We start from the raw sequence: 72089 nt of genomic DNA, 5'->3' as shown, positions 1-72089 counted from the left end.
CGAATTATATTAAGCCAAGGTCGAATTTGAACCTTGGCGCGAATTATATTAAGCCAAGGTCGAATTTGAACCTCGGCACAAATTATATTAAGCCAAAGCCAAATTTGAACCTTAGCACGAATTATATTAAGCCAAGGTCAACTTCGAACCTTGGCACAAATTACATGAAACCAAGGTCAAATTCGAACCTTGGCACGATCTATGTCAAGCTAAGGTTGAATTCGAACCTTGGCACAATTCATTTTAAATCAAGGTCACATCCGAACCTTTGCGCAAATCATGTTAAAGGTCAAGTCTGAACCTTAAGGTCAAGTTTGAACCTCAAAAAAAATAAAGGTCAAGTTTGAACCTTCACAGACCAAGTTTGAGCCATAAAATAAAAACTAAAGGTCAAGTTTGAACCTTAAGGGCCAAGCATGAACCTTAAAACGCAAAATAAAGGCCAAGTTTGAACCTTAGACATCAAGTTCGAGCCTCATAAATAGGTCAAAATTGAGCCTAAAGCTAGTTCGATTCTTAAAATAAAATCCAAGGTCAAGTTCCAACCTTGAATGAACATCGATTTGAGTCAAAGAGCGCAAAATCAAGATCAAAATAATTAGAACCAAATTGATGCAAAAAAAGGCGAAATTCATTCAAATAAATAAACAGAGAGTTTGTACATAAAGATTACAAAATATACCAAATCCATGACAGAAAAATAAAGGAAAAAGCCTAAGAAGCAGTGTTGTCACTCGTGCTCTCAGACAAGTCATCCTCGTTCACCAACTCCACACTCCGAGCCTCCTTCTCAATGTGCATAGCAGAAAGGTCGACCCCTGCCACAAGCAACCGAGCTTGACAAACTGCCTTAGACAAACCCCGCCGATGCTCAACAACAACGGCATGCTCAGTCTCAAAGAGTTTTTTCTCCAAATCCTTCTTCGAAGAGACCAACACATCAATGTCAGTCTTCAAAGAAGCAACCTCCTCCTCTCGGCCAATGAGAAGCATCTCGTCACACAAACGCTTCTCGGCAGCCTCCTTTAACTCGACCTTCAATGCTTTGTTCTTCTCATCCAGCGAGCGCACCCGACCCTGAGCAGCTTCGGCCTCCCCCCTACAATACTTGGCGACCTCCCGCAAGTCGCCAACTTCGGCAGCATATGCTTCATTAGCCTTCAGAGCCACCTCCAAAGACTTCCGCATCTTTAAAAAATCCCTCTTTAAGGCCCCGAGCTCAGCTTCCGCCTTCCTTGCTTTCTCAAGCTCGCCCTGCAGTTCCGACCATTTGCGCTTCCAGTGGTCCACTATGGCAATGGACCTCTACATGAATAGCTCCGCAGAATCCAAGCCCTCAACTGGACCAACCTTTTGGATCATCGCCCTGTCAGCAACAAAGGTCGAATCCTCCTTGTAAAATGCCTCGACGGTTACCTTGGAACTCCACAATGATGTCACATCTGGTGACATGCTTACGTGGTCCAATCTCGCCAAGGGGAGACTTACATCAAAACACTGCACAATACACTTCCCCCTCGGGACACCTGGTGGAGGAGGAGGTGCAGTAGCAGGAGGAACCAAAGTAGGCGAGACCTCAGAACTCGGACCTTCCTCGCGAGCTTCGGCGGAGGAAGGCATTGGAGACGCCTACAAAATATTAAAAATAAACTTCTATGTTATAAAGCAGGAACAGTACACGACAAAAGGGGAACTTCACAAAGCATGGTAAAAACCTGTTTCTCCGGAGCGACCTCTACTACGGGCCTTCTTGGCGATCCCTCGAACGGAGGATTCTCAGTCAAGTCAATAGGGTCGGCATCAGCGGCCCTCGATGTCACTTCCTCAAAAATGGGAGCGGCTGAGGTCCTACCAATCTCCTTCGCCGCCCTCTTCCTCTTGCGACGAGTCTCCAATGGGACAACCTCCTCACCAGGCACTTCCTCGCCAGGCTCGGGTACCTCGAGCTCCTCCGTGTTGAATTTTGCCTTTAGCTCATGCCATTTACTCTTCCCCATCACACCTGCAAGCATAAAACAACATAACACATCAGAACATTGCTATAAGCAACAAAAAAAGAGAAGAGACAAACGGAACACAATGAAATACTCACTCTCTAAACCCCTTTCTTTATTAGTCAAATTGGCAAGCGACAGGATGAGTTTGCTGTCCAGTGGGCGTGGAAGCTCGGCCAATTTGACAATGTCCTCCTTGTCTGAATCAGACAATTGAAGACAACTCGACCCATTGAACTTGACTGGGCTTCACTGCCTAAAGAAAGGGAACCTCGACTCCCCTTCACTGTGGAAAACCACCTCCTCCCTCGGATCGGCAACCATAGAGCGGATCTGGAAAAACTCTTTTTTAAAATTTTTGTAAGATTGAGAGTAAAGCTGGAACAACCTCCCATCCTTACTCCCACTAAAAGACACCCAACCCAGGGGAGGCTCACCCAACTTAAGTTGGTAGAAGTGCAAGAAAACAGGCAGAGACACACCCATCCCTAGGGCTGAGCACAAAACCTGAAAAGCCCTAGGAAAACCCCAACTATTGGGGTGCAATTGGTAGGGAGCCACATTAACAAACTTCAGGAAAGCACTCAAACTCATTGAATGGCAAGCAAACACCAAGGTCCCTAAAGAAGCACTTGTACATGTAAAAAAAAAGGGTATTCGGGGTACCCGCCATGTAAACATGCTCACCAGGCTGGCAAGGCTCCACTGGGATGAGTTTGGAGGTTTTTGAACTACAGATTTTGAGGGACCTCCACATGGCGTTGACATCCAGAAATGCCTTGAATCGACTCTCAAATTCTTTGACATCCCCCCTGACCCACTCGTACCCGGGGACGGAAATAGTAGGGTGAAAATCTGACCCACTCGTACCCGGGGACGGAAATAGTGGGGTGAGAATCCTTAGGGTTGTTCCCACCCCTTTTCTTCTCAACAGTAACCATTTCACCGGTCGCCGCCTTGCCGCACGCCTTGCCCTTACCTTTGGCAGGCGTAGAAGGCGCAACACTCTCTCCCTCCCTGGCCATGGAAAATGGAGAAATCTAGAAAAAGGGAAGAGTGAAGGGGAAGAAAAAAGAGGAGAAGTACCTGGTACTCCTTTGACAACGACAAGATAGTGGCGAAGAACGGTGACCTGGTTACCGGAAACGACGACGACGAAGGGAAACAGAGACAATGAAAGGGCGCGAAGAAGAGAAAGGCGCAGAGGAAATGCTAGCATACGAGGGAAGTCAAACAAGTGAAAGTGAAAGTGCGCGAAGGAGAGAGAAGCAAAGTGTTTTAAAAAAAATGAAAACGAAAGTGACACGAGGGAAGAAAACAACAAAATGGACAAGGCATTAAATGAGGACCATAATGACGGGTACATCCCATCATTGTAAACCGTCACCCTCTATTACGTGCCGCCCATGCGTTTTGAGAAACGAGGCAATGCTTCGTAACACGTGGCGCTTCACCCAAAGGGCAAAAATGAAAGGTCATGACCTCCCACATACTCGGCAATTAACTCTTCAACCCGAGGTCTTCAGAGCTCGGGGGGATAGTGTACTATCCGCAAGCAAGCACTGAGCTTGAACTCGGCGCTAAGCCTCACATGACATCGGATGAACGCTACAAGATATCGGCCAAAATAAAGGCCCACTATCTAAACGGGCCATAACCAACCTCAGGCCCAGATAAAACCTAATTCACTCTAAGGTACGTGAACTACATATACGAGAACCATACACCCACAAAGACTAATTTTAGCATCGAAGTCTCTTTTGCAGGTACCGCCACCACTCCAGAACAACCAACGTACCCAGTGAAGAAGGCTCACCAATCTTACCCAGTAGATCATCCCTCACGACCGATCTCCGGTAAGAACATTCCGTATGAATCATAAGCCATAAAAAAACATTAGGTTTCTATCTTGAGTGCATTTTTAATTTTTTAGTCTTCCTCATTTTGAATTTTGATTCGGTCATATGCTTGAGTTTGAGTCATTTAAATTTTTGAATCCATTTAAATTGTCATTAGAAGACATGTGTAGTTCTTAATTGGCTCATAATTCCTAGTATGTTCTTATTAAACTTTGTTCTTTTCTTTTGACCGGATAATACATGTGCTTTCATGCTTTTGATTTTAAATCATTGAGTTCATGAATTGCTATTAGATCATTAGTAATTCTCCTTAGAGTTAAGTTTCCATTTTGTCTTTATTGTTTGTATTGATTTGATTCCAAGAAAAACTCCTTAAAAAAAAATTTGTGATAAACTTTCTTCAAATTTTTGGCTAATCTAGTAGATCAATTTTGGTGCATGAGCTTGCTTGTTGAATTTGGAAAAGTTCCTGGAAAAACAGAGGAAAAATAGAACAATTGAGTAAAAAAAATTTAGAAGAAAACAAGCAAAATTTTGATTAAGAACATGCACTAACCTTTCAAACAATATTGACTACTTTTAGTTAAATTTTTTTAACCAATTCGGATTCAATTTGAATGTTGTTGTGGCTGGAATATTTTTTTCTGGAAAAAGGCAAGAATATCTCCTTTGATTCAAAAATAAATTGAAAAATAAAGATTTATAAAAATAAAGAAAAAAGAACACAAATAGAAAAAGCCAAGGAGAATGAAAAGAACATTGACATTGAGTCACTAATTTGAATCCGAATTGAAATTCTTGTTTGAATCATCTTGTTCTTTCTTTTCATTCTTATTCTTTTGGTTTTTGTTAATCTAATCTAGCACCATTCTTAGGTATATTCTTTCTTGAAGCTAGCTAAATTCTTTCATTCAAATACAATCTCTATTCTACTATTGACTTTCCTTGATTTCTCAAGTTGATTTGGCTGTCCATTTTGTCATTAGAATTCTAAATGATGATCCAAAAGAATGCTAATTCTACTTGCTAGAAACTAAGGCTCCAAGGGTCATCAAAAGGAAGCTAAGCTAGCTTTGAAGGAGGTGTTTGAATTGAAGGAGTTTCGGATTCTATACCATAGAAATTTCTCTCAAAAGTAATTCACTTTAAAGAAAAGCATTCAACAATTTGTGCATTGGAGGAAGAAGTCTCTCGGCCAGAATTGTTTCTACCAAATATCTTGAGAAAAATTTGTAACAAAATTTAAAAACAAAACAAGATTTAGAAACAAAATTAGTTACGAAAATTTTTATTACAAAATTTTTTAGTTGCTAAATCCGTCACTAAATTCTTTTCTAAATTGGTGGCTAGTTTTTCTTCAATTTCAAGGCCACTTTAAATTTAATTCAGCATTTGTATTTGATTCCTTGTTGTAATTGAATAATTGGAGTGTCTTGGAAGTGTCTTTGGTACACAACCATCTCTCCATAAGACTTGTAATTGTGTTAGTACTTGGTGAAAGTGGTCCTTGAAGGTCTTTGGTGCCTATCAAGCTTTCACCCTAGGAGATCGTCTAATTAGTTTTTAAATCATTGTTATTTAGATTGTAATTGGTTTCATTAACGTCTACATAGTTCACTAGCACAAAAGCATAATTTTTTTTTCATAAAACAATTGTTTTTGGTGAAGATTAACTACAAGGTGGATTAGTAATTTTTACTCGAAGAGGCTTGGTTATTAAGTGGCTCTTAGTAGCTTACCTCCCTCCAAGGTTCAATTTGTATACTTAGTCCATCAAGTACTTAGTCTAAGCCTTTCAAAATTTCTTTTCAAAAGTCTTTTATAAGAGAAAAACTTTTGCCTATAGTTCAACCTTAGGGGTATCTATTCATGAGGGGAGCCTAGCTCTAGGAGATCATTACCAACCCCCTCCTAGAAGGACCCATAAGACACCCAAAATTAGGGAATCCAAAGTGGATCTCCCTTATTTTCATGGAAAAGATGATGTAGAAGGGTACCTTGATTGGGAAATGAAGGTTCAACAAATCTTTGCTTGCCATGAAGTAAGTGAAGAGAGAAAGGTGTCTCTTGCCACATTGAGTTTCCAAAGCCACGCCATGTATTGGTGGACATCCCTCATTAGGGATAGGCGTCTCCATAATGATCCTCCAATTCAATATTGGAATGAGTTGAGGAACGCATTAAGGAGGAGACACATACCCTCATACTATACTAGGGAGCTTATGAACAAGCTTCAAAGGCTCCAACAAAGACAAATGAGTGTTGAAGAGTATAGGCAAACTATGGAACTATCTATGATGAGGGTTGGGATTAGGGAAGAATAAAATATTACCATTGCTAGGTTTTTGAGTGGTCTTAACTTGGAAATAAGAGATAAAGTGCAGCTTTTACCATATAGAGATCTAAATGATTTAGTTGAACTTTGCATCAAGGTTGAACAACAAGTTTTGAGAAAAAATTTCAAAAAGGAAAGCTCATTTTCATCTTCCTATTACAAGAAAGATCACAAGAGGAGGGAAAAACTTTTGAAAAGAAAAAGGAAAAGACACCTCACACACTAGCACCAAGTGTAGTGAGATAAAATGTTTTAAATGTCTTGGGAGAGGCCACATTGTTTCTCAATGCCCTAATAAAAAGGTTATGATTTTAAGGGGCCAAGGCATTTATAGTAGTCAAGATGAAGCTACTACTTCTTCATCTTCAAGTGAAGATGAAGTGGAAACAAGTGAGGAAGTAGAATGTGAGGTCAATTACCCTTATAATGTGGAACTTCTTATGGTGAGAAGGCTCCTCAGTAACCAACCTAGTGATATATTCACACAGAGAGAACATATTTCATACAAGATGTAACATTTCAAGCAAAGATTGTTCTCTTATTGTGGATAGTGGATCTTGGTGCAATTGTTGTAGCACTAGGATGGTTGACAAGTTAGGGTTAACTACCACACCCCATCCAAAACCTTATCAACTTCATTGGCTCAATGATGATGGGGATATGGTGGTTAATCAACAAGTGGAAATGGAGTTTTCCATTGGGAACTATAAAGATAAAGTTACATGTGATGTAGTTCCCATGGAAGCATGTCATATTTTGTTAGGAAGGCCATGGCAATTTGATAAGAAAATAAAACATGATGGCCTTACTAACAAAATCACTTTCACTCATACGGGTGAAAAGTTTGTACTTCATCCTCTCTCACCTTCACAAGTGGCTGAGGATCAAGTACAAATGAAGGCTAAACGTGACCAGGAAAAAGAAGTGGAAAACAAGAAAAAGGGAGAGTAAAAAAAAACCCTAAAAATTAGGAAACAAGAGGATTCTAGAGAGACTAGTGTTCCCTCTCTAGAGGTAGTTCAACAAGAAGAGAATCATGTTTCTAAAACTTTTTCAAAAACATCTCTCTTGATTGAACCATCTTCATATGTCCTCATTTGTAGGGGAACACTCACATTCACTACCACAAATCATGTAGAAATTTCTCTACCTTTTGAAATTCAAAATCTTTTAGTAGAATTTGATGATGTATTCCCTAGTGATGGACCCATTGGTCTTCCACCTTTTAGAGGTATAGAACATCAAATAGATTTTGTCCCAAGAGCTAGTCTTCCCAATAGACCAGCTTATAGGAAAGATCCACAAGAAACTATAAAGATAGAGATGCAAGTACAAGATTTGTTGGATAAGGGCTGGGTTCAAAAGAGTTTAAGTCCTTGTGCTGTGCCTGTGTTATTGGTGCCAAAAAAAGATGGGAAATGGAAGATGTGTTGTGAATGTAGAGTCATCAACAACATCACTATAAAATATAGGCACCCAATTCCTAGGCTTGATGACATGCTTGATGAATTACATGGCTCATCCATATTTTCAAAAATAGATCTTAAAAGTGGGTATCACCAAATTCGTATCAAAGAAGGTGATGAGTGGAAAACTGCTTTTAAGACTAAATTTGGATTATATAAATGGTTAGTAATTCCTTTTGGGCTTACTAATGCACCAAGTACATTCATGAGGTTGATGAATCATGTTCTTAGGGATTGCATTGATAGATTTGTAGTTGTTTATTTTGATGATATTTTAATCTATAGCAAAGGTCTAAGTGACCATGTGGATCACTTAAGACAAGTGTTGCTTGTGCGTACAGAAAATCACTTGTTTTCCAATGTAGACAAGTGTACATTTTGTGTGGATAATGTTATATTCTTAGGGTTTGTGGTTAGAAAACAAGGGGTTCATGTGGACCCCAAGAAAATCAAAGCCATTCAAGGATGGCCTACTCCTACTAATGTAAGTGAAGTTAGGAGCTTCCATGGTTTGGCAAGCTTTTATAGAAGTTTTGTTCCTAACTTCTTTACTTTAGCTTCACCACTCAATGAGTTAGTGACGAAGGATGTGGTCTTTCGTTGGCAAGAGAAACATAACTTAGCCTGTCAAGAACTTGTTCTAGCTCTACCTGATTTTAATAAAACTTTTGAGCTAGAATGTGATGCCTCAGGAATTGGCATAGGAGCTGTGTTGTTGCAAGGTGGTCACCCCATAACATATTTTAGTGAAAAACTTCATGGGGCTACCTTGAACTACCCAACCTATGACAAGGAGCTTTATGCTTTGGTTCGAGCCCTTCAAACTTGGGAACATTATATTGTGACCAAGGAATTTGCCATTCATAATGATCATGAATCACTTAAGTATTTGAGGGGTCAAGGTAAATTAAACAAAAGGCATGCAAAATGGGTTGAGTATCTAGAACAATTTCCTTAATACATCAAATATAAAAAGGGCTCTACAAATATAGTGGCTGATGCTTTATAAAGAAGGCATGATTTATTCAACATCCTAGGTTATCAAATACTAGGATTTGATGACATCAAGGAATTGTATGAGAAATATCCTGATTTTGCTAACTTTTATCTCTTATGTATTCAAAAACCTTTTCGAGGTTACTATATTTGTGAGGGGTTTCCTTTTAATGAAAAATAACTTTGCATACCCCAAGGATCTATTAGAAAAATCTTGGTAAAAGAGAGTCATGAGGGTGGACTCATGGGACATTTTGGAATTGAGAACACTACTAGAAAAATTAAAATTAGAGAGGGAAAAAATCCGTCACTAAACTTAATAAAATCCGTCACAAATAAGTTAGTGACGGAATTTGTGACGGAAATGATTCCGTCACAAAATTTGGCGTCACAAAATATTTAGTGACGGATTATTTTCTCCGTCACAATTAGTGACGGAATTAAGGCGTCACAAACAATATAATTTTCGTCACTAATTTGTAATAATAAATGTTTAGAAATTAATAAATATCCGTCGCAATTTGTGAGGGATTAAATCCCTCGCAATTTGTGAGGGATTAAATCCCTCGCAATTTGTGAGGGATTAAATCCCTCGCTATTTGAGAGGGATTGAGAGGTATGTGAGTCCCTCACAAATTGTGATGAACGAATCCGTCACAATTTGCGACGAAGAAAATCCGTGACAAACTGTGATGCCTATTATTGAGTAGAACCCGTCACAATTTGCGACGCCATAATTCCGTCACAATTTGCGACGGATAAAATCCGTCACTAACTGGGTTGAATCCCTCACAAACTAGGCGTCTTAATTTAATGAGGAAACTATTGTTGGAAGAGTCTGGTAATCGATTACCTATACATGTAATCGATTACCAGACAATGAAAATCATATGTTCGCAATTTACTTATTAAAAGGTTCTCTGGTAATCGATTACCTATTTCTTGTAATCGATTACCAGTGTCACAAAACCCATATATCCATTAACCTTTATAATTAAAACACATTTTATAGCAGCCAAATATAACAGATATTTTGGTCCATTACTCCATTAGCATCATTCCTTTCTATGCAAAATGACATTAATCGCTGTGAAATGAAAAAAGCAGATTCCATTTCTGTCTTAGGCCATAGGTTCTAATGAATACATCATCACACATACTACATTGCATATAATATCAGCACTAGCAAAGCCATTAATATAAAGAAAAAACTTAAAGTTTTCGCAACGAAGTGAAGGGAACCAGGCATATCAAAATGATAAAACGAAACCTATAAACGAAAAAAGGGCTAAAACAACACATACTTATATGGGTCCTTAGTGATTATGTTTAATAAATCGAGCACAAGTCCATCATCAAATTCATTCAGAGTAATTATCATTCAGTCAATACATGATCTAAGTCAATGCTACTAATTTAACATTTGTCAAATAGGCAAAATAAATGAGAACCGAGACTCACATCAGGCACAACAATTTGATTAGTATCTGAGTTCTCAATGAGTGGCGCATTGGAAAGGCTTCTGTTCCCAGTGCTGGAAATGAATTGTGGTTGTCCAGAACCAGAACTGAAGTTATAAATTGCATTAGTGAAACAGAAGAAATATGAAAGATTTAAGATTTAGAAAGAAAGAATGGAAAAGAGAGTTTGAACATGCATACAAATGAGGTGGAGAAATGAAGGCTGGCCAGCACCATATCAGAAATAAATTATAGTAAACAGCAAGGATGAAGACCTAAGTACTTACCCTTCAGAAATTGCAGTCTTTCCAACACCAGGCTCACCAATTAGCACAGGATTCACTACAAGAAAAATCAACATTATCTACGGAAAAAATCCATAGATAATGATGAAATCCGTAGATAACTGATAATTATATGATAAAAATAGAGCAAGTTAGACAGTAATAATAATACTACTATTTTTTTAGGATAATAATAATACTAGTCCTCCATTACACTATCAATATTTCAAAATCTAAAAGTGTTGACCACAAAAGTACAAAACTACGAATGGTACAAATGAAAAATAGCCTTTCAAATTTACTTATCTAGAATTCTGTCAAGTAATTCTCCGCCCTCGCACAGCCTGATAAGCACAAAAAAAATATATCCCATTAATTTAGAATAAATATCCAATTATAAAAAATTCTAATATACTGAATAAATTTAAAAAAAAATGTATGCATAATGATGTTCAAAAATATGATAAGTGGGAATTCCCAACTTCAACATAAGCACTGCAACTGATCCAAAATCTCAAGCCGAAAAACATTATGATTATTAGAATATAGAAATTAACTACACTTCAGCAAAGCCACTATCTAGAAATTACTATGGCAGAATCAATACCTTCAGAAATTGAAAATCAACATATATTGAATTTCCGGCTAAGAAAGGTGTGTATGCACTAACATGTCTCTTAACAAATTCAATAACCTGAAATTTCATAGATCGTAAAAGATAATAAATGAATAAAACAAAGGGAAAGAGATTCATTCACTACATTCCAGAAAAGACCGAAAGTAGTACTTCAATTCCTCACCCTGCATCCAAAAATGCGTTTTCCCCATAACATCATGAAAAAAATTCTAAAACATATAAAAATCTAACAAATTAAGAATAAAAAATTAGAAGTAGATATATTGTGGACGATAACTAGACGTGTTATTTTCAATATGAATTTTCAACCTGCAACATCCGAAGCTCCACTTTTGTTATTTCCCGACCATTGATGAAAACCTGAGTGTTTCCATTGCTAGCATCCGGTTGGATGGGGCCTCCAACATTCAGATGCGGACTTATAATTTTTGAAGGCTTCTGTCCCTCCTGTGAAGTCATTAAACCAATCAGCATCCGCAGCAACACTCTAGAACTCAAACATCATACAAATCACAAATGCATGTAAATAAATACCTTCCCCCAAAGACCAGACACTTTATCATACCAATAGTTTCCTGGCTTCAGCTTCTTTGGAGGGTTTGCGCAGTTCTGCAACGTAACAACAAGTGGGCGCTTGGCATCGATATTCTCAGCCTTGAGAGATGAAACCCGAGTTGAGGGATACTCTAAACGCGAGATTGATTCCTCGAGCGCTCTCGAACTATGCCCCAAATCGAACAACTCACCAGAGCCGTCATTCCCTGCGGAGAAGTCGAACGCGCCGGAGCTGCTCAGCTCGCCGGAGAGCTCGCCGACGTTGCTCTGGGAAGCTCTGTGGTCGAACGCGATCACGGAGGTTGGCGAGACCGTGGTTTCGGACGCTAATTTGGAAACCCTAGGTTCGGAACCGAGTGTCCGGAGGGGGTGGTGGAGCTGCGGCGGCAGGAGCGGCTGCACGACGGGAAGAGCGAGAGCATCGGAGAGAGGAACCTCGGAAACGACGGCGGCGACCGGAATGTTGTCGACGCTGATTGGCACCGCCCGAGGGAGGTCGAAAGATAGCGGCGGGCCGTCGTACTCGACGGCGAATGAGTACTGGGCAGCATCGGGAGGCGCCGGCGACATGGACGGAAGCGGAGGTGCGGTGGAAGCCTAATCCGAATTGAAGAAACCATGAAAGACAATGGAAAGGGTTGGTTAAGAGTTATGATTGGGAAAATAATGAGAGAATGGAGTGTGGAAATGGAATGAATGTGTGAAGTGTAAATGTAAAGGGGATTTTTGCGAAGGGAATAGGGAATAGGGAATAGAGGTGGTGGGTGAGGGAGTGAGTGAGGTGGGTGAGTGAAGGAAAAGGAATTGGGGGAATCTTTCTTCTTTTTAGGGTTTACGCGCGATTTCGAAGATGGTTTAGGAAAAATGATTGAGTTGATAAAAAAAAGGGGCGGGAAATGAAAAATAATTAAAATCAAAAATGAAAAATGTAATTGAACAATAAAAATAATATTATAATTAAATGTATTAAATTTATATATACTGATACAAGCAAGAGTTAGATAACCAGTACAAAATGACTATAATTTAAAAAAATACTTGCTACTAATTAATGGAAAACTCTTTGGTCTAGGCTAGGAACTAAACTCCTGTGTTCTACTACATGTCACCCACAAATTGATGGGCAAACTGAAGTAGTCAATAGGTCTCTTAAAACTATGTTGAGGGCAATCCTCAAAGGTAATAAAAAGTCATGGGATGACTATCTCCCTCATGTGGAGTTTGCATACAATAGGGTGGTTCATAAAACCACTAAAATGTCTCCTTTTGAGATTTTCTATGGATTCAATCCTCTCACTTCTTTGGATTTATTACCTCTTCCTGATGTTGCTTCTTTTATTCATAAAGAGGAACATCTAGGGCCGAGTTTGTGAAGAATTTGCATGAGAGGGTTCGAAATCATATTCAATCCCAAACAGAAAAATATACAAAATATAATAATAAGGGCCGATAGGAGGTTATCTTCATTGAAGGAGATTGGGTTTGGCTGCACCTTAGGAAGGATAGATTTCCTTCCAAAAGAAAGACTAAACTTAGTCCTAAAGGAGATGGGCCCTTTCAAGTCCTTAAGAGGATCAATAATAATGCCTACGTCCTAGATCTTCCTCCTGAGTATGAGGTTAGCCCTAGCTTCAATATTTTTTACTTGTCTCTTTTTACAGGGGTTGTAGATCAAGAGGAAGATGCTTTGGATTTGAGGTCAAATCCCCTTCAAGAGGGAGGGGATGATGGAGGCCCATGGGCAAGGGCCCAACTACTAGGGCTATGGCCAAGAGGATACATGAAGAATGGGCCAGTGCTAAAGAAAAGCCCATAGTTGTTTTTAGTTGGGCTATAACCTAAAGCCCAAGTAGTATAGGGTTAGGCCCAATGGGCTTGTACTTTATTGGACCTTGTATTTTGGGTCATTTAGGATAAGTGTGATTTTTCGACCATATATTTAGGCCATTTAGGATTCATTACATGTGAGTTTGAGTTTCATGTAATTTAAGGTGCATTTAGTGATGAAGCTCCTATATGGCAAGCTTCTTGACCGAATTGAGAAGAATTCTCAACCTTGAACCAAGAGGATCGTCAAGGCTGAAACTAGCTTGAGAATCAATGATGATCCTAAAGCTCCAAAGAGGAAGGCTCAAGGAGATGAGATGGAGTGAGTTCTCCTTGGACGAGAAAAAAGATGACTTTCGGTGGGGTTCAATTTTAGAAGAAATGAATCTCATAAATGCTAAAAGTGAAGAGTTACACGGACCTAAGTGATTTATAGGCTCTAGGAAATGCGCTTGAGAAGCTACTAGACCAAGAGTTAATATTAAACCATGGTATGGTTAATATTAACCCTTGGCGCCAAAGAGAATTCAAATTTGAATTCTCCCTTACTTCACGACTCATAATCCGGAACCCACATGATGAGTGATTGTGCATGTGATTTAAGTTTCATTTAGAGTGGATTTGAGTCACACCATGTGCACCTCCTCACATAGCTAGCCACATGGTTCAAATCCAACCTAAATGCACCTTAAATTACATGAAACTCAAACTCACATGTAATGAATCCTAAATGGCCTAAATACATGGCCGAAGAATCATACCTATCCTAAATGACCCAAAATACAAGGTCCAAGAAAGTACAAGCCTATTGGGCCTAACCCTATACTACTTGGGCTTTAGGTTATAGCCCAAATAAAAAGAACTATGGGCTTTTCTTTAGCACTGGCCCATTCTTCATGTATCCTCTTGGCCATAGCCCTAGAAGTTGGGCCTTTCGCCCATGGGCCTCCATCATCCCCTCCCTCTTGAAGAGGATTGGACCTCAAATCCAAAGCATCCTCCTCTTGATCAGCAACCCCTGTAAAAAGAGACAAGTTAGAAATATTGAAGCTAGGGCTACCCCATACTCAGGAGGAAGATCTAGGACATATGCATTATTATTGTTCCTTTTAAGGACTTGAAAGGGTCCATCTCTTCTAGGACTAAGTTTGGACTTTCTTTTGGAAGGAAATCTATCCTTCCTAAGGTGCATCCAAACCTAATCTCCTTCATTGAAGATAACCTCCTTTCGGCCCTTATTATTATATTTTGTATATTTTTATGTTTGGGTTTGAATATGATTTCGAACCCTCTCATGCAAATTCTTCACGAACTCAGCCCTAGATGTTCCCTCTTTTTGAATAAAAGAAGAAACATCAGGAAGAGGTAATAAATCCAAAGGAGTGAGAGGATTGAACCCATAGACAATCTCAAAAGCAAACATTTTAGTGGTTTTATAAACCACCCTATTGTATGAAAACTCCACATGAGGGAGATAGTCATCCCATGACTTTTTATTACCTTTGAGGATTGCCCTCAACATAGTTCCAAGAGACCTATTGACTACTTCAGTTTGCCCATCAGTTTGTGGGTGACATGTAGTAGAAAACAGGAGTTTAGTTCCTAGCCTAGACCAAAGAGTTTTCCAAAAATGGCTAAGGAACTTAACATCTCGATCAGACACTATAGTTTTGGGCAACCCATGTAGCCTTACTACCTCTTGGAAAAATAATTTAGGAATGTTACTTGTGTCATCCACTTTGTGGCATGGAATAAAGTGTGCCATTTTACTAAAACGGTCCACTACCACAAATATGGAATCCTTTCTTTTTTGGGTTCGAGGCAATCCAAGGAAAAAATCTATGGAAATATCAACCCAAGGAGCATTGGATATTGGCAAGGGGGTGTATATTCCATGAGGTTTAGTTGTAGACTTAGCTTGAAGACAAGCTATGCATCTAGAACAAAACCTTTGGACATCTCTTTTCACATGAGGCCAAAATAATTTCTCTTTTAGAAGTATAAGAGTTTTCTCAATTCCAAAATGCCCCATGAGTCCACCCTCACAACTCTCTTTTACCAAGAGTTTTCTAATAGATCCTTAGGGTATGCAAAATTTCTTTTCTTTAAAAAGAAACCCCTTAGAAATATAGTAACCTTGGTAAGGTTTTTGAATACATAAGAGATAAAAGTTAGCAAAATCAGGATCTTTCTCATACAATTCCTTGATGTCATCAAATCCTAGTATTTGAGAACCTAGGATGTTCAATAAAACATGCCTTCTTAATAAAGCATCAGCCACTACATTTGTAGAGCCCTTTTTATATTTGATGACATAAGGAAATTGTTCTAGATACTTAACCCATTTTGCATGCCTTTTTGATGGAGGCTCATGGGCCAAGGGCCCAACCACTAGGGCTATGGCCAAGAAGATACATGAGGAATGGGTCAGTGCGAAAGAAAACCCCGTAGTACTTTTTAGTTGGGCTATACCCCAAGTAGAGTACGTTTTTGTTGTATTTTGGGCCTTGTATTTTGGGCCAAGTAGAATAGGTTTTTGTTCTTGTAATTTTCGGCCATTCTAGGTTTAGGATAGTTAATCACATGTGCAAGATCATTTACATGTCATTTAGTATGCATTTAGGATATATTTGAGCCATGTGGACTGGCCTTGTGGGAGGCGCATATGGCATGCTTCAAATGCCATCCAAATACACACCAAATGACATGCTAATGACAAGCACATGGCTGGACTCTAAAATTTGAATTTGCACCTAAGGTTAACTTAAACCATGCCATGGTTTAAATTAACCCTAGGTTAAGTCTAGCTTGTCACACACACTACCTAGGTCTATATATTTGATTTTGGCCGGATCATGTAACACTTTTGGCATTTTTCAGAAAAATTCTTCTTAGAATTCCTATTCTCTCCACTGAAAGTCACCTTAGGAGAAATCCTTTCTCCTAGTCTCCTTGAGCCTTTCTCTTTGTAGATTTAGGAATCCTTTTCTACTAGAGACTCTTGGTTCATTCTCGGCTAACATTGCTTCTCCAAGTTGCATCCATTCCTTGCATTCATCTCAAGGAACTGCGGAGGAGTTAACATTCAAGTTCATGGATTATTCCTCATGAAGGCTCCATCAAGTGGTATCTAGAGCATGGTTCATCAAGAGATAAATTTCTAAGCTTTTGGTGATTGTTTTCTTTTTTTGCTCCGTTCATTTTTGTTTGATTTGTCTTGATTAAAGTTTCTTCACTAGATCTAATTGACAAAGAGAGAACATCTTTCATACAAGATGTAATATTTCAAACAAAGCATGTTCTCTCATTATGGATAGTGGCTCTTCGTGCAACTGTTATAGCACTAGGATGGTTGAAAAGTTGGGATTGACTACCACACCCCATCCAAAACCTTATCAACTTCATTGGCTTAATTATGATGGGGATATGGTGGTTAATCAACAAGTGGACGTAGAGTTTTCTATTAGGAATTATAAAGATAAGGTTTGTAGACACCCAATTTCGTCCAGGAACATACAAACAAGGAAATGGACCTCTGTTATGGAGGGAAGGAGCTCCTGAAGCATGCAAACGACAAGATAGGACTTTTGAAGACCCAAAAAAAGATAATTTTAGAAGATCGGAACGGGCTGTTCCAAAAACTGGAACGGGCCGTTCCAAGTTTTTAAAAGGGCCAATAACCCTAATTTGGAACGGGCTGTTCCTAAATTGGAACGGGTCGTTCCAAGATTGGAACAGGCCGTTCCAAACTCTTCAGAAGAGGGCTAAAACTTTAATTGGAACGGGCCGTTCCAAGTTATAAAAAAGGCCTAAAGATACTTGTTGGGAACGCCCGTTCCAGGCCACCAAAGGATGTGTTAATTTAATCTCTGGAACGGGCCGTTCCAATTTCAGAACGGGCCGTTCCAGTTATAAAATTTACACACAACGGCCATGTCCAGAATGGGCCGTTCCGATTTTGGAACTGGCCGTTCTGGACCCTTTCTGAAGTCTATAAATAGACAGTTGGGGCTCATTTCTCAAGACTCCAAAATTTCGTCCAGACTCCTTAGAGCACGAAATTTCTCTCTTTCTCTCTCCCCCTCTCTTTGTATTTCTTGAGATTTTTGTGAGGCATTGTAGTGCGAAGGGTTGCCAAAAAGCACCTAAAATCTTCCTGTTTTGAAGATTCAATAGAGCTCATTCAAAAGGTATTTCAGTTAATTTCTTTCTCCTTTTTTTATTTATTTCTTCTCTATAATAAATATTGTTATAATAAAAATAATCATGTAGTTATTTTAGGATTAATTGTATAATTTAAATTTTAAACATGTAAATAATTATTAATAAAAGGGGATTTAATATTTCTATTATTATTTATAATTCTAACTTCATCATAGGGTACCGATTGTAAGGGTGCTTAATACCTTCTCTACGCGTAACCGACCCCCGAACCCAAATTTGGTTATCAAGGCCATTATTGGACTTTTAAAAAACCTTTTCTTTTTCCAATGTTTTGAGTAAAACATTGGTGGCGACTCCATGAACTCATTTTTCAAAACCATTAATTAAGGATTAGTCTGGTGTCCGGGCATTCCTTAATTGATGAGACTTTTAAAAGGATCTCTAAACCATTAGTCGCGAGATCGAAAATTTTTGGGTTGCGACAAGGTTAAATGTGATGTAGTTCCTATGAAAGCTTGTCATATTTTGTTGGGAAGGCAATGACAATTTGATAAACAAACACATCATAATGGCTTTACTAACAAAATAACTTTCACTCATAAGGGTAAAAAGTTTGTACTTCATCCTCTCTCACCTTCACAAGTGGCTGAGGATCAAGTACAAATGAAGGCTAAACGTGACCAAGAAAGAGAAATTGAAAACAAAAAAAAAGGAGATTAAAAAATAAAACCCTAAAAATTAGGAAACAAGAGTATTCTAGAGAGACTTGTGTTCCCTCTCTAGAGATAGTTCAACAAGAAGAGAATCATGTTTCTAAAACTTTATCAAAAACATCTCTTTTGATTAAACCATCTTCATATGCCCTCATGTATAGAGGAACACTCACATGCACTGCCACAAATAATGTAGAAACTTCTCTACCTCTTGAAATTCAAAATCTTTTAGTTGAATTTGATGATGTATTCCCTAGTGATGGACCCATTGGTCTTCCACCTTTTAGGGGTATAGAACATCAAATAGATTTTGTCCTTGAAGCTAGTCATCCTAATAGACCATCCTATAGGAAAAATCCACAAGAAACTAAAGAGATAGATAAGCAAGTACAAGATTTGTTGGATAAGGGTTGGATTCAAAAAAGTCCTAGTCCTTGTGCTGTGCCTGTTTTATTGGTGCCAAAAAAAGATGGAAAATGGAGGATGTGTTGTGACTGTAGGGCCATCAACAACATCACCATTAAATATAGGCATCCAATTCCTAGACTTGATGACATGCTTGATGAATTACATGGGTCCTCCATATTTTCCAAGATAGAACTTAAAATTGGATATCACCAAATTCATATTAAGGAAGGTGATGAATGGAAAACTGCTTTTAAGACTAAATTTGGATTATATGAAGAGTTAGTAATGTCATTTGGGCTTACTAATGCACCTAGTACATTCATGAGGTTGATGAATCATGTTCTTAGGGATTGCATTGGTAGGTTTGTAGTTGTTTATTTTGATGATATTTTAATCTATAGCAAGAGTCTTAGTGACCATGTTGATCACTTAAGACAAGTGTTACTTGTGCTTAGAGAGAATCACTTGTTTGCCAATGTAGACAAGTGTACCTTTTGTGTTGATAATGTTATATTCTTGGGATTTGTGGTTAATAAACTAGGAGTTCATGTGGACCCCGAGAAAATCAAAGCCATTCAAGAATGGCCTATTCCTACTAATGTAACTGCAGTTAGGAGCTTCCATGGTTTGGAAAGCTTTTATAGACGTTTTGTTCCTAACTTCTCTACATTAGCTTCACCACTCAACGAGTTAGTGAAGAAAGATGTGGTCTTTCTATGGCAAGAAAAACATAATTTAGCCTTTCAAGAACTTAAGCAAAAACTCACTTAAGCACCTGTTCTAGCTCTTCCTGATTTTAATAAAACTTTTGAGCTAGAATGTGATGCTTCAGGAATTGGCATAAGAGCTGTGTTGTTACAAGGTGGTCACCACATAGCATATTTCAATGAAAAACTTCATGGGGTTGCCTTGAACTATCCAACCTATGACAATGAGCTTTATGCTTTGGTTCGAGCCCTTCAAACTTGGGAACATTATCTTGTGACCAAGGAATTGTCATTCATAGTGATCATGAATCACTTAAGTATTAGCGATGTCAAGGTAAATTAAATAAAAGGCATGCGAAATGGGTTGAGTATTTAGAACAATTTCCTTATGTCATCAAATATAAAAAGGGCTCTACAAATGTAGTGGCTGATGCTTTATCACGAAGGCATGTTTTTTTGAACATCCTAGGTTCTCAAATGCTAGGATTTGAAGATATCAAGGAATTGTATGAGAAAGATCCTAATTTCGCTAACTTTTATTTCTTATGTATTCAAAAACCTTACCAAGGTTACTATATTTTTGAGGGGATTTTTTTTAAAGAAAACAAACCTGGCATACCCCAAGGATCTATTAGAAAACTCTTGGTAAATGAGAGTCATGAGGGTGGACTCATGGGGCATTTTGGAATTGAGAAAACTCTTTTAATTCTAAAAGAGAAATTCTTTTGGCCTCATATGAAAAGAGATGTCCAAAGGTTTTGTTCTAGATGTATAGCTTGTCTTCAAGCTAAGTCTACAACTAAACCTCATGGATTATACACCCCCTTGCCAATAACTAATGCTCTTTGGGTTGATATTTCCATGGATTTTATCCTTGGATTTCCTAGAACCCACAGAGGAAAGGATTCCATATTTGTGGTAGTGGACCATTTTAGTAAAATGACACATTTTATTCCATGCCACAAAGTGGATGATGCAAGTACCATTGCTAAATTATTTTGCCAAGAGGTAGTGAGACTTCATGGATTACCCAAAACTATAGTATCCGATAGAGATGTTAAGTTTCTTAGCCATTTTTGGAAAACCCTTTGGTCAAGGCTAGGAACTAAACTATTGTTTTCTACTACATGTCACCCCCAAACTGATGGGCAAACTGAAGTAGTAAATAGGTCTCTTGGAACTATGTTAAGGGTCATCCTTAAAGGTAATCATAAGTCTTAGGATGACTATCTACCTCATGTGGAATTTTCCTATAATAGAGTGGTTCATAAAACCACTAAAATATCCCCTTTTGAGATTGTCTATGGTTTCAATCCTCTAACTCCTTTGGATTTATTACCATTTCCCGATGTTGCTTCTTTTATCCATAAAGAAGGAACATCTCGAGCTGAATTTGTGAAAAATTTACATGAGAGGGTTTGTGACCATATTCAATCCCAAACAGAAAAATATGCAAAATATAATAATAAGGGCCAAAAGGAAGTGGTCTTTAATGAAGGAGATTGGTTATGGCTCCACCTTAGGAAGGATAGATTTCCTTCCAAAAGAAAGTCTAAACTTAGCCCTAGAGGAGATGGACCCTTTCAAGTACTTAAGCGCATCAATAATAATGCCTATGTCCTAGATCTACCTTCTGAGTATGGTGTTAGCCCTAGTTTCAATATTTCTGATTTATCTCTTTTTACAGGGGTTGATGATCAGCAAGAGGATTCATTGGATTTGAGGACAAATCCTCTTCAAGCGGGAGGGAATGATGGAGGCTCATGGGCTAAGGGCCCAACTACTAGGGCTATGGCCAAGAGGATACATGAGGAATGGGCCAGTGCTAAAGAAAAGGCAATAGTACTTTTTAGTTGGGCTATAACCCAAGTAGAGTAGGTTTTTGTTGTATTTTGGGCCAAGTAGAATAGGTTTTTGTTCTTGTAATTTTCAGCCATTCTAGGTTTAGGATAGTTAATCACATGTGCAAGATCATTTACATGTCATTTAGTATACATTTAGGATACATTTGAGCCATGTGGACCGGCCTAGTGGGAGGCACACATGGAATGCTTCAAATGCCATCCAAATACACACCAAATGACATGCTAATGACAAGCACATGGCCGGACTCCAAAATTTGAATTTGCGCCTAAGGTTAATTTAAACCATGCCATTGTTTAAATTAACCCTAGGTTAAGTCTAGCTTGTCACACACACTACCTAGGTCTATATATTTGATTTTGGCCGATCATGTAACGCTTTTGGAATTTATGAGAAAAATTCTTCTTAGAATTCCTATTCTATCCACCGAAAGTCACCTTAGGAGAAAACCTTTCTCCTAGTCTCCTTGAGCCTTTCTCTTTGTAGATTTAGGAATCCTTTTCTACTAGAGACTCTTGGTTCATTCTCGGCTAACATTGTTTCTCAAGTTGCATCCATTCCTTGCATTCATCTCAAGGAATTGCGGAGGAGTTAGCATTCAAGTTTATGGAGTATTCCTCATGAAGGCTCCATCACTTTTGTTTAATTTATCTCGGCCCCTCAAATACTTAAGTGATTCATGATCACTATGAATGACAAATTCCTTGGTCACAAGATAATGTTCCCAAGTTTGAAGGGCTCGAACCAAAGCATAAAGCTCCTTGTCATAAGTTGCGTAGTTCAAGGCAGCGCCATGAAGTTTTTCACTGAAATATGCTATGGGGGTGACCACCTTGCAACAACACAACTCCTATGCTAATTCCTGAAGCATCACATTCTAGCTCAAAAGTTTTATTAAATTCAAGTAAAGCTAGAATAGGTGCTTGAGTAAGTTTTTGCTTGAGTTCTTGAAAGTATAAGTTATGTTTTTCTTGCCAAAGAAAGACCACATCCTTCTCCACTAACTCATTGGGTGGTGAAGCTAAAGTAGAGAAGTTAGGAACAAAACGTCTATAAAAGCTTGCCAAACCATGGAAGCTCCTAACTTCACTTACATTAGTAGGAGTAGGCCATTGTTGGATGGATTTGATTTTCTCGGGGTCCACATGAACCCCTTGTTTGCTAACCACAAACCCTAATAATATAACATTATCTACACAAAAAGTACACTTGTCTACATTGGAAAACAAGTGATTTTCTCCTAGCACAAGCAACACTTGTCTTAAGTGATCCACATGGTCACTTAGATTTTTGCTAACCATTCATATAATCTACCAATGCAATCCCTAAGAACATGATTCATCAACCTCATGAATGTATTTGGTGCATTAGTAAGCCTAAAAAGCATTACTAACCATTCATATAATCCAAATTTAGTCTTAAAAGCAGTTTTCCACTCATCACCTTCTTTGATACAAATCTGGTGATACCCACTTTTAAGATCTATTTTTGAAAATATGGATGAACCATGTAATTCATCAAGCATGTCATCAAGCCTAGGAATTAGGTGCCTATATTTTATAGTGATGTTGTTGATGGCTCTACAGTCACACCACATCCTCCATTTCCCATCTTTTTTTAGAACCAATAAAACAGGCACAACACAAGGACTTAAACTGTTTTTAACCCAGCCCTTATCCAACAAATCTTGTACTTGCGTCTCTATCTCTTTAGTTTCTTGTGGATTTGTCCTATAAGCTGGTCTATTGGGAAGACTAGCTCCTGGGACAAAATCTATTTGATGTTTTATACCCCTAAAAGGTGGAAGACCAATGGGTCCATCACTAGGGAATACATCATCAAATTCTACTAAAAGATTTTGAATTTCAAGAGGTAGAGAAGTTTCTACATGATTTGTGGCAGTGCATGTGAGTGTTCCCCTACAAATGAGGATATATGAAGATGGTTCAATCAAGAGAGATGTTTTTGACAAAACATTAAAACATGATTCTCTTCTTGTTGAACTACCTCTAGAGAGGGAACACTAGTCTCTCTAGGATCCTCTTGTTTCCTAATTTTTTGGGTTTTTTTTTTACTCTCCCTTTTTCTTGTTTTCCACTTCTCTTTCTTGGTCACGTTTAGCCTTCATTTGTACTTGATCCTTAGCCACTTGTGAAGGTGAGAGAGGATGAAGTAGATACTTTTTACCCTTATGAGTGAATGTGATTTTGTTAGTAAGGCCATCATGTTTTGTTTGCTTGCCAAATTGCCATGGCCTTCCTAACAAAATATGACATGCTTCCATGGAAACTACATCCCATGTAACTTTATCTTTATAGTTCCCAATGGAAAACTCCACTTCCACTTATTGATTAACCACCATATCCCCATCATCATTGAGCCAATGAAGTTGATAAGGTTTTGGATGGGGTGTGGTAGTTAACCTTAACTTGTCAACCATCCTAGTGCTACAACAATTGCACCAAGATACACTATCCACAACAAGAGAACAAGCTTTGCTTGAAATGTGACATCTTGTATGAAATATGTTCTCCCTTTGTGAATGTGTATCACTAGGTTGGTTATTAAGGAGCCTTCTCACCATAAGAAGTTCCCCATTATAAGGGTAAGCGACCTCACATTCTTCTTCCTCACTTGTTTCCTCTTCATCTTCACTTGAAGATGGAGAAGTAATAGCTTCATCTTGGCTACTATAAATGCCTTGGCCCTTTAAAATCATAACCTTTTTATTAAGGCATTGAGAAGCAATGTGGCCTCTTCCAAGACATTTAAAACATTTTATCTCACTAGACTTGGTGCTAGTGTGTGAGGTGTATTTTCCCTTTTCTTTTTCTTTTTCTTTACCCTTGTCTAGATTTTTGGAGGAATCAAAAGTTGTTTTCTTTTCAAAAGTTTTTCCTTCCCTCTTATGATCATTCTTGTAATAGGAAGATGAAAATGAGCTTTCGTTTTTGATATTTTTTCTCAAAACTTGTTGTTCAACCTTGATGCAAAGTTGAAGTAAATCATTTAAATCTTGATATGGTAAAAGCTCCACTTTATCTCTTATTTCTAAGTTAAGACCACTCAAAAACCTAGCAATGGTAATATTTTCTTCTTCCCTAATCCCAACCCTCATCATATATAGCTCCATAGTCTTCCTATACTCTTCAACACTCATTTGTCTTTGTTGGAGCCTTTGAAGCTTGTTCATAAGCTCCCTAGTATAGTATGAGGGTATGTGTCTCCTCCTTAATGCACTCCTCAACTTATTCCAATATTGAATTGGAGGATCATTATGGAGACGCCTATCCCTAACAAGGGATGTCCACCAATACATGGCGTGGATTTGGAAACTCAATGTGGCAAGAGACACCTTTCTCTCTTCACTTACTTGATGGCAAGCAAAGATTTGTTCAACCTTTATTTCCCAATCAAGGTACCCTTCTACATCATCTTTTCCATGAAAATAATGGAGATCCATTTTGGATTCCCTAATTTTGGGTGTCCTATGGGTCCTTCTAGGAGGGGGTTGGTAATGATCTCCTAGAGCTAGGCTCTCCTCATGAATAGATACCCCTAAGGCTGAATTATGGGATTGAGAACTTCCATGTCTACTTCGGTGCTTCATGTGTAAATTTTCTTCCTTTTGCTTCAAAATTTGGATTTCTTCTTCTAAGATTGCAAGTTGGGTCTCTCTTTCAATTTTCTCTTTAATATTCTGTTTGGCCTCTTGCTCTCTCCAAAGTTTTAGTGATTTCAAGTTATATGCTACTTTTGAAAAATCTTTGTAGGCACTTGCATCACTATCACTTTGATGAGGAGAATAATCTTCCATTATAGGAAAAAGTTTTTCTTTTATAAAAGACTTTTGAAAAGAAATTTTGAAAGGCTTAGACTAAGTACTTGATGGACTAAGTATACAAATTGAACCTTGGAAGGAGGTGAGCTACTAAGAGCCACTTAATAACCAAGCCTCTTAGGGTAAAAATTACTAATCCACCTTGTAGTTAATCTTCATCAAAAACAGTTGTTTTAATTTTTTTTTATCCTTTTGTGCTAGTGAACTATCTAGACGTTAATGAAACCAATTACAATCTAAACCACAATGATTTAAAAACTAACTAGATGATCTCCTAGGGTGAAAGCTTGATAGGCACCAAAGACCTTCAAGGACCACTTTCACGAAGTACTAACGCAACTACAAGTCCTATGGAGAGATGGTTGTGTACCAAAGACACTTCCAAGACACTCCAATTGTTCAATTATAACAAGGAATCAAATACAAATTCTGAATTAAATTTAAAGTGGCCTTGAAATTGAAGAAAAACTAGCCACCAATTTAGAAAGGAATTTAGTGACAGATTTAGCAACTAAAAATTTTGTAATGAAAATTTCCGTCACTAATTTCGTTTCTAAATATTGGTTTTTTTTTCTTCAAATTTTGTTACAAATTTTTCTCAAGATTTTTGGTTGAAACAATTCTGGACGAGAGACTTCTTCCTCCAATGCACAAATTGCTGAACGTTTTTCTTTAAAGTGTGAATGACTTTTGAGAGAAATTTCTATGGTAAAGAATCCGAAACTCCTTCAATTCAAACTCCTCCTTCAAAGCTACCTTAGCTTACTTTTGATGACCCTTGGAGCCTTAGTTTCTAGTAAGAAGAATTTTGGATCATCATTTAGATTTCAAATGACAATTGGACAGCCAAATCAATTTGAGAATTCAAGGAAAGTCAAGAGTAGAATAAAGATATGTATTTGAATGAAAGAATTTAGCTAGCTTCAAGAAAGAATATACCTAAGAATGGTGCTAGATTAGATCAACAAAAACCAAAAGAATAAGAATGAAAAGGAAGAACAAGATGATTCAAACAAGAGTTGCAATCCGGATTCAAATTAGTGACTCAATGTCAATGTTCTTTTAATTTCCTTGGATTTTTCTATTTGTGTTCTTTTTCTTTTTTTATTTATAAATCTTTCTTGTTCAATTTCTTTTTGAATCAAAGGAGATATTCTTGCCTTTTTTTTCTAGAAAAATATTCCAGCCACAACAACATTCAAATTGAATCCGAATTGGTTAAAAAATTTCAACTAAAAGTAGTCAATATTGTTTGAATTTTTAGTCCATGTTCTTGATCAAACTTTTGCTTGTTTCTTTTTTTTTTTTACTCAATTGTTCTGTTTTTTTCTCTGATTTTCTAGCAACTTTTCCAGATTCAACAAACAAGCTCATGCACCAAAATTGATCTACTAGATTAGCCAAAAATTTGAAGATAGTTGATCACAATTTTTTTTAAAGGAGTTTTTTCTTGGAATCAAATCAATACAAACAATAGACACAATTGAAACTTAACTCTAAGGAGAATTACTAATGATCTAATAGCAATTCATGAACTCAATGATTTAAAATCAAAAGCACCAAAGCACATGTATTATTCGGTCAAAATAAAAGAACAAAGTTTAATAAACACATACTAGGAATTATGAGACAATTAAGAACTACACATGACTTCTAATGACAATTTAAATGGATTCAAAAATTTAAATGACTCAAAATCAAGCATATGAACGAATCAAAATTCAAAATGAGGAAGACTCAAAAATTAAAAATGCACTCAAGATAGAAACGTAACGTTTTTATGGCTTATGATTCATACGAATCAATTAAGCAAACAACATGATATGAATCACTTTTTTTTGACAAAAGAAAGCTAGATCTATCATGAGATGAAGGAATTAGATCTAGGAAGGAACTCTACTCATGAACATGTGAAGCGAAGATGTAGGATCAAGAAAGAAAAAACATTCATCAAAAGATTAAGTACTTATCTCTTGATGAAACCAATGCTCTAGATACCACTTAATGAAGCTCCTATATGGAAAGCTCCTTGACCGAATTGAGAAGAATTCTCAAGCTTGAACCAAGAGGATCTTCAAGGTTGAAACTAGCTTGAGAATCAATGATGATCCAATGATGCTAGTAACTCCGGCAAGAACTCCTAAAGCTCCAAAGAGGAAGGCTCAAGGATATGAGAAGGAGTGAGTTCTCCTTGGAGGAGAGAAAAAATGAATTTTGGTGGGGATTTAATTTTAGAAGAAATGAATCTCATAAATGCCAAAAGTCAAGAGTTACACAGACCTAAGTGATTTATAGGCTCTAAGAAATGTGCTTGAGAAGCTACTAGACCAATAGTTAATATTAAACCATGGTATGGTTAATATTAACCCTTGGCGCCAAAGATAATTCAAATTTGAATTTCAAATTTGAATTCTCCCTTGCTTCACGGCTCATAATCCGAAACCCACATGGTGAGTGAATGTGCATGTGATTTAAGTTTCATTTAGAGTGGATTTGAGTCAGACCATGTGCACCTCCTCACATGGCCGGCCACATGGTTCAAATCCAACCTAAATGCAACTTAAATTACATGAAACTCAAACTCACATGTAATGAATCCTAAATGGCCTAAATACATGGCTGAAAAATCATACCTATCCTAAATGACCCAAAATACAAGGTCCAAGAAAGTACAAGCCCATTGGGCCTAACCCTATACTACTTGGGCTTTAGGTTATAGCCCAACTAAAAAGAACTATGGGCTTTTCTTTAGCACTGGCCCATTCTTCATGTATCCTTTTGGCCATATCCCTAGTAGTTGGGCCTTTGGCCCATGGGCCTCCATCATTTAGGTTGGATTTGAACCATGTGGCCGGCCATGTGAGGAGGTGCACATGGTGTGACTCAAATCCACTCTAAATGAAACTTAAATCACATGCACATTCACTCACCATGTGGGTTTCGGATTATGTGCCGTGAAGCATGGGAGAATATTAACCATACCATGGTTTAATATTAACTCTTGGTCTAGTAGATTCTCAGGCACATTTCCTAGAGCCTATAAATCACTTAGGTCCGTGTAACTCTTCACTTTTGGCATTTATGAGATTCATTTCTTCTAAAATTGAATCCCTACTGAAAGTCATCTTTTCTCTCCTCCAAGGAGAACTCACTCTTTCTTATCTCCTTGAGCCTTCCTCTGTGGAGCTTTAGGAGTTCTTTTCGGGGTTGCTAGCATCATTGGATCATCATTGATTCTCAAGCTAGTTTTGGCCTTGAAGATCTTCATGGTTCAAGCTTGAGAATTCTTCTCAATTCGGTCAAGGAGCTTGCCATATAGGATCTTCATCACTTTCACTAATTAGCTTGGACTTAGAGAGAGATTATTTTGGTCGTGAATGCTTGCTATTAGTGAGGGAATAGGGAGGGAAATTTTCCCTCGCTAAATTCTATATCTAATTAACAATTTTCTTGTTGTGTCTCAAAGCTTAAACCCAAGTATTCTTTCAACAAGCCTCTCTAAACTTAACACCAAGTATTCTTTCAACAAGCCTCTCCAAGTTTAGCCACTAAGTATCCTTTTGAACAAGCCTCTCAATGCTTAACCACTAAGTATTCTTTTGAACAAGTCTCTTCAGGTTTAACCGTTACAAATAAATTTTGTTAAGATTTACAAGGATAGCTTTGTCTATTCTAGACATGATGCTATGAAAATTTAGTACAAATAGCCTACAAAGAACTATGTACAATATTTTCTATAAAGAACTTATTTGTAGTACTTTAGCTTTTGTATATCTCAATATGTTTCTCAATATTACAATATGTTTCTTCACACCTTTATCTCTCTCTTTCAATGCTTTTATACTTTGTTGTTTTAAGGCTTGATCCTTATATAGTAGTTTCAGTGAAGATGACTGTCATAGCAATGTTGAGTTGAAAGTTCAAATTTCTTCTTGAGTTGCTTCGTCTGTCTTCTTAGTTGATCCTAGAGATTACCGTTGATGCGTTAAATGCCTTTCAATGAATTATGTATCTGTTATCTGATCTTGGCATCTACTTATAATCATTTCCTTCTAATTTGAGCATAGAAGAAGTAGTATTAGTGTAGAGTAGTTGAGGTTGGAGCAGAGTCATCTTTTGCAGCGCCTTTTTCGTGATACCCGGGATTTTTCTCTTTCTTTCTTACTGTAATGATTTAACATTTCATTTATGAAAGATTTTGTTGTTTTCGAGGAAGTTTTCTCATTTGATCTATTAAGGAATAAAATATTAATGCCTCTTAAAGAATAATACAGTTTTTTAACGAGAAATAAATGTAGCATTAATTCAAATCATGTGTTTTGTCTGGTGTACTTCATTTTACAAATGAAATATGATATCTATTTCATCTGAAATAGTCTCCTGAAAAATTGTTTGTTGTCATTAAAACTTATAACTTCTTGAGGGATTCAAGATCATCTTTCAATTTTACAATCACCCTCTTTGATTTTATAGTTTCCTTTAAATTCTAGTTTATCCTTGTGTATTTCCATTTAGATGGATTACAATGATTATACGTGGTATGAGATTAGGGTAGGGATAGGTTAGTCTTGGGAGTTATGAAATGGAGATCACCACGAGGTGCTAGAGTGGGTTGTTCCTTTTCGAAGTTACCCTTGAGTAGAGTTTGTATAGTGATGTATAAAAGTTACTTGGCCGATAACTTAGTCTATATAATTTACATGTCCCTGGATGATTGTATCTATATTATATACATACTTGTGTAGTTGATGTTTTGTTATATACCTTATATGTGATACATATACAAATATTAGTATGTTTCCAATCTTAGCCATTCAATGAATTTCTATTGCTAGTAGTGGAATCGAAAAGTGTAGAGACCATGGTAGGTCATTATAAATTTCAAATTTTATTTTATATTTAACAGAAGTACAAAATATCTCAACCTCACTAGTTTAATAATAAAATATATCTATTTTCTAAGCGTAAGTTAACAGAAAATAAAAATTACATTTAAGAAAATCTACACTAGATATTTCAAGAAATAGTTTTGAAAAAGAAACATTTTTTTCTCGCAAGTTTTTTATATATTGTAATTTCAATAATTTATATTCTTAACTGTTGTGCCTAATTATATTTATTTTACATTACATGTACTATGTTTGAATTTATTTTTTTGGAATTAAAAAATTGAAAATGTGCGAGCACAAGTCTTCAATCTTGACTTCTAAACCCAGGTGCTATTATTCCTTTTTAAGTTGATTGAATATTTTTTTTACATTTTGTAATATGTTGCCTTAAAAAGATTTATTTAGAAGTGAAAAAGAAAGAAACAGAAAATGTGAAAGAAAGTTAATAAAATAGATCTTGATAAATATTTTTTTTAAGAGGTAGACCTTTAAGAAAATTCAAATCAATCAAATAAATTTTTGCATAATGAAAAATATGAAAGTGAGAATGGTGAAATTAATGATTCAAGTGAGCCTAATGACAGGCCAAATGAATCTAATATTGATGAACAAAAATCAATTATTTCTTTGATTACTTATAATCTTAAAATTTTAGATAATGTTGATAACAAAGTAAGAGACATTTTAGTTAACAAGAGACCTATGAGATAAATGAATCTTACTTTTTCTTGAGATAACACTTATTGACATTTTTCATATGCTTGTTATTAGGGATATAAGTGAGTATGGATGATCCATGAATTCGATTTAACCTAAACCGACTCAATAAGTTCATATCAAATTTTTTAATTGAGTCAAATCTGACCCAACTTGTTCAAAACCCAACATTGTACGGGTCGGATAACGAGTTTTATATTTTTAACTCATGATCCGATTTGACCCTGTCATATATAATAAAAAGTAAAAAATAATAACAAGTTAATATTTAGATTATCAGATGCTAAGTACAATATTCTTTACTTAGTAACGAGTTTTGTATTTTTGGATTGATATCATTGTAATAATACAATATAGTTATTTTAAATTTAATTTTGTATTAATGTTGGTTGTTTGAGTTGATAACAATGTAGCATATCAACAAATTTATTCTAGAATTTATTTTGTATCATTATTTACTTTATGTGTTGATAATATTATATTTCCAACAAGATATCAAATGGATTACATTTATTATGAAATGTTTAAATTTTTATAAAAAAATAAATTTAATTATGTTTACTTGATTAACCCAACCTAACTCAACTTGTTTATGATTGGGTTGGGTTAGGTTGGATTTCAAAAAAACAAATTCACAAATCTAATCCAACACAACACGTTAAATTTTAATTAGGTTGGATAACAGATTAATTCAAATCAAACCTAACCCAATCTGCTTACACTTGTACTTATCATTCTATAATATTGAGAAATAGTGAGACTAGTGATAGGAAATGGTAGGTTTATTTCAAAGATGTTGCGAAAGTGTATTATTTTTGTTGTAAGTTATTCAAATCTAATAACAACAAAAGTTTGCTAATGAATGAGGGCTTAAGAGATTGATCACATATTAGCGAGAGACCCGAACAACACAAGAATAGTTTTGAGCACATAACTAATTAACATGAATATTTGGAATAAATTAAGGGTATGGTTAACTAAAAATCAGAAAGTTGATAACAACTTGAAATACAAGGTTATGAAAGAGAAAGAACATTGAAAACAAGTTTTAATTAGAATAATTTTAATTATGAACTATCTTATTATGCATAATTTGGCTTTTCAAGTGTTAATACTGTTGTTCCTAGTGTCCTAGAATCTAGAAGTGGGGGGGGGGGGGGGGGGGGGTTGAATAGATTCTATCCTAAGATTGCTCTCTTTTCACAATTCTTGAAAAATCATCTATCAAGAAAACTAAAATTCAACCTTTATGCAACTCGAGTAACAAAAAACAATAGATTACAAGGTTTATTACTGACGTAATAAAATATTAAAGTATGAATAGTGAGTCAATCACTTGTAATCAAGGTAGATTTTATATTACCTTTCTTTTAATCAGATTCAATACAAGATTAAAGATCAGAGTTAGTACTATAATTGAAATTTTGTTTTTCCAAATCTTTAAAACAAAAATTCAACAAGATTCTTCAAAGATAAGGGTTAGAAGATAAAGAACACAAAAATTTATACTGATTCAACCACCCACTTGGCCTACATCCAGTTTTCCTTGATTTAGCACCTCACTAAATCAAAGATCATTCACTGTAATATTGTTTACAAACACATTGCACACACAATATTACAAGAATATCAAACAACCATCAATCTTGACACCCCAAGATTGAAAACAATCAGAATTTTTGTATCCCACAGAAATTACTTGAGAAACCCTTCTTAAGATTTCACCATCTCTTGTTGAGATACCCTATCTCAAGAGATACACCAATAAAAATGAAAATATATGTTCAAAGATCAGAGTAATATCACCTAGTTCTGTGCAGATATTGATCTTTCATTCTTAAGTCCAATTCTTGAATTTCTTCATTCAAGAATCCATATCCTATAGTTGCACTTCTTAAAATTTCAGAAATTTTCTTAGGTAAAACACTTTTTTCTTGTTTCTGAAAAGATTACTTTTCTTAAGAGTTCAAAAGTTCTCTTGGGTCTTTATTCTTCTCTTTTAAATTTCAAAAAGATTGATTATATAGAGTGCAAGATGTGATTTAGTTATAAAGAGTAATAGCACTAGTAATTTACTTCCCACGTAGACACTCTGTTACCAGCTCTTTTAATTAAACCAGAACATGAAAATTGTCCAGGGTAATCAATTATCTCAGGTGGTAATCGATTAACCCGAGCTTGAAAAGTCCTAGATTTGCATATCACTATGTGGTAATCGATTATCTATATTGGTAATCGGTTAACACGATGATAACTTCATGTTTTTCAACCTGATTCCAAGCAAGACACTCTGTTTTAATCTATTACCAATTTTGGTAATCTGTTACCTTAGAGAGTTCTTTTAAAAATAGGTTCAGTAATAGACTTGGTAATCTATTAATATAGAGGACATTTGAATATCCTTTTCCAGTAACAGGTTTAGTAATCTATTACCCTGAATGGTAATTTCATTAACAAAGTTACCTTGAAAACTCTTGTTTTGAATCAAGTAATATTTCTATGTTTAAACACTTAGTAGTACATTACCCTTTTCACAATAATCTATTACTTCATTTTACTCATGGAAATACTTAAAAAAACATATTCTTCGATTTTAAAAGCTTGATAGATTCTTGAATTAAGCATACATCATCAAACATTAACAAACACAAACACAAACACAAGCCTATATCTAATCAATCAATACAATATCATTTTTCATAGGCTCAAACATCATTTATACAATATCATCAAAACTACAACTTCTTGAGGAGTCTTCTTGTTGTCTCTATGATCTTCATTATTTCAATAATCTCCAACAGATACATATAGTCTCTATATACAACCAATTTCGTCTAGGGTATCCAAAACAAGGCAAGAAGACTTTGAAGGCCCAACATGGCATCAAAATGAACCAGAAAGACACCAAAAGGCCCAAAAACCCACAAGTTGAATTAGGAGCCCAGAACAGGCCGTTCTCGATCTAGAATAGGCTATTTCAAGCTTTTGAAATGGCCTGGAAACCCTAGGTCAAAACGGGTCATTCCCAATCCAAAATGGGTCGTTCCCAATCTGGAATGGGTTGTTTTGACCTAGTTTGTTACAGGTGTCGCAACCTGAAAAATTCTGATCTTGCGACTAATGGTATAGACTTCTAATTGAAAATCTCATTGATTAGGGAATACCCAAAAACTAGACTAATCCCGTATTAATGATTTTGAAAAATAGGTTCTTGAAGTCGCCACCAATATTTTACTCAAAACATTAGAAAAAGAAAAAGTTTTTTGAAAATTCAATAATGGCCTTGATACCCAAAATTGGGTTTGGGGGTCGGTTACGTGTAGGGAAGGTATTAAGCACCCCAACAACACCCTAAATCGGTACCCTATGATGAAGATAGTGTGATAAGAATTAAAAGTATAAATATTTAATCCCCTTTATGAATTGTTATTTACATGCTTAAATTTAAATTACTCGATTGACCCTAAAATGTCTACATGGTTTCTTTTATTATAACAATATTTAAAAATAAGAAAATAGAAAGAAAGAGAAGTGTTGACTGAAATACCTCTTGTCCGAGCTTTATTAGATCTTCAAGTATGGAGACTTTTAGGTGCTTTTTGGCTACCTAACACACTACAATGTTTCTCACAAAATCTCAAGAAGTACAGGATCAGAGAGAAAGAGAAATTTCGAGCTATAAGGAGTTCTAGACCAACTTTTCTGGCCCCTGGAGTAGTGCTCGAGTCTTCTATTTATAGACCAGTCTATTATGAGTTAAATTTGAATCTAAAATGGCCCGTTCTAGAAGCAGAACGACCCGTTCTAGATTTAAGTTTTACTCACAACAACCTGTGTTGGAATTGCCCGTTCCAAACTAGGATTTTTAAGTCTTTTTAGTAGCTTGGGACGGCCCGTTCTGGATTAGGAATGACCCATTCACTAGTGCAAAAAGAGGCTTTTACGTCACCTAAATGATGTTGGAACAAGGCACCACCGACGTTATAAAAACGCGGTGGCAGAATGGTAAATAATGGGAACTAATTTACGTCAGACAGAGGGGGGTCCGACGTAAATTATCCCATTAACGTCGGAGCACTCACTGTCCGACGTAAATTTACGTCGGACCCCACTAGTCCGACGTAAATTTACGTCAGACAGTGAGAGCTCCGACGTTAATGGGATAATTTACGTCGGGCCAACCCTCACCCGACGTAAATATGCCCCTAAAATCAAACGCGCACTCCACCTTTCATTCCCGCGCTCCCTGTTTAGAAACTAATAATCCCTTTTCTCTCAATCTCTAAGTCTCTCAGTGCGTTTGTTTCTACACTAGATGTTTGTAACTCTCTAAGTGTCTGCACATTACACGTTTGAGGTTAGTTTCTTGTCTACGCAAATTTTTTTTATTTTCAGCTATTTAGTCATCTAGAACGGCCCGTTCTGCTTGTAGAACGGCCCGTTATCCTTGCAGAACGGCCCGTTATCCTTGCAGAACGGCCCGTTCTCCTTGCAGAACGGCCCGTTCTCCTTGCAATACAGGTCGTTCTGTTTGCAGAACGGGCCGTTCTGCTTAAATTTTTTGTATTGTAAATTGTTTATATGGAACGGCCCGTTCTGATTTTAGTATGGGCTGTTCCAGATAGGTTTCTGTTTGTGTATTATTTGTTTTTTTATTAGTTATTTTGTTGCTATATTATTATTGTCTTTTTTACTTTATTTGTCTATTAAGTTAATTCATTGTTTTAATAATGAAAGTTTAATTTTTTCAGGATTATGGAGGATTCTGGGTCTGGCAGTGGAAGGAGGGAAGGTAGATCTGTCACCCGATTGTCTGGGTTGACAGCTGGACGCATTGCCAAGGAGAGGACACAGGTTGAGGTGGATCCTCGTTCTGGCAAGGCATCAGGCCCAAATGCTGCCAAGTTTAAGAGCTATTTGGGAGTCCTAGCTCGACGACATGTTTCTATTATCATTCCATCATGGGATGACGTTCAGGAAGTTGACAAGAACCTCATGTGGCAGGATATTCAGGTATATACTTTCACATCCCTTGAATATTATATAACTTAAATACATTATTTATTAATTGTTGTTATTTTCATAGCAAAATTTTGACATTCCCAACACTGAGGTCATGAGGAGGAAGATGTTATCTGCCCTGGCCACCAGGTGGAGAGACTTCAAGACTTTCTTGACACGGGAGTATGTATTTGGAGAGCGACAAAATGAGACTCCCTGTCTAAAGTACCAGATCACTGATGAGGAGTGGATGCAATTTCGTGCCACTCGATTGGACCCTTCGTGGCAGGTTAGTTATTGATAACTCTTACATTGACACAAATACTTAAGGTATATTTTAATTAATCTCATTTTCTTTTTTGTATTATTGCAGGCTAAAAGAATAGCAGCCCAAGAACGACAGGCCAAGAATGATGCACCCCATTTATTGTCAAGAGGGGGATATGAAAGAAAAAAAAAGGAAATGAAGAAGGCTAGGGCAGAGGCAGCAGGGGTTGAGTCTGCTGACCGTGTGGAGTCACCTCCCCGCCATGAGATGTGGATAGCAGCCCAGACAAAATCAGATGGGCAAATGACTTCTGAGTCTGCAAGGGTCGTTGCTGATAAAATAGTAAGTAAAAATATACAAACTAAGACTCTTCATTTCAACTCATTTAATTCATAAGTGTAGTTTAGGGTATACTTATTTTTAATATGTTGTAGGAGGGTTTAGTTGAGCAGAGCACCCAAGGCTCATTTGTTTCCGATGGTCGGGATGATATCCTCACAACGGCCATAGGAAGGCCAGAGCACGGAGGCCGTGTGCGTGGTGTTGGTGGTTCTTGGAGCCACCGAGATTTCTTTGGTGCCCGATCATCGAGGAGCACTGTTGACTCTTGCAGTCAAGAGGTTATGCAGAGAATGGAGCAGAGATTGGAGATGCAGTTTGAAGAGAAATTGAAGAATATTCAAAAACAGTTTGAACAAAAGTTTGAACTTTTGGCTCGTTCTCAGCAACAGACTGCAGTTGCTCATGATGGTGTTCGAGTCAGCACTAAAGGGAGTTGTGCTGCTCCAGATCCCTCACCGGATCAGACTCACACTGATGTACCAAACCAGTGTGAGTTATATGTTGAGGATGACCCCCCACGGTTAGTGGCTATTGGCCGAGTATTTGAGGGTGGCTCAACCATCCATGGTGTCCCTCTACAGCCAGACTGGACACGGGTTGTGGTTGACCAAGTTCAAGATGTTGCTGCTCCAGTGCCTTTGCCCAATACAGAGGTTCAACTAGTGGGGCAGGCAACCGACACATTCTTAGCTTGGCCAAAACGTTTGGTCATGCCACTTTCAGCATGGGCAAAGGTAATTATATTATTGCTCTTTTATATTCTTATAATTCTATTATTGTTTAACTAATTATGATTATTTCTTTAGGATTTTATCAATCGTGGTAAGGAGGTCATGAGAGAACCTCATGTTGATGATGCTAATATCGCAGCAGCTGAGGATGATCCCATATCTAAGCTTCTAATCATATTACCACGATTAAAGAAGAAGCCAATTCAATTGCAGTGGGACATTAGAGATTTTGGAGTTGATAGCGCTGCTGTTCCACTATACATATCTATGCCTGATGCATTAGAGATTGTTGGGGGAAACTCCATGTTAAATATTTCTATCATACAGCTGTGGGCCATGTAAGTCATATTTTCTTTTATGAGTCTAAATTTACAATAATTACATTTAACTTATAATAATTATTTGTGTTAGGTACATGGACAAATTGAGTGTGGAGCATGCACAAGCAGAAGTATATGGATTTATTGAGCCTCAATCCATCCAAAAATCAGGAAACACTCAGGTCCAGATCCAGCAATATATGCAAACATGGATGAGTGACTCAAGAAGAGATATATACATGGCTCCATACATTGACGGGTTAGTTTTTTAATTGGTTTTTTAATCATGGTAATTTTATAACTAATTTGTTTGTCATACAATGTAGGTCTCATTGGCAGTTAATGGTAATCATTCCTAAGGAATACACCGTGGTGTGGTTTTGTTCACTACATCGAAAACCAAGCCACGAAATTAAATGCCAATTACAAGGGTAATTAAATTTTTTTCATTATGTTTTAAAACTGTAATTATATATATTGGCTAACATTTGTTTTTATTTCAATTAATTAGAATCGTGTCTGGAGTTAATATTTTAAGTGAAAGAGCCAGATCATCAAAGTCATTGCATTTCATATACCCTAAGGTTAGCAAATTAATTCATATAGTCAATAATATTTAAATTTATTGACTTTGGAAATAATAGTTATTTGTTTCTCATTTTAGTGTAATAGGCAACAAGACTCGTTTGAATGTGGCTATTACATCATGTATTGGATGAGAGCCATAGTTTCTGCGGGTATTATTGATTCTTGGGCGCAGGTAATTCATATCAAAATTTATTTAAGTATATTTACCTTTAGGATAATTAACATTGCATATTAATGACACTTAAATTAATGTTTCAGGTCTTTCAAGATCCATCTCCATTGCCCGAAGATGAGATGCTCAAGATAAGAGAACAATGGGCAACTTTTTTTCTTCAAAGTATATCATAGTTAGATTTCTAAGTTTAGTTAGTTAGATGTTTATAGTTTGATAGTTAGTTAGTTTAGTTAGTTAGATAGCATTGACAAACATATGTTTTATATCTTTTTTAGAATAATAGGATTTACATTGTCATAATTTATGCTTTTTAAGATTTATATATTATTTTCTTTTTGTCATTCAATTTTGAAATATAATTTGAATTTCTATTCTGGACTGCCTGGTTTAGATTTGGTATTCTGGACTATATATATGCAGGTGTTGGGTATATCAAAAATTTATAAACGTTTTAAAAAAAAAACCCATAAGTTTACGTCGGACATGGCTTGTCCGACGTAAATTTACGTCAGGCCTTGCAATGGCTGACGTAAATTTACGTCGGACAAGCCATGTCCGACGTAAAATTATGGCATGCTTTTTGTCCCTTTTTACGTCAGGCTGAGATAATGTCCGACGTAAATTTACGTCGCGTTTTAGAGGCGACGTAAATTTACGTCTCCCGTATTAACGTCGGAACCTTTTCTGACGTAAAAGGCTCAAAATACCCGACGTAAAAGACCCTTTATGTACTAGTGATTTTGGATTGGGAACGACTCGTTCTAGGCTACTAAATAATCCTTATTGGACTTTGGGCCTTCTAATGTCATATCATGTCATTTATAGTCCTTTGGGAGCTCCTTTTCTTCTCGCTAGATGTCCATTTCCGTATTTGTATACCCTGGACAAAATTAGGTGTCTACAGATGCCCCTCTTTACTTGTCCTTTGGGATAACTATGTGTTCCTTTTCAAAAGGCAAGTAAAGACGTAGACATTTCGTTTGGGTCTTCTCTTTCTCTCTTTGTGCTGACACTTCTACGTTGCTTCTTTTTTATAAGTGGGTTTTCCTATATCCTTGCCCTTTAAATTAGTTGAGTGTTGGGTTGCGTGCTCCATTGGGTAACAAGGGTGACAAACTGTACACCTCATCTTCTGTCTTCGAGTAGATTTTCCGTGCCATTTGCTCTAATTGCTTCTCTTGTGATAGTGTGGCGGAGATCTGGGTCTTCTCTCTTGTTTTGACATTAGATGCCTCCACGTTGTTGTAGACACCCAATTTTGTCCGGACCAACAAAAGGAATGAAATGGACGTCTATAAAGACGAGGAGCTCCCAAAGCATGGAGGCAACACCACAGGACAACATGAAAGCTTCAAGCTCAAACAAGCTGGTATTAGTAGCCTAGAACGGGTTGTTCCAAAATCGGAACGAGACGTTCCCAACTCAGAACGGGTTGTTCCTAAACTGGAAAGGGCCATTCCAAGTTACTAAAAAAAGCCTAAAACCCTAGTTTGGAATGGGCCATTCCAGAATAGGTAGTTTTGTCTTAAACTCAACTCTAGAATGACCCGTTCTAGATACAAAATTAATGCATAACAGATGGGTCCAGAACGGGCCGTTCTGGATCTGGAACGGGCTATTCTGGCTATTTTTGATGTCTATAAATACCAGACTCAGTCATTATTCTCAGGGTAGAAAAATTCGTCGAAGACTCCTTAGAGCTCGAAAATTCTCACTCTCTCCCTCCTATTGTATTTCTTGAGATTTGTGAGGCATTTGTGTAGTGTGAAAGGTTGCCACACAACACGTAGAATTTCCATATTTGAAGATCTAATCAAGCTTGCTACGAGATATTTCAATCAATCTTCTTGTCTCTCTTTTTATTTCTCATCTTTAATGGACATTGTTATAACAAAAGCAATCATGTAGACATTTTAGGGTCAATTGTGTAATTTAAATTTCAAGCATGTAAATAACTATTAATAAAGGGGATTAAATATTTAACTTATTAATTCTTGTTATGCTAACTTCATCATAATGGTACCGATTGAGGGCATTGTGGCGGTGCTTAATTCCTTCCCTACACATAACCGACCCCCGAACCCAATTTTGGTTCTCAAGGCCATTATTGGACTTTCGAAAACCTTTTATTTTTCCAATGTTTTGAGTGAAACATTGGTGGCGACTCCTAAGAACCTATTTTCAAAACCATTACTTAAGGATTAATCTGGTTTCCGGACATTCCCTAATTGATGAGATATTCAAAAGGATGTCTAAACCATAGGTCACAAGATCGGAAATTTTTGGGTGTAGACCCCTAAAATTGTCCGGGTCGGAAATAAGACTCGAAGACTCTCGAAGATCAAAGGAAAGTCAGCCAAAGGGACTCTTAGAAGACCATGGGACGACAATCTATAGGTTTAGAGGTCTTAGAGTAGCAAAAATAAGAAAGTGGAGGGAATGAAGCCCAATACGGCCTCCCAAAAGTTCAGTACGGCCGTATTGAACATTTTAAACTACAATACGGCCGCACTGAACTCAATACGGCCGTATTGAAGTTTCTGAACTTCAATACGGCTGCATTGAATTCAATACGGCTGCACTGAACTTCAATACGGCTGCACTGAACTTCAATACGGCCGTATTGAGGTTTTTTGAACTTCAATACGGCCGTATTGAATTCAATACGGCCGTATTGTAATTCAAAACTTCAATACGGACCGTATTGACCCCCAGAGGCCGTATTGCGCCTCATCCCTATAAATATGACGTCAATTGGACGTCATTTGACACTTTTACACACAGTTTTGACTCCCTCCTTGAGTATTCTGGGGTTTTTGAGCAGTGTTCTGCCCTAGAAATCTCTCTGGGAGTCGATCCGACGAAGTTCTGGAATTCCGAGCATTTAGCTTGGAGATTCGAACCTAGTCGAAGGGAAATCCTCCGGATTTCCATAGTTAAAATTTTATAGGAGGGAGCGAGCGGTCTTGTAGAGGGAGGGAACGCCAAAACGCTTCCCAATTTCTGTCAAGATATATAAGAAAGCACGCTTCAAAGGTTTATCTCTTTAAAGTCCCTTCTTTTACCGCTTTCTGTGTGTACATATTTAAACTGTCATCATGTAGATAGTTAATTTATAATTGCTTAGAATAAATAGGGGTAATTTAGTAATTTCGCACTATTATTTTTAATAATCTGTCATAGGGAACCCGAAAGGGGCGCTGTGGGGTGCTAACACCTTCCCCACGCGTAACCGACTCCCTTACCCGACTCTGGTTGTTATGGCCGAAGTCGATTTTTGAATCGATTGCCTTAAATTTCTTTTTCCAATGTTTTGAGTAAAACATTGGTGGCGACTCCATGAACCCTTCCTTTTTATGAAAACCACTAATCCATGGAGGGTCCCGCTTGGGATTAACATGGATTGGTGAGCCTTTTAATAAAATTGCTCGTTTGACAAGGTCTCAGTTTGAGAATAAGTCATTCTAGCAATCCATATTTTTAAACAAATAAAAGAGTCCAACCATCCTTCGCGAATGCCGAAAGCCCGTTTCGGGCCGGTGGCGACAGATGGCGACTCCACTGGGGAAGCCTCGAGAGTCAGTCCCATTTAGTGACAGATTATTTTTAACAAATAATAGTTAAAATTACTTCATTACCCCTTGCTTGTATGATAACATGTTTATCTATTTGGCTTTAATAATTGTTGTATGTTTAATTTTCTGCAATTGTTTGAAATATAAATTGCACACAAACCTTTGCACACAACAGTTCCCTCTATACCCGGGGGCATGAGTGGTAAGCCATAGGGAGTGGATGTTAGTACGGCCGGTTGTCGAATGGGTCTATAGGTGCCCGTAGACCGTTGTCGGAAAGCATCACTCAAGGTGATAACCATGAACTCGAGTCCGACAGTGCGTTGGAGTTTTCCATCGGCTTACGACGAGAGGAATTGGGTCCCTATAATGGGGGCACCTTGGGGGCCTCAGACCGGTGAGAACAGTTAGAACCACCTTGAATATGCACTTTTCTGCAGGATACCCCTACCTCATGATTCGCTCGTGACTGTTCGTGGATGAGTGAATTGTTTGTGCATTGATTATGTGAAATTGTTTGAGCATACATTGCATTTCTTTAAACATACAACATTCCTTTTTAAAATAAGAATAAATAGGAATAAGAATCTTCCATTGCATGGTGTTAACATCTACCTTCATCACATTCATATAGGTAGTTTCCCTTTTCACCCAAAAAATATACAAAAAAATATATAAAATAAAAAATACCCAAAAAAGAAAAAAAGGGGTTATTTATCCAAACCAAGCAATATCATGCATCATCTTAGGGACATCCTAAAAACATGATAATGCTTAGTTGAATAAACACAATGCATGCATATTCAACGTCATCATCTCATATCATGCATTCTTATCAAAGATCATGGAGGGATCTAGATTTGCATTTCATACATCCCTCCTAGTAATTCATTAATAACATTAATAAAAAGAAAAAATTAATCGATGCGTATGTTCAAAGAATGGATCGCACGCCATTGGTAATTAAATGCAAACCAACAACCGCGCCAAGCGAACACACGTCAACTCCGTTGTTGGTAATCAAGACAAACAAAGGGGAAGGTCCAACACCATTAAGGATCACCGCTCCAAGGCCTTTCCCTTACGAATCAAATAAGGCTGTGCCGTGGATATACGACATCCACTCTTCTGCCGACAGCGATATCTCTAACATCGCTGGACTTGGGGGCATGACTAGGAGTGGCAGGATTTACACTCCCGAAGATCTTCACGACAAAGCTCCCAAGAATAAAGGAAAAGAAAAGGAGAAAACCGAGGAAGATAGAGAATCCGAGGAGGAGACTGATGAGCTGTTAAAAATCATCAAACAAAGCGAGTATTCCATTGTGGATCAACTTCACAAGACACCAGCAAAGATCACTTTGTTGTCGTTGATCCTAAGCTCCGAACCGCATCGGCAAGCTCTGTTGAAAGTCTTGAACGAGGCATATGTGTCGCATACTATCTCCCAAGACAAATTTGAGGGGATTGTTAGTCACATCACGGCTAATGATCACCTCTCTTTCACCGATGAAGAGATCCCCGCTGAGGGACCGAACCACAACAAGCCCTTGCACATCTCTGTAAAGTGCAAGGAGTATCACATCGCAAAGGTCTTGGTGGATAATGGATCTTCCTTGAACGTAATGCCAAAGAGAACGTTCGACCAAATGACAATCAAGGGAGTCCAAATGCGCCCGAGCAACATGATCGTTCGAGCTTTCGACGGCTCTAAAAGAGAAGTGGTGGGAGAAATCAGTCTTCCAATCCAAATTGGGCCCACTATCTTTAATGTCGAATTCCAAGTAATGGATATTACTCCTGCATACAGCTGTCTCCTCGGCCGACCTTGGATTCATGATGCGAAAGCTGTACCCTCTACGCTCCACCAGAAAGTCAAGTTCATAGCGGGTGACAAACTGGTGACCGTACAAGCTGAAGATGACATACTCATCAGCAAGCCATCCAACATACCTTATGTGGATGCGGCAGAGGAAGCTTTAGAAACCGCCTTCCAAGCATTGGAGATCGCCAATGTTGAGACATTTCCTCGAGAAATGAAGAAGGTAGCCCATATGCTCACCAAGAATGGATACTTGCCGGGACAAGGACTTGGCAAGGACTCCCAAGGAATTCCGGAGCTACCCATTATCAAAGATAATCCGGGGAAACAAGGGTTAGGATACAACCCTAATAAAGATCAAAGGACGAAGAGGAGTCAAGATCCTTCTCGACGTTCTTTAAGCCAGATCTTTAGGAAGGCCGGTTCACAAGCATCAAGGCCGGTCGTCGTCATCAAGTGCTCTCCTCCTTCCGATAGGGATGTGTAAACCTGATGACTATTAGAGATTACTCCTCGGGGACAGCCCGACCCCCGAGCCTCGATAGGGCACATGTTTCCACTATGATTATAATAAAATCATTCTTCATTATTTCTTGTTGCTTCTTTTCTTGCTTACAATAAAATTCTAGACCGCATTATTTAACCCTGTGTGAATAAACATAAATGAGGTTAAAATCGTCTTAATAAAAATAAACCCGCATCTTTTTTATGGGGAAGTGTGCACGACAACTTGGAGCACCTTTTCTTGGCTTCAATAAGTGCCATCATGGATAAAAAGAAATCCTAAAAATATAAAAGAAGCTCACCAGGAAACCCAAAAAGGGGACTGCGCAAAAATAAGAGCAAAAGACCCGCTCGGAATCCCACAAAAGGGTGACCTAGGCAAAAATTAGGGTTACAAAATAATGAACAAAAACAAAAGCCCGCTAAAACTCCACAAATGGGTGTTTTAGGCAAAAGTTAGGGCAATCGAAAAATAGAATAAATCCATGATGGTACCACCAACTGAATTCAACAAAGGGGCTAAAGAAAAGCTATCCAAGTTGTCAAAACACAAATGTTAATAACCAAGACGTGCTTAACTTCATAAGTGTTTAATCAAACAAGCCTAAACACTTAAGCCTACCATTGGCCAAGCCATTCTTACAAAATCCATTTTTCAAAAAATAAATAATCCCCTCTAAAACACAAACTTTCGAAAAAAAAATATATCCTTTCCTTCTTTTCTCTCTTGTCCCAAACGATTTTTGAATAATCTAGTGGAAACATGGAGATATAGTAGTCAATAGGAGGGTTGACACATCTTCTAAAGGAAAGGAAAATCATTTGGTTGATGACACCAAATCTCAATATAACATGCATCATTCCTCGGTTACAGAAATCGGCAGCACACAGCCCGTCTAGAGGAATGGCAAAAATCCAAACAGAGAAAAGCATCGGTTAATTCTTTTGAAAAGTGAATCAAATAGAATTAGGTGCATCATACTGCATACATGCATACAGATGATAGGTGTAATGGAAGATCACTTATTCTCTGTTTATTGAAAAAAACAAAAAAATATAAAACTTCAGAAAAACAATACGCCCGTATCATGTTCAGTACGTCCGTACCAAAATTAGGGTTATGAACAAATTTTCAATTCAATACGGGCGTACTGAAATGGATACGGCCGTATTGGCCACAAAGAAATTTTCAAAGACCTCTTCATGAGGCAATTACATAAAATAGAAAAATAGGAAAAATTGCTTGTGTATGACAGCAATCAACAAAAGCCGAAAACGAAAAAAGGCAAGGATACAAACAATACTCCTCAGTTTGTACAGAATAACTGAGCCTGGAGAGGCTTGCCGAAATAATACTCCCACAGAATAATTGAGCCTGGAGAGGCTTGCCGAAATAATACTCCCACAGAATAATTGAGCCTGGAGAGGCTTGCCGAAATAATACTCTCTCAGAATAATTGAGCCTGGAGAGGCTTGCCGAAATAATACTCTCTCAGAATAATTGAGCCTGGAGAGGCTCGCCGAAATAATACTCTCTCAGAATAATTGAGCCTGGAGAGGCTCGCCGAAATAATACTCTCTCAGAATAATTGAGCCTGGAGAGGCTCGCCGAAATAATACTCTCTCAGAATAACTGAGCCTGGAGAGGCTCGCCGAAATAATACTCTCTCAGAATAATTGAGCCTGGAGAGGCTCGCCGAAATAATCCTCTCTCAGAATAACTGAGCCTGAAGAGGCTTGCCAAAATAATACTCCTCAGAGACATTTCTGTACAGAAAAAGCCAAAACCAACAAAAAAGGCAAAAATACAGAAAAAGCCAAAATCAACAAAAAATATAGAAAAAGCCGAAATCAACAAAAAAGGCAAAAACACAGAAAAAGCCAAAATCAACAAAAAAGGCAAAAACACAGAAAAAGCCAAAATCAACAAAAAGGCAAAATACAGAAAATCCAACAAATTATACAGAATAACTGAGCCTGAAGAGGCTTGCCAAAATAATACTCTCCAAAAGACATCTCAGCTTGCATTCTTGGGCTGAACAAGAAAAGCAACTCATCGCACAGAATAACTGAGCCTGGAGAGGCTTGCTGAAATAATACTCCCACAAAATAACTGAGCCTGGAGAGGCTTGCCGAAATAATACTCCCACAAAATAATTGAGCCTGGAGAGGCTTGCCGAAATAATACTCCCACAGAATAACTGAGCCTGGAGAGGCTTGCCGAAATAATACTCGTACAGAATAATTGAGCATGGAGAGGCTCGCAGAAATAATACTCCCCAGAGAAACCTCAGCTTAAGCTCATGGAACAAATCCCCAGCGAGAGCTATCAAAGCAAGATCGTCAAAATCCCCAATGGAAGCGCGATCGTCCAAAGCAAAATATTCAGTCAAAGGACTTGAAACTTCCTCAGTGGAAGATAGCTCTCTGACTCAAGCGCTGAGTGAGGCTAAGCCTGCAGAGGCTTCCTAAATAATACTCTGGGATACATAAGATCCCCAAATCCCCAGTCGCCTACTCAAGAGGCACCCCTACAAAAGGAGAAAAATAAAAAAAATCAATAACCATTCCCCAAGCGGAATCCGGCACTCAGCCGAACACCAAACATCAAGATAATTCGCCTACTCAGAGGCACCCCTACAAAAGGAGAAAAATAAAAAAATATATCAATAATCATTCCCCAAGTGGAATCTGGCTCTTGGCCAAACATCAAGCGTCAAGATGATCTGCCTAACAGAAGAGGCTAATCACAATCAATGACAAAATCCCCCAGCGGATAACAGCCTACACAGAGGTGACAAAACCAGAAAAACAAAAAGAGTCACCCGAATAAGGATAACCGGGATACTCCACAACGTCGAAAGGTCGACAGCCAATCATAAGGCACCGCTCACATCAGAAAGAGCATCTTTGTGTCTGCACCCCCAAGGAATCAGAAATTCCTCAATGGGCACCAACTATGCAAAGGAAAGTTGGGACACAAGAACCTATGAGTAACTGCACATCCCCTAGACGGATCCCTGCGTTATCCAGCCCTCAGTGGCACAAAAATCAAAAAACAATCATCAAAGCAGCATCGTGGACTGTGGAGACAAAATCAAAATCAACATCCAGAATTCCCCAGTGGATAATAGCCTACACAGAGGCTACAAAATCAAAAAAACAAAGAGAGACACCCGAATAAGGATAACCGGGATACTCCACTTACGTCAAAAGGACGTCAGCCAAACATAAGGCATCGCTCAATTCAAGAAGAGCATCTGTGTCTACACCCCAAGGAGTCAGAAATTCCCCATGGGTACCAACTATGCAAATGCAAGTTGGGGCACAAGAACCTATGAATGACTGCACATCCCCTAGACGGATCCCTGCATTATCCAGCCCTCAGTGGCACAAAATCAGAAAAACGTCGAAGCAGCATAATGGACTGTGGAGACAAAAAATCATCTCAGATCCCTGGAGAGGGTAAACTCGCATTGCCGAAGTGATCAGAAGACACGGACGCAGACCCTGGAGAGGGCAAACTCAGTTGCCTAGGTCGTCAGAGACAACCAAAGCAAAGTCTGGAGAGACGGTACTCAAAGAAAGTCTGGAGAGACGGTACTCAAACAAAGTCTGGAGAGACGGTACTCAAAGTCTGGAGAGACGGTACTCAAAGAAAGTCTGGAGAGACGGTACTCAAAGAAAGTCTGGAGAGACGGTACTCAAAGAATGTCTGGAGAGACGGTACTCAATCAAAGTCTGGAGAGACGGTACTCAAACAAAGTCTGGAGAGACGGTACTCAAAGAAAGTCTGGAGAGACGGTACTCAAAGAAAGTCTGGAGAGACGGTACTCAAAGAAAGTCTGGAGAGACGGTACTCAAAGAAAGTCTGGAGAGACGGTACTCAAACAAAGTCTGGAGAGACGGTACTCAAAGTCTGGAGAGACGGTACTCAAACAAAGTCTGGAGAGACGGTACTCAAACAAAGTCTGGAGAGACGGTACTCAAAGTCTGGAGAGACGGTACTCAAAGTCTGGAGAGACGATACTCAAAGTCTGGAGAGACGGTACTCAAGGTCTGGAGAGACGGTACTTAAAGTCTGGAGAGACAGTACTCAAGGTCTGGAGAGACAGCACTCAACCATCAGCGTCGTCAGAGGCACGTTGGTGTTCAACTTCCGGCTCGGGCGTCGAGTGAAGTTGACCCTGGAGAGGGTAAACTTAGCTACCGAGGTTGTCAGAAGCGCCGAGGTATGCAACAACCTGGAGAGGCTACTCAACAATTTTCCACCGGAAGACGCTACAAGTCAGAAGGATGGCACATCACCCGAACAATTGGGTCAACTCCTTTACTTGTCAGCTGGTACACTAAAAGGCCGTTTGACTAAGTAAAGGGGGGGCAGCTGTAGACCCCTAAAATTGTCCGGGTCGGAAATAAGACTCGAAGACTCTCGAAGATCAAAGGAAAGTCAGCCAAAGGGACTCTTAGAAGACCATGGGACGACAATCTGTAGGTTTAGAGGTCTTAGAGTAGCAAAAAATAAGAAAGTGGAGGGAATGAAGCCCAATACGGCCTCCCAAAAGTTCAGTACGGCCGTATTGAACATTTTAAACTACAATACGGCCGCACTGAACTCAATACGGCCGTATTGAAGTTTCTGAACTTCAATACGGCTGCATTGAATTCAATACGGCTGCACTGAACTTCAATACGGCTGCACTGAACTTCAATACGGCCGTATTGAGGTTTTTTTGAACTTCAATACGGCCGTATTGAATTCAATACGGCCGTATTGTAGTTCAAAACTTCAATACGGACCGTATTGACCCCCAGAGGCCGTATTGCGCCTCATCCCTATAAATATGACGTCAATTGGACGTCATTTGACACTTTTACACACAGTTTTGACTCCCTCCTTGAGTATTCTGGGGTTTTTGAGCAGTGTTCTGCCCTAGAAATCTCTCTGGGAGTCGATCCGACGAAGTTCTGGAATTCCGAGCATTTAGCTTGGAGATTCGAACCTAGTCGAAGGGAAATCCTCCGGATTTCCATAGTTAAAATTTTATAGGAGGGAGCGAGCGGTCTTGTAGAGGGAGGGAACGCCAAAACGCTTCCCAATTTCTGTCAAGATATATAAGAAAGCACGCTTCAAAGGTTTATCTCTTTAAAGTCCCTTCTTTTACCGCTTTTCTGTGTGTACATATTTAAACTGTCATCATGTAGATAGTTAATTTATAATTGCTTAGAATAAATAGGGGTAATTTAGTAATTTCGCACTATTATTTTTAATAATCTGTCATAGGGAACCCGAAAGGGGCGCTGTGGGGTGCTAACACCTTCCCCACGCGTAACCGACTCCCTTACCCGACTCTGGTTGTTATGGCCGAAGTCGATTTTTGAATCGATTGCCTTAAATTTCTTTTTCCAATGTTTTGAGTAAAACATTGGTGGCGACTCCATGAACCCTTCCTTTTTATGAAAACCACTAATCCATGGAGGGTCCCGCTTGGGATTAACATGGATTGGTGAGCCTTTTAATAAAATTGCTCGTTTGACAAGGTCTCAGTTTGAGAATAAGTCATTCTAGCAATCCATATTTTTAAACAAATAAAAGAGTCCAACCATCCTTCGCGAATGCCGAAAGCCCGTTTCGGGCCGGTGGCGACAGATGGCGACTCCACTGGGGAAGCCTCGAGAGTCAGTCCCATTTAGTGACAGATTATTTTTAACAAATAATAGTTAAAATTACTTCATTACCCCTTGCTTGTATGATAACATGTTTATCTATTTGGCTTTAATAATTGTTGTATGTTTAATTTTCTGCAATTGTTTGAAATATAAATTGCACACAAACCTTTGCACACAACAGTTCCCTCTATACCCGGGGGCATGAGTGGTAAGCCATAGGGAGTGGATGTTAGTACGGCCGGTTGTCGAATGGGTCTATAGGTGCCCGTAGACCGTTGTCGGAAAGCATCACTCAAGGTGATAACCATGAACTCGAGTCCGACAGTGCGTTGGAGCTTTCCATCGGCTTACGACGAGAGGAATTGGGTCCCTATAATGGGGGCACCTTGGGGGCCTCAGACCGGTGAGAACAGTTAGAACCACCTTGAATATGCACTTTTCTGCAGGATACCCCTACCTCATGATTCGCTCGTGACTGTTCGTGGATGAGTGAATTGTTTGTGCATTGATTATGTGAAATTGTTTGAGCATACATTATTTCTTTAAACATACAACATTCCTTTTTAAAATAAGAATAAATAGGAATAAGAATCTTCCATTGCATGGTGTTAACATCTACCTTCATCACATTCATATAGGTAGTTTCCCTTTTCACCCAAAAAATATACAAAAAAATATATAAAATAAAAAATACCCAAAAAAGAAAAAAAGGGGTTATTTATCCAAACCAAGCAATATCATGCATCATCTTAGGGACATCCTAAAAACATGATAATGCTTAGTTGAATAAAACATTGGTGGCGACTCCATGAACCCTTCCTTTTTATGAAAACCACTAATCCATGGAGGGTCCCGCTTGGGATTAACATGGATTGGTGAGCCTTTTAATAAAATTGCTCGTTTGGCAAGGTCTCAGTTTGAGAATAAGTCATTCTAGCAATCCATATTTTTAAACAAATAAAAGAGTCCAACCATCCTTCGCGAATGCCGAAAGCCCGTTTCGGGCCGGTGGCGACATTGGGTTGCGACAAATGTAAATTGAAAATTCTATTTTAATGCCATACATTTTTCTATTTCATTTCTCTTCCCCTTTTATCTACTCTAAGCCTCATTAACGAACCTTAAATGAACAAGTACATTTGAAATAAGGACGTCATTAGAAACAATGGCTTAATACGCGATAAGGAACACATAAAGATCAATCAAATTCGGCATGTTTTCCCTAACGCGAAAAATGATTTCCTCACTTTGAATGTGCTTGTTCATAATCCTAAACCACTAGCTTACCTCGGCCGACCATTCTTCTAAAACCCATTTTTGAAGAAAATCTTTTCTAACAAAACTTCTGCAAAAAATATATGTATATATCCCCTTATTCTCTTTCCTCTTGACCTATATGACATTAAGATAAATTTGAGAGATGCACAGTGAACACTCACAGGGAAAAGATGGAGGTGTCCTAGAACAGAGTCTAGGTACACTTGATCTAAGGGTTGTCGCCACCGGCCCGAAACGGGCTTTCGGCATTCGCGAGGGATGGTTGGACTCGTTTATTTGTTTAAAAATATGGATTGCTAGAATGACTTATTCTCAAACTGAGACCTCGTCAAACGAGCAATTTTATTAAAAGGCTCACCAATCCATGTTAATCCCAAGCGGGACCCTCCATGGATTAGCGGTTTTCATAAAAAGGAAGGGTTCATGGAGTCGCCACCAATGTTTTACTCAAAACATTGGAAAAAGAGATTTAAGGCAATCGATTCAAAAATCGACTTCGGCCATTACAACCAGAGTCGGGTAAGGGAGTCGGTTACGCGTGGGGAAGGTGTTAGCACCCCACAGCGCCCCTTTCGGGTTCCCTATGACAGATTATTTAAAAATAATAGTGCGAAATTACTAAATTACCCCTATTTATTCTAAGCAATTATAACTTAACTATCTACATGATGACAGTTAAATATACACACAGAAAGCAGTAAAAGGAAGGTCTTAAGAAGAAACCTTTGAAGCGTGCTTTTATATTCAAGTAAAACTGGGAAGCTTTTTGGCGTTCCCTCGCTCTACAAGCCCGCTCGCTCCCTCCTATAAAATTTTAACTATGGAAATCCGGAGGATTTCCCTTCGACTAAGTTCGAATCTCCAAGCTAAATGCTCGGAATTCCAGAACTTCGTCGGATCGACTCCCAGAGAGATTTCTAGGGCAGAACACTGCTCAAAAACCCCAGAATACTCAAGGAGGGAGTCAAAACTCAGTCCAAAAGTCCCAAATGACGTCCCATTGACGTCATATTTATAGGGAAGAGGCTCAATACGGTCCCTGGGTTCAATACGGTCCGTATTGAAGTTTTGAACTACAATACGGCCGTATTGAATTCAATACGGCCGTATTGAAGTTCAAAAACCTCAATACGGCCGTATTGAAGTTCAGTGCAGCCGTATTGAGTTCAAAAACCTCAATACGGCCGTATTGAAGTTCAGTGCAGCCGCATTGAGTTCAATGCAGCCGTATTGAAGTTCAGAAACTTCAATACGGCCGTATTGAACTTCTGGGAGGCCGTATTGGGCTTCATTCCCTCCACTTTCTTATTTTTTTACTACTCTAAGACCTCTAAACCTACAGATTGTCATCCTAGGGTCTTCCAGGGTCTTCCAGGAGTCCTTCCGACTGACTTTCCTTTGGTCTTCGAGAGTCTTCAAGCTTTATTTCCGACCCGGACAATTTTAGGGGTCTACAGCTGCCCCCCCTTTACTTAGTCAAACGGCTTTTAGTGTACCGTTTGACAAGTAAAGGAGTTGACCCAATTGTCCGGGGAATAAGCCATCCTTCCGACTTGTAGTGTCTTCCGGTGGAAAATTGTTGAGTAGCCTCTCCAGGTCGAGTATTAGTCGTCGCCTCTCCAGGCTCATGCATACCTCGGTGCTCTCGACAACTGGGTAGCTGAGTACCGCCTCTCCAGGCTTGTGCATACCTCGGTGCTCTCGACAACTGGGTAGCTGAGTATTGCCTCTCCAGGCTTGTGCATACCTCGGTGCTCTCGACAACTGGGTAGCTGAGTATTGCCTCTTAGGCTTGTGCATACCTCGGTGCTCTCGACAACTGGGTAGCTGAGTATTGCCTCTTAGGCTTGTGCATACCTCGGTGCTCTCGACAACTGGGTAGCTGAGTATTGCCTCTTAGGCTTGTGCATACCTCGGTGCTCTCGACAACTGGGTAGCTGAGTAGCGCCTCTTAGGCTTGTGCATACCTCGGTGCTCTCGACAACTGGGTAGCTGAGTATTGCCTCTTAGGCTTGTGCATACCTCGGTGCTCTCGACAACTGGGTAGCTGAGTATTGCCTCTCCAGGCTTGTGCATACCTCGGTGCTCTCGACAACTGGGTAGCTGAGTATTGCCTCTTAGGCTTTGAGATGATTTTGTCTCCACAGTCCACGATGCTGCTTCGACGGTTTGATTTTGATTTTGGTGCCGCTGAGGGCTGGATAATGCAGGGATCCGTCTAGGGGATGTGCAGTTACTCATAGGTTCTTGTGTCCCAACTTTCCTTTGCATAGTTGGTGCCCATTGAGGAATTTCTGTTTCCCTGGGGTGTAGACACAAAGATGCTCTTTCTGATGTGAGCGGTGCCTTATGATTGGCTGTCGTCCTTTCGACGTTGTGGAGTATCCCGGTTATCCTTATTCGGGTGACTCTTTTTTGATTTTTTGATTTTTGTTGCCTCTGTGTAGGCTGTTATCCGCTGGGGGATTTTGTCGTTGATTTTGATTAACCTCTTCTGTTAGGCATATCATCTTGATGTTCAATGATTGGCTGAAAAGCCAAATTCCGCTTGGGGAATTGTTATTGATCTTTTGGATTTTTGCTTTTTGTAGGAATGCCTCTGTGTAGGCGACTGGGGATTTGAAGTTCTTATGTATCCCAGAGTATTATTTAGAAAGCCTCTTCAGGCTTAGCTTCACTCTTCGTTTGAGTTGGAAAGCTATCTTCCACTGAGGAAGTTTAAGTCCTTTCGACTTGGATATTCTGTTTAGATGATCAAGCCTCCCTTGGGGAATTTTGCTGATCTTGGTTTGATAGCTTTCACTGGGGAATTTGGCCCGTGAGTGGAAGCTGAGATATCTCTGGGGAGTATTATTTCGGCGAGCCTCTCCAGGCTCAATTATTCTTATACGAGTATTATTTCGGCGAGCCTCTCCAGGCTCAATTATTCTGTATGATGAATTGGTTTTTTGTTCAGCCCAAGAATGCGAGTTGAGACGTCTTTTGGAGAGTATTATTTCGGCAAGCCTCTCCAGGCTTAATTATTTTGTGGGAGTATTTTTTCAGCAAGCCTCTCCAGGCTCAATTATTCTGTGAGAGTATTATTTCGGCAAGCCTCTCCAGGCTCAATTATTCTGTACGATTTTGTTGATTTTCTAAATCTTTGCCTTTTTTGTCGTTTTTTGGCTTTTTCTGTATTTTTGCCTTTTTTGTCATTTTTTGGCTTTTTCTGTATTTTTGCCTTTTTTGTCGTTTTTTGGCTTTTTCTGTATTTTTGCCTTTTTTGTCATTTTTTGGCTTTTTCTGTATTTTTGCCTTTTTGTCGTTTTTTGGCCTTTTCTGTTGACTGCTGTCATACACAAGCAATTTTTCTATTTTTTTATTTTATGCAATTGCCTCATGATAAGGTCTTTGAATGTGCAACTAATGTGTGTGTGATGCACAAATGCAAGTTTGATTATTTTATTAATGCTTGTCGCCACCGGCCCGAAAAGGGCTTTCGGCATTCGCGAAGGATGGTTGGACTCTTTTGTTTGTTTAAAAATATGGATTGCTAGAATGACTTATTCTCAAACTGAGACCTCGTCAAACGAGCAATTTTATTAAAAGGCTCACCAATCCATGTTAATCCCAAGCGGGACCCTCCATGGATTAGCGGTTTTCATAAAAAAGAAGGGTTCATGGAGTCGCCACCAATGTTTTACTCAAAACATTGGAAAAAGAGATTTAAGGCAATCGATTCAAAAATCGACTTCGGCCATTACAACCAGAGTCGGGTAAGGGAGTCGGTTACGCGTGGGGAAGGTGTTAGCACCCCACAGCGCCCCTTTCGGGTTCCCTATGACAGATTATTTAAAAATAATAGAGCGAAATTACTAAATTACCCCTATTTATTCTAAGCAATTATAAATTAACTATCTACATGATGACAGTTAAATATACACACAGAAAGCAGTAAAAGGAAGGTCTTAAGAAGAAACCTTTGAAGCGTGCTTTTTATATATCAAGTAAAACTGGGAAGCTTTTTGGCGTTCCCTCGCTCTACAAGCCCGCTCGCTCCCTCCTAGAAAATTTTAACTATGGAAATCCGGAGGATTTCCCTTCGACTAAGTTCGAATCTCCAAGCTAAATGCTCGGAATTCCAGAACTTCGTCGGATCGACTCCCAGAGAGATTTCTAGGGCAGAACACTGCTCAAAAACCCCAGAATACTCAAGGAGGGAGTCAAAACTCAGTCCAAAAGTCCCAAATGACGTCCCATTGACGTCATATTTATAGGGAAGAGGCTCAATACGGTCCCTGGGTTCAATACGGCCCGTATTGAGTTTTTGCACTTCAATACGGCCGTATTGAATTCAGTACGGCCGTATTGAAGTACAGAAACTTTAATACGGCCGTATTGATTCAATACGGCCCGTATTGTAGTGCAAAACATGCAATACGGCCGTATTGAACTCCAAGGAGGCCGTATTGAGCTTCAATACGGCCGTATTGATTCAATACGGCCCGTATTGTAGTGCAAAACATGCAATACGGCCGTATTGAACTCCAAGGAGGCCGTATTGAGCTCTAAACCTCCCACTTTCTTATTTTTTGGTACTCTAAGACCTCTAAACCTACAGATAGTCATCCTATGGTCTTCTGGGAGTCCTTCTGGCTGACTTTCCTTTGATCTTTGAGAGTCTTCGAGTCTTATTTCCGACCCGGACAATTTTAGGGGTCTACAACTGCCCCCCCCTTTACTTAGTCGGACGGCCTTTTAGTGTACCGGCTGACAAGTAAAGGAGTTGACCCAATTGTCCGGGTGATGTGCCAACCTTCTGACTTGTAGCGTCTTCCGGTGGAAAATTGTTGAGTAGCCTCTCCAGGTTGTTGCATACCTCGGCGCTTCTGACAACCTCGGTAGCTAAGTTTACCCTCTCCAGGGTCAACTTCACTCGACGCCCGAGCCGGAAGTTGAACATCAACGTGCCTCTGACGATGCTGATGGTTGAGTACTGTCTCTCCAGACCTTGAGTACTGTCTCTCCAGACTTTGAGTACCGTCTCTCCAGACTTTGAGTACCGTCTCTCCAGACTTTGAGTACCGTCTCTCCAGACTTTGAGTACCGTCTCTCCAGACTTTGAGTACCGTCTGTCCAGACTTTGAGTACCGTCTCTCCAGACTTTGAGTACCGTCTCTCCAGACTTTGAGTACCGTCTCTCCAGACTCTGAGTACCGTCTCTCCAGACTCTGAGTACCATCTCTCCAGACTCTGAGTACCGTCTCTCCAGACTCTGAGTACCGTCTCTCCAGACTTTGAGTACCGTCTCTCCAGACTTCGAGTACCGTCTCTCCAGACTCTGAGTACCGTCTCTCCAGACTTCGAGTACCGTCTCTCCAGACTTCGAGTACCGTCTCTCCAGACTCTGAGTACCGTCTCTCCAGACTTCAAGTACCGTCTCTCCAGGCTTTGCTTCGCTCGCCGCCCGAGCTGGAAGCTGCATACCTCCGTGCTTCTGAACACTTTGGTAGCGTGAGTTTGCCCTCCCCAGGGTCTGCGGTTTGGCCTCCCCAGGGTCTGCGTACCTCCGTGCTTCTGATCACTTTGGTAGCGCGAGTTTGCCCTCTCCAGGGTCTGCGGTTTGCCCTCCCCAGGGTCTGCGTACCTCCGTGCTTCTAGTCACTTTGGTAGCGTGAGTTTGCCCTCTCCAGGGTCTGCGGTTTGCCCTCCCCAGGGTCTGCGTACCTCCGTGCTTCTGATCACTTTGGTAGCGCGAGTTTGCCCTCTCCAGGGTCTGCGGTTTGCCCTCCCCAGGGTCTGCGTACCTCCGTGCTTCTAGTCACTTTGGTAGCGTGAGTCTTGCCCTCTCCAGGGTCTGCGGTTTGCCCTCCCCAGGGTCTGCCTCCGTGTTCTTGACGACATTGGCAATGTGAGTTTGCCCTCTCCAGGGATCTGAGATGGTTTTGTCTCCACAGTCCACGATGCTGCTTTGACGATTTGTTTTTGATTTTGGTGCCGCTGAGGGCTGGATAACGCAGGGATCCGTCTAGGGGATGTGCAGTCATTCATAGGTTCCTGTGCCCCAACTTGCATTGCATTGTTGGTACCCATGGGGAATTTCTGACTCCTTGGGGTGTAGACACAGATGCTCTCTCTCTGAGTTGAGCGATGCCTTATGTTTGGCTGACGTCCTTTTGACGTAAGTGGAGTATCCCGGTTGTCTTTATTCGGGTGTCTCTTTTGATTTTCTGATTTTTGTAGCCTCTGTGTAGGCTATTATCCGCTAGGGGATTTTGTCGTGATGATTTTGTCTCCACAGTCCACGATGCTGCTTCGACAGTTGTTTTTGATTTTGATGCCACTGAGGGCTGGATAACGCAGGGATCCGTCTAGGGGATGTGCAGTCATTCATAGGTTTTTTGTGCCCCAACTTGCATTGCTTAGTTGGTACCCATGGAGAATTTCTGACTCCTTGAGGTGTAGACACAGATACTTTCTCTCTGAGTTGAGCGATGCCTTATGTTTGGCTGACGTCCTTTGACGTTGGTGGAGTATCCCGGTTATCCTTATTCGGGCGACTCTTTTGGATTTTTCTAATTTTTGCTGCCTCTGTGTAGGCTGTTATCCGCTGGGGATTCTGGATGTTGATTTTTGATTAGCCTCTTCTGTTAGGCATATCATCTTGATGTTCAATGATTGGCCGAACGCCGAATTCCGCTTGGGGAATATTTATTGATATTTTTTATTTTTCTCCTTTTGTAGGGATGCCTCTTGAGTAGGCGACTGGGGATTTGGGGATCTTATGTATCCCAGAGTATTATTTAGAAAGCCTCTTCAGGCTTAGCTTCACTCTTCGTTTGAGTTGGAAAGCTACCTTCCACTGAGGAAGTTTAAGTCCTTTCGACTTGGATATTCTGTTTAGATGATCAAGCCTCCCTTGGGGAATTTTGCTGATCTTGGTTTGATAGCTTTCACTGGGGAATTTGGCCCGTGAGTGGAAGCTGAGATATCTCTGGGGAGTATTATTTCTGCGAGCCTCTCCAGGCTCATTTATTCTGTACAGTTGGGGAGTATTATTTCGGCAAGCCTCTCCAGGCTCAGTTATTCTGTGGGAGTATTGTTTCGGCAAGCCTCTCCAGGCTCAATTATTCTGTGGGAGTATTATTTCGGCAAGCCTCTCCAGGCTCAATTATTCTGAGAGTATTATTTCGGCGAGCCTCTCCAGGCTCAATTATTCTGTGGGAGTATTATTTCGGCAAGCCTCTCCAGGCTCAATTATTCTGAGAGTATTATTTTGGTGAGCCTCTCCAGGCTTAGTTATTCTGTATGAGTATTATTTCGGCAAGCCTCTCCAGGCTCAGTTATTCTGTACGATGAGTTGCTTTTCTTGTTCAGCCTAAGAATGCAAGCTGAGATGTCTTTTGGAGAGTATTATTTTGGCAAGCCTCTCCAGGCTCAGTTATTCTGTATAATTTGTTGGATTTTCTGTATTTTGCCTTTTTGTTGATTTTGGTTTTTTCTGTGTTTTTGCCTTTTTTGTTGGTTTTGGCTTTTTCTGTATTTTTTGTTGATTTTGGCTTTTTCTGTATTTTTGCCTTTTTGTTGGTTTTGGCTTTTTCTGTACATGAATGTCTCTGAGGAGTATTATTTTAGCAAGCCTCTTCAGGCTCAGTTATTCTGAGAGAGTATTATTTCGGCGAGCCTCTCCAGGCTCAATTATTCTGTGAGAGTATTATTTCGGCGAGCCTCTCCAGGCTCAGTTATTTTGAGAGAGTATTATTTCGGCGAGCCTCTCCAGGCTCAGTTATTCTGAGAGAGTATTATTTCGGCAAGCCTCTCCAGGCTCAATTATTCTGAGGAAGTATTTTTTCAGCAAGCCTCTCCAGGCTCAATTATTCTGTACAAACTGAGGAGTATTGTTTGTATCCTTGCCTTTTTTTCGTTTTCGGCTTTTGTTGACTGCTGTCATACACAAGCAATTTTCTATTTTTTCTATTTTATGCAATTGCCTCGTGGTAAGGTCTTTGAATATGCAATTAATGTGCGCGATGCACAAAATGCAAGTTTAATTATTTTATTTTTGGAAAAAATGAATGGCTCCCCCTATCCTCTTCTTCTTGGAGGAATTTTGTCATTGATGTGAGGGAGGATTTCTGTTATTGCCAATACGGCCGTTATTCATTTCAGTATGCCCGTATTGAATTGAAAATTTGTTCATAACCCTAATTTTGGTACGGGCATACTGAACATGATATGGGCGTATTGTTTTTCTGAAGTTTATATATTATTTTTTTTGTTTTTTTTTTTCGATAAACAGAGAATAAGTGATCTTCCATTACACCTATCATCTGTATGCATGTATGCAGTATGATGCACCTAATTCTATTTGATTCACTTTTCAAAAGAATTAACCGATGCGTTTCTCTGTTTGGATTTTTGCCATTCCTCTAGACGGGCTGTGTGCTGCCGATTTCTGTAACCGAGGAATGATGCATGTTATATTGAGATTTGGTGTCATCAACCAAATGATTTTCCTTTCCTTTAGAAGATGTGTCAACCCTCCTATTGACTACTATATCTCCATGTTTCCACTAGATTATTCAAAAATCGTTTGGGACAAGAGAGAAAAGAAGGAAAGGATATATTTTCAAAAGTTTGTGTTTTAGAAGGGATTATTTATTTTTTGAAAAATGGATTTTGTAAGAATGGCTTGGCCAATGGTAGGCTTAAGTGTTTAGGCTTGTTTGATTAAACACTAATGAAGTTAAGCACGTCTTGGTTATTAACATTTGTGATTTGATAACTTGGATAGCTTTTCTTGAGCCCCTTTGTTGAATTTAGTTGGAGGTACCATCATGGATTTATTCTGTTTTTCGATTGCCCTAACTTTTGCCTAAAACACCCATTTGTGGAGTTTTAGCGGGCTTTTGTTTTTGTTCATTATTTTGTAACCCTAATTTTTGCCTAGGTCACCATTTTGTGGGATTCCTAGCGGGTCTTTTGCTCTTATTTTTGCGCAGTCCCCTTTTTGGGTTTCCTGCCGAGCTTTTTGTTTTTTAGGATTTTTGTCCTGAATGGATTTCTTTTTATCCATGACGGCACTTATTGAGGCCAAGGAAAGGTGCTCCAAGTTGTCACACACACTTCCACATAAAAATGATGCGGGTTTATTGATTATTAAGACGATTTTAACCTCACTTATGTTTATTCAAACAGGGTTAAATAATGTGGTTTAGAATTTTTATTGCAAGCAAGAAAAGAAGCAATAAGAAATAATGAAGAATGATTTTATTATAATCATAGTGGAAACATGTGCCCTATCGAGGCTCGGGGGTCGGGCTGTCCCCGAGGAGTAATCTCTAACAGTCATCGAGTTTATACATCCCTATCGGAAGGAGAAAAACACTTGATGACGACAGCCGGCCTTGATATTTGTGAACCAGCCTTCCTAAAGATCTGGCTTAAAGAACGTCGAGAAGGATCTTGATTCCTCTTCGTTCTTTGATCTTTAACGGGGTTGTATCCTAACCCTTGTTTCCCCGGATTATCCTTGATAATGGGTAGCTCCGGGATTCCTTGGGAGTCCTTGCCTAATCCTTGTCCTGGCAAGTATCCGTTCTTAGTGAGCACATGGGCTACCTTCTTTATTTTTCGGGGAAACGTCTCAACATTGGCAATTTCCAATGCTTGGAAGGCGGTTTCCAAAGCTTCCTCTGGTGCATCCACATAAGGTATGGTGGATGGCTTGCTGATGAGTATGTCATCTTCAGCTTGTACAGTCACCAGCTTGTCACCCACTATGAACTTGACTTTCTGGTGGAGTGTAGAAGGAACAGCTTTTGCATCATGAATCCAAGGTCGGCCGAGGAGACAGCTGTATGCGGGAGTAATGTCCATTACTTGGAATTCGACATTAAAGATAGTGGGCCCAATTTGGATTGGAAGACTGATTTCTCCCACCACTTCTCTTTTAGAGCCATCGAAGGCTCGAACGATCATGTTGCTCGGGTGCATTTGGACTCCCTTGATTGCCAATTGCTTGAGCGTTCTTTTTGGCATCACATTCAAGGAAGATCCATTATCTACCAAGACTTTAGCGATGTGATACTCCTTGCACTTTACAGAGATGTGCAAGGGCTTGTTATGATTCGGTCCCCCAGCGGGGATTTCTTCATCGGTGAAGGTGAGGTGATCACTAGCCGTGATGTGACTAACAATCCCCTCAAACTTGTCTTGGGAGATAGTGTGCGACACATATGCCTCGTTCAAGACTTTCGACAGAGCTTGCCGATGCGGTTCGGAACTTAGGATCAACGACAACAGCGTAATCTTTGCTGGCGTCCTATGAAGTTGATCCACGATGGAGTACTCGCTCTGTCGGATAAACTTTAACAGCTCGTCTGTCTCCTCTTCGGATTCTTTTTCCTCGGTTTTCTTTTCTTTTTTTTTTTTCTTTATTCTTGGGGGCTTTATCATGAAGATCTTCGGGAGTGTAGATCCTGCCACTCCTAGTCATGCCCCCAAGTCCAGCGATGTTAGAGATATCGCTGTCGGCAGAAAAATGGATGTCGTATATCCACGGCACAGCCTTATTCGATTCGTAGGGAAAAGGCCTTGGAGCAGTGATCCTTAATGGTGTTGGACCTTCCCCTTTATTCGTCTTGATTACCAACAACGGAGTTGATGTGTGCTCGCTTGGCGCGGTTGTTGGCTTACACTTAATAACAAATGGCGTGCGATCCATCTTGAACATACGCATCGATTATTTCTTTCTTTTTATTAATGTTTATTAATGATTTATTGGGAGGGATGTATGAAATGCAAATCTAGATCCCTCCATGATCTTTGATAAGAATGCATGACATGAGATGATGACGTTGAATATGCATGCATTGTGTTTATTCAACTAAGCATTATCATGTTTTCGGGATGTTCCTAAGATGATGCATGATATTGCTTGGTTTGGATAAATAACCCTTTTTTTCTTTTTTGGGTATTTTTATTTATTATTTTGGGTGAAAAGGGAAACTACCTATATGAATGTGATGAAGGTAGATGTTAACACCATGTAATGGAAGATTCTTATTCCTATTTATTCTTATTTTAAAAGAATAGGAATGTTGTATGTTTAAAGAAATGCAATGTATGCTCATACAATGTCACATAATCAATGCACAAACAATTCACTCATCCACGAACAGTCACGAGCGAATCACGAGGTAGGGGTATCCTGCAGAAAGGTGCATATTCAAGGTGGTTCTAACTGTTCTCACCGGTCTGAGGCCCCCAAGGTGCCCCCATTATAGGGACCCAATTCCTCTCGTCGTAAGCCGATGGAAAGCTCCAACGCACTGTCGGACTCGAGTTCATGGTTATCACCTTGAGTGATGCTTTCCGACAACGGTCTACGGGCACCTATAGACCCATTCGACAACCGGCCGTACTAACATCCACTCCCTATGGCTTACCACTCATGCCCCCGGGTATAGAGGGAACTGTTGTGTGCAAAGGTTTGTGTGCAATTTATATTTCAAACAATTGCGAGAATTTAAACATACAACAATTATTAAAGCCAAATAAATAAAGCATGTTATCATACAAACAAGGGGTAATAAAGTAATTTTAACTATTATTTGTTAAAAATAATCTGTCACTAAATGGGACTGACTCTCGAAGCTTCCCCAGTGGAGTCGCCATCTGTCGCCACCGGCCCGAAACGGGCTTTCGGCATTCGCGAAGGATGGTTGGACTCTTTTGTTTGTTTAAAAATATGGATTGCTAGAATGACTTATTCTCAAACTGAGACCTCGTCAAACGAGCAATTTTATTAAAAGGCTCACCAATCCGTGTTAATCCCAAGCGGGACCCTCCATGGATTAGCGGTTTTCATAAAAAAAAAGGGTTCATGGAGTCGCCACCAATGTTTTACTCAAAACATTGGAAAAAGAGATTTAAGGCAATCGATTCAAAAATTGACTTCGGCCATTACAACCAGAGTCGGGTAAGGGAGTCGGTTACGCGTGGGGAAGGTGTTAGCACCCCACAGCGCCCCTTTCGGGTTCCCTATGACAGATTATTTAAAAATAATAGTGCGAAATTACTAAATTACCCCTATTTATTCTAAGCAATTATAAATTAACTATCTACATGATGACAGTTAAATATACACACAGAAAGCAGTAAAAGGAAGGTCTTAAGAAGAAACCTTTGAAGCGTGCTTTTTATATATCAAGTAAAACTGGGAAGCTTTTTGGCGTTCCCTCGCTCTACAAGCCCGCTCGCTCCCTCCTAGAAAATTTGAACTATGGAAATCCGGAGGATTTCCCTTCGACTAAGTTCGAATCTCCAAGCTAAATGCTCGGAATTCCAGAACTTCGTCGGATCGACTCCCAGAGAGATTTCTAGGGCAGAACACTGCTCAAAAACCCCAGAATACTCAAGGAGGGAGTCAAAACTCAGTCCAAAAGTCCCAAATGACGTCCCATTGACGTCATATTTATAGGGAAGAGGCTCAATACGGTCCCTGGGTTCAATACGGCCCGTATTGAGTTTTTGCACTTCAATACGGCCGTATTGAATTCAGTACGGCCGTATTGAAGTACAGAAACTTTAATACGGCCGTATTGATTCAATACGGCCCGTATTGTAGTGCAAAACATGCAATACGGCCGTATTGAACTCCAAGGAGGCCGTATTGAGCTTCAATACGGCCGTATTGATTCAATACGGCCCGTATTGTAGTGCAAAACATGCAGTACGGCTGTACTGAACTCCAAGGAGGCCGTATTGAGCTCTAAACCTCCCACTTTCTTATTTTTTGGTACTCTAAGACCTCTAAACCTACAGATAGACATCCTATGGTCTTCTGGGAGTCCTTCTGGCTGACTTTCCTTTGATCTTTGAGAGTCTTCGAGTCTTATTTCCGACCCGGACAATTTTAGGGGTCTACAATGCTTCTTAGAAAAATGAATGGCTCTCCCTATCCTCCTCTTCTTGGAGGAATTTCTGTCATCGACGTGAGGGAATATTTTTGTGAGCCTTTTATGCAGGAGATTATGGATTTTATAGGAACCCCTCCAATTTTCTTTATTGACCGATTATTAAGGAATTTCATACAATTTTTTAGAAATACCAATTTAGAGGCATAATCACATGGTCAAGAGAGAAAAGAAATGAATAGATATTTTATTAATATTCACAAGTGTTTTTACAGAAAGATATACAGAAGGAATTTCTGAAGAATGGCTGGCCAGGGTAGGCTATATACATTGGGCTTAACAATTATATCTGTAATTGTTGCTCTTTACATTCCCCTAGTTGCTTCGGGTGAGATGCCTGAGCCAGGAGCGTAGATGCTGCAAGACGCTTGCTTCTAGAAGATAATCACTTGAACCGCCTTTCGGTTTTCGATTCAAGTGACCGTTGCTTGCTTTGCTTTTGCATCTTATTCTTTTGCCCCTAATTTTTGTCTAGGACGTATCCTAGCGGGGATAAATTCGCCTTTGTTTTGCCTAGTACCCTTGTACTGGCGGGCTTTTTATTTTGCCCTAACTTTTGCCTAGGACGCCCCTTTTTGGGTTTTCATCCTAGCGGGCCTATGCAAGCAACGTCTTCAAGCATAGTACTTCTTTACCACGTCAGCGTTGACTGGGTATCGAAGTTCTTCTCCATCCATGTCTGTGAGGATTAATGCTCCTCCTGAGAAGGCTCGTTTTACCACGTATGGTCCTCCGTGATTTGGGGCCCACTTTCCGATTTTGTCCTTTCGAGTTGGTAGCAATTTCTTCATTACCAACTCTCCCTCCTGGTAGACTCGAGGATGGACTTTCTTGTCAAAAGCCTTTTTTGATCTTCCTCTGATAGGCTTGACCATGGCATATGGCGTTCAGCCGTTTCTTTTTGATAAGGTTCAACTGATCGTATTGGCTTTGAACCCATTTTACCTCGGAAAGTTTTGTTTCCATGATTACCCTTAGAGAAGGTATCTCGACTTCGATGGGTAGAACTGCCTCCATCCCATAAACGAGGGAGAATGGAGTAGCTCCTGTAGATGTATGTACTGAAGTCCTATAGCCATGAGGAGCGAAGGGTAACATCTCGTGCCAGTCTTTAAATGAGACAACCATCTTTTGCACTATTTTCTTGATGTTCTTATTGGTTGCCTCGACTGCCCCATTCATCTTCGGCCGATATGCGGAAGAGTTGCGGTGTTGGATCTTGAATTCTTGGCACAGTTCTTCCACCATTTTATTATTCAGATTAGATCCATTTTCAGTGATGATTTATTTCTCCATGCTTCCACTAGATTATTCTAAAATCTTTTGGGACAAGAGAGAAGAGAAAAGAAAGATATTTTTGTTCTGAAGTTTGTGTTTTAGAGAGGATTTATTTTTCAAAAATGGTTTTTGTAAGAATGGATGGCCAAGGTAGGCTTATGTGTTTAGGCTTGTTTGATTAAACACTTATGAAGTTAAAAAGTCGTGTTGTGATTCGACAACTTGGATAGCTTCCCTTGAACCTTTCTTTTCGAATTCGGTTCATGGTACCATCATGGATTTATTTTTGTTTTTTGATTGTCCTTATTTTTGCCTAAAACACCCTTTTGTGGTGTTTTAGCGGACTTTTGTTTTTTGTTTATTTTGCAACCCTAATTTTTGCCTAGGTCACCCTTTCGTGGGATTCCTAGCGGGTTCTTTGCTCTTATTTTTGCGCATCCCCCTTTTTGGGTTTTCTGCCGAGCTTCTTTTATTTTAAAGGATTTATTTTTATCCATGATGGCACTTGTCGAGGCCAAGGGAAGGTGCTCCAAGTTGTCACACACACTTCCACATAAAAATGATGCGGGTTTATTATTATTAAGATGATTTTAACCTCATTCATGTTTATTCAAACAGGGTTAAAAATAATGTGGTTTAGAATTTTATTATAAGCAAGAAAAGAAGCAATGAAGAATGATCATAGCGGAAACATGTGTCCTTATTTCATCACTGATATGGGTCCTAATGTTGACCTCTTTTATCTCTCGGCCATGCCCCAAATTCACAGTCTCCAATTTCTCTTGACGAGTTGGAGTAGGCGAGCTTCTCGTTCTAGCAGTCTTTGCAAATCCGGAGAGATGGTCTCCTCATCACTGTCCAACTCAACCCATTCATCCTCAACTTTTGGATCCCGGTCAGAGCGAACAATTACAGACATAATTATTTTATTGGTTCTGTTTAGGTTTAGAATTATTAATGTTAATGAGGGAAGAGAGAAAAGAACAAAAGAGAGAATAATGTGTGAAAAATGCCTCTTTATTGATATGTATTAAAACTGTACAAAAACCCTTATTTACATGAAAAGGTTCTCATGATCTCGGGTACTGATCATGAGTCCCTAAAAGAAAAGAAAAATATGAAGGGGCCCTATCGTGGCTTGTTCTTCTTTCTAATCCTGCTTTGGCCGAGGATTCTTGCTCACGTCGGGCGCTGTCGAATCAAAAGTGATCCACCCGGCATCAATAAGGCTTTGGACCTTGTGTTTGAGAGCTAGGCAGTTCTCTGTTGAATGCCCTGGTGCCCCCGAGTGGTATAGGCATTTATTTTGTGGTTTGTACCACTCGGGATAAGGTGGATCCATCTTCTTTGGTGGAACGTAAGCTAGAAGACGTGCTTCCACTAGCTTTGGCAGGAGATCGCTGTAGGTGGTCGGAAGTTTATCAAACTTCTTCACAGGGGTGAATTGCGATCTTCCTGACTTCGAAGTGGAGGAAGATGAGGAAATGGTTATGGCACTGACTCCTCCCTCCTTCTTTTTCCCAAAGGTCTTCTTAGCTTTAAATGATTGGGAAGGTTTAGCTAGCTTCCCACTTTTCAGCTCTTGTTCCACTCTTCCTCCAACATGATGGGACTCATGGTCACTGTGCTCAGCCCCTTGTATGTTGTGGTGACGCATGAGTTCCATCATTTGCGCCATTTGCTCCTTGAGCTGTGAGAGCTCGGTTGTGAGCTTCTTATATTGTTCCTCCAGCGCTTCCATCTTCTTGATTTTCTGTGCGCGTGTGAGGACAGAGAGATGACCAGCCACTTTCTAAAATGAATGTTTTAATTAGTTTATTTATGGGATGAATACGCTCTTGACATGAGCTTGATAACCCTCCATTTTTAAGGCGCTGCCTTTTTAAAACAGAGTGTTACCACCCTCCTTGACTTATGATCTCTCCTCAACGGAGAATCTCGATAATTATGGGTCTCTTTTACTCATGTCAAGAGGTATTGGTGAACCTAGAATGCATGGTTTATGAGGATGCATGATATCTTATTGGTAATGATGCACATGCTCCTCACTTTTATTATATTTTCACACATGGTTTTTCCTCTCATGTCATGGTTTTTTCATGCATGGGGATTATTCTTTAGACCTTATCACGAGGTTATTTATTAATGCACAAACAATTTGCACATAAGCATTTACACAAACAATTCACTCATCCACGAACAGTCACGAGCGAATCACGAGGTAGGGGTTTCCTGCAGAAAGGTGCATATTCAAGGTGGTTCTAACTGTTCTCACCGGTCTGAGGCCCCCAAGGTGCCCCCATTATAGGGACCCAATTCCTCTCGTCGTAAGCCGATGGAAAGCTCCAACGCACTGTCCGACTCGAGTTCATGGTTATCACCTTGAGTGATGCTTTCCGACAACGGTCTACGGGCACCTATAGACCCATTCGACAACCGGCCGTACTAACATCCACTCCCTATGGCTTACCACTCATGCCCCCGGGTATAGAGGGAACTGTTGTGTGCAAAGGTTTGTGTGCAGTTTTTATTTCAAACAATTGCAAAAATTTAAACATACAACAGTTATTTAAAGCCAAATAGGTAAAACGTGTTATTATACAAGCAAGGGGTAATGAAGTAATTTTAACTATTATTTGTTAAAAATAATCTGTCACTAAATGGGACTGACTCTCGAAGCTTCCCCAGTGGAGTCGCCATCTGTCGCCACCGGCCCGAAACGGGCTTTCGGCATTCGCGAGGGATGGTTGGACTCGTTTATTTGTTTAAAAATATGGATTGCTAGAATGACTTATTCTCAAACTGAGACCTCGTCAAACGAGCAATTTTATTAAAAGGCTCACCAATCCATGTTAATCCCAAGCGGGACCCTCCATGGATTAGCGGTTTTCATAAAAAGGAAGGGTTCATGGAGTCGCCACCAATGTTTTACTCAAAACATTGGAAAAAGAGATTTAAGGCAATCGATTCAAAAATCGACTTCGGCCATTACAACCAGAGTCGGGTAAGGGAGTCGGTTACGCGTGGGGAAGGTGTTAGCACCCCACAGCGCCCCTTTCGGGTTCCCTATGACAGATTATTTAAAAATAATAGTGCGAAATTACTAAATTACCCCTATTTATTCTAAGCAATTATAACTTAACTATCTACATGATGACAGTTAAATATACACACAGAAAGCAGTAAAAGGAAGGTCTTAAGAAGAAACCTTTGAAGCGTGCTTTTATATTCAAGTAAAACTGGGAAGCTTTTTGGCGTTCCCTCGCTCTACAAGCCCGCTCGCTCCCTCCTAGAAAATTTTAACTATGGAAATCCGGAGGATTTCCCTTCGACTAAGTTCGAATCTCCAAGCTAAATGCTCGGAATTCCAGAACTTCGTCGGATCGACTCCCAGAGAGATTTCTAGGGCAGAACACTGCTCAAAAACCCCAGAATACTCAAGGAGGGAGTCAAAACTCAGTCCAAAAGTCCCAAATGACGTCCCATTGACGTCATATTTATAGGGAAGAGGCTCAATACGGTTTCTGGGGGTCAATACGGTCCGTATTGAAGTTTTGAACTACAATACGGCCGTATTGAATTCAATACGGCCGTATTGAAGTTCAAAAACCTCAATACGGCCGTATTGAAGTTCAGTGCAGCCGTATTGAGTTCAAAAACCTCAATACGGCCGTATTGAAGTTCAGTGCAGCCGCATTGAGTTCAATGCAGCCGTATTGAAGTTCAGAAACTTCAATACGGCCGTATTGAACTTCTGGGAGGCCGTATTGGGCTTCATTCCCTCCACTTTCTTATTTTTTTGCTACTCTAAGACCTCTAAACCTACAGATTGTCATCCTAGGGTCTTCCAGGGTCTTCCAGGAGTCCTTCCGGCTGACTTTCCTTTGGTCTTCGAGAGTCTTCAAGCTTTATTTCCGACCCGGACAATTTTAGGGGTCTACAAGGGTTAACATATCATATACGGTACAGGCGAGAGGGCCGAACTACACAAACCTCAGGTTCAAGAGGCAACACTTGGAATGAATTCAACACGACTAAAGGCTATCAATCCACGCCAATAATTAATGCTCACAGATTAATTTCTGGAAAGTAAAATCAATCTGCATTTAAGCATTAGCACAGAGGCATCATTGCATAGCATGCATAAAGCACAAGTGTGCACAAAAGGGTATAACTTCACTTTAAAAAAAAAATTGAAAAAAATTGAAAAAAATCCAATCCATTCTTGCTTTGCATTTTCTTTTGCATTCTTGCATTCTTTGTGTGTGTCTATCTATCACTTGTTAGAGGAATCAAGAGGCCGAAGCACTGGTAAAAAAGATCAACAGCTAGATAGTGCCTTAAGAGCCAAGATCAAGTTAAGAAGCCTAGCCCCAACAACGACATTCCATACAAGTGGTTTCATATAGCCACCCAGAAAAGAAAGACACGTCAATAGCAAGACGAGATAGAACCGAAAGAGGAAGAATAATTGATTCTACAAGCATGAGGAAACCACCAAGCCTTATTCTATCTTCGATCGAGCTATACTGCTCAACCGAATGATGGAAGATCCATGAAAATTCCAAGACTAGGAACACTTTCCTAACAAATCTAGGAGTGGCTTCCAAAATAATACTTATCAATAAAGATTTAGCAAATAAAATTATCATGAGATGGGATCCCTCTACCAATAATGACAATAAAGAGCAAAAGCAACAACATGAGAAAAAGGCAAGCTTCAAACATGAAAGAGCCGAAGCTAAACAAAAATCAAATTTAGAAAAGACCCTACCACAAGCAGATGCTCGGAGAGGCATCACAATACTCCACGGCAGGGACAACACTAGAATCCCTGTCATCCATCTATTTTTTCTGCTCACAAACACAAGGGCACATCAAGTTTATCCTGCCCATCCTCCTTAGGGAAGTTTCCATCACAAGTCAACAACAAGGGCACAATCGAGTACCTCAAATCGAAGAAGGATAATCGTCGAGTATCCACCCTAGATTTCAAAGGTCCTCCTTTAAATGACATCAACAACCATCCAAGTTGAGAGCCGCCATCGAGCCTCTCAAACCAGTGAATGACAACGAGGGTACCGTTGAGTTCCTCGAAGTCAAAATTGGGACTGCCGTCGAGGTCCCACCATAGGCCGGCTGAAGCCTTAAAATTAGTCCAACTTTATTGAGAGCCACCATCGAGCCTCTCAAATTAGTGAATTCCAACGAGGGTACCGCTGAGTTCCTCGAAGTCAAAACTGGGACTGTCGTCAAACTCCCACCATAGGCCGTCTGAAGCCTTAAAATCATTCCAGCTTGATTGAGAGCCGCCATCGAGCTTCTCAAATTAGTGAATGACAATGAGGGTACCGTCGAGTTCCTCAAAGTCAAAATCAAGACTGTCGTTGAGCTCCCACCATAGGCCGGTTGAAGCCTTAAAATCAGTCTAGCTTCATTGAGAGCCACCATCGAGCCTCTTAAATAAGTGAATGACAATGGGGGAACCACCAAATTCCTCGAAGTCAAAATCGAGACTGCCGTCGAACTCCCCACCATGGGCCGGCTGAAGCCCTAAATGTTAGTCTAGCCTGGAGAGGTTGAGCTACGAAAATACTCTCTGTTCAACAAGTTACAAATAAAAGAATGCACTATCACAAGAGAAACAATAGAACTTCTACTCGAAGACTGAAGATCAGGTGTACAGTTTGTCAGCCTTTTTACCCAATAGAGTACGCAACCAACACTCAAATGCTCTAAAGGGCGAGGATACAAGCAAATATACCTATCCAACGAAAACAACACAAAAGCGCCAACACCAAAGAGGGGAAGAGAAGACCTAGATGAAATGTCTGTCTTTACTTGCCTTTGGAAAAGTAACACATATTTATTCCAAAGGACAAGTAAAGAGGGGCAGTGGTAGACACCCAATTTTGTCCGGACCAACAAAAGTAATGAAATGGACGTCTACTATGAAGACGAGGAGCTCCCAAAGCATGAAGGCAACACCATATGACAACAAGGAAGCTTGAAGCCCAAACCAGCTGGTTTTAGTAGCCCAAAACGAGCTATTCCAAAATCAGCACGGGTCGTTCCTAAACTGGAACGGGTCGTTCCAAGTTACTAAAAAAGCCTAAAACCCTAGTTTGGAATCGGTCATTCCAGTATAGGCAGTTATGTGTTAAACTCAACTTTGGAACAGGTCGTTCTAGTTTAAGAACGGGTTATTCCAAATACAAAATTAATGCATAATGAAGGGGTCTAAAATGGGTCGTTCTGGATCTGGAACGGGCCGTTCTGGCCACTTCTGATGTCTATAAACACCAGACTCAGTCATTGTTCTCAGGGCAAAAAATTTTGTCAAAGACTCCTTAGAACTAAAAAATTGTCTCTCTCTCCCTCTTATTGTATTTCTTAAGATTTGTGAGGCATTTGTGTAGTGTGAAAGGTTTCCACACAACACCTAGAATTTCCATATTTGAAGATCTAACGAAGCTTGCTACGAGGTATTTCAATCAATCTTCTTCTGTCTCTTTTATTTCTCATCTTGAATAGACATTGTTATAACAAAAGCAATCATGTAGACATTTTAGTGTCAATTGTGTAATTTAAATTTCAAGCATGTAAATAACTATTAATAAATGGGATTAAATATGTAACTTATTTATTCTTGCTATGGTAACTTCATCATAAGGGTACCGATTGAGCGCGTTGTAGGGGTGCTTAATACCTTCCCTACAAGTAACTGACCCCCGAACCTAATTTTGGTTATCAAGGCCATTATTGGACTTTCGAAAACCTTTTCTTTTAACAATGTTTTGAGTAAAACATTGGTGGCAACTCTTAAGAACCTATTTTCAAAACCATTATTTAGGGATTAGTTT

At 39.3% G+C, this 72089-nt stretch overlaps 1 protein-coding gene and 1 long non-coding RNA gene across 2 annotated transcripts; one reads left to right on the top strand and one right to left on the bottom strand.

The window, feature by feature from the left end:
• Nucleotides 1-8940: 8940 nt before the first annotated feature.
• Nucleotides 8941-12315, bottom strand: LOC145958856 (extra-large guanine nucleotide-binding protein 1-like). Its single transcript, XM_083076395.1, has 2 exons — nucleotides 11566-12315; nucleotides 8941-11478 (listed from the first exon to the last, which is right to left on the bottom strand). The coding sequence occupies exons 1-2, from the start codon at nucleotides 12154-12156 to the stop codon at nucleotides 11323-11325; spliced, it is 747 nt and encodes a 248-aa protein (XP_082932521.1). The 5' UTR covers nucleotides 12157-12315; the 3' UTR covers nucleotides 8941-11322.
• A 25013-nt stretch (nucleotides 12316-37328) lies between these two features.
• On the top strand, nucleotides 37329-38615 carry LOC145958855 (uncharacterized). Its single transcript, XR_014434406.1, has 3 exons — nucleotides 37329-37636; nucleotides 37704-38137; nucleotides 38224-38615. It is a non-coding gene; the product is annotated as an uncharacterized LOC145958855 (long non-coding RNA).
• Nucleotides 38616-72089: the final 33474 nt, after the last annotated feature.

This window comes from Cajanus cajan, chromosome 6, assembly GCF_000230855.2.
Source record: "Cajanus cajan strain Asha chromosome 6, NIPB_CcT2T_4, whole genome shotgun sequence".
NCBI lineage: Eukaryota > Viridiplantae > Streptophyta > Magnoliopsida > Fabales > Fabaceae > Cajanus > Cajanus cajan.
This window is presented reverse-complemented; position numbering and strand designations above follow the sequence as displayed.

Bases quoted from the DNA above. Each gene is read 5' to 3' on its own strand.
- LOC145958856 (XM_083076395.1), bottom strand. From the start codon at position 12,156: ATGTCGCCGGCGCCTCCCGATGCTGCCCAGTACTCATTCGCCGTCGAG. The intron at 11,479-11,565 runs GTATTTATTTAC...ATGACTTCACAG, and splicing joins TGTCTGGTCTTTGGGGGAAG to GAGGGACAGAAGCCTTCAAA.